Source organism: Amphibalanus amphitrite, unplaced genomic scaffold, assembly GCF_019059575.1.
Source record: "Amphibalanus amphitrite isolate SeventyFive unplaced genomic scaffold, NRLGWU_Aamphi_draft 000257F_arrow, whole genome shotgun sequence".
Classification (NCBI taxonomy): Eukaryota; Metazoa; Arthropoda; class Thecostraca; order Balanomorpha; family Balanidae; genus Amphibalanus; species Amphibalanus amphitrite.
Genome location: NW_024881752.1, coordinates 1 through 69,938, shown reverse-complemented (window position 1 = coordinate 69,938; position 69,938 = coordinate 1). Strand labels below are relative to the sequence as shown.

Genomic DNA, 69,938 nt, shown 5'->3' with positions numbered 1-69,938 from the left:
TGTTACTGTTTTCTTTGTCTCATTTTAGCTGAGAAGGTAGTGGAGAAGGCACCCACTCAGTGGGCTAAGTTTGACTGGAGTGATGCACTGAACCTGGAGAGCCAGCTGACAGAGGAAGAGATCATGGTCCGGGACACATTCAAACAGTACTGCCAGGAGAAGCTGATGTCCAGAATCATCATGGCCAACAGGAATGAAGGTTAAGACTTTTCCACCTCTTCTTGGTCACGCCTGGGGTGTTAGCTGGCCCTAAGCAGACCATTGCACTTGCTTGTTTTATGTGATTTCCCATTAGAAATTTCCTGACTTCCTGAAGTGACCAATCTAGTGAATTGAGTACCAAATGTTTTTGTTGCTTTCTATTGGATATCCATGTTCTCTTGTGTGTCATCAAATCTCTGTTGGAGTGTGTCAATAACAGTGCTTATCCCACAGTGTTTGACCGGGACATCATGACCGAGATGGGCGAGCTGGGGGTGCTGGGCCCCACGATCCACGGCTACGGCTGCCCGGGCGTGTCGTCTGTGGCGTACGGACTCATTGCCAGGGAGGTGGAACGAGTCGACAGCGCTTACAGGTTAGTTATAGCCGAGCAGACACGACTAAATTGGGGTGATGCGTGATTGAATCATGTGGCTGAGCTCTGTTTATCGATAAATGACGGAGTACGGGGCCTAACGAGGGATGTGTGTTGTTGGCTGGCCACCGGCCGGTGGCTTACAACGCTAAATTTGTTGAATGGCGTGCGATCGGTCCGATTGGTTCGGTGTTGTGCCATGATGATTGATGATCACAGGGTTATTACTCATCTGTGACGTTTTTTACAGGTCGGCGATGAGCGTCCAGTCTTCCCTGGTTATGTACCCCATCTACGACTACGGAACGGAAGAGCAGCGGGAGAGGTTCCTCCCCAGGCTCGGTAAGGATTTCATACTGGGTAGGTTGTCGTTGATGAGTTTCTTTTAGGGATTATCCGGTGTGGAAATAGAACGGGAGACGATAGTTGAGTTGGACGATGGTTAGTGTGAGTTAATAGCCCACATAAGGTATTATTGAAAATGCAAATAATAGATACCTGATACCACTGTGGTAAATTACAATTTTCGATTTTTATCGTTATCGCACTTTGGTCTCGCCACTAACTTCCACAGCTACTATGCATTCACGTCGTATAATTTGAGTATTTTCAGTATAATATTTCGCTCGTCTCCGCTGTTTGCCACCGCCACCGTTCGCCTACATCCCGTGCACTAACCGCATCTTTTCGCTCCGTTACAGCGCGCGGTGAGCTGGTGGGCTGTTTCGGTCTCACGGAGCCCAACCATGGCTCTGACCCGGCTGGGATGGAGACCAGGGCCAAATACAACGCGGCGGACGGCACATACCTGCTCAACGGATCGAAAACTTGGTAAGATGCACAGTGCACACATCGGAATGGTAGAGCGATTTATCGATGTGATTGATCATTATGCATGCACAGATACGTGCTATCAGAATGGAATAGAGAAAAGTGTAATGGAAGCGCCGATTTGTGGCAGTTTGACATGCATGACTCTTTAAATGCTTATGTCAAATGGTAAGTTTCACTATCGTAAAGAAAGGATAAAAATCTGACTTAAAATTGATCTTTGTCGACATTTTAGCGTTCTATTTGAATGTTTCATGCCATTGGCTCGCCATACCCTCTATGCTGACCATTTCGAATCGGTTCTCTCCACCTTTACAAGTGACTATCTCTACTGCGCACTTTTACCCCAAACTTACCCCATCCCATTCCCCCGACAGGATCACCAACTCCCCGATCGCCGATATTGCCGTCGTATGGGCCAAATGCGACGACAATCGCATCCGCGGCTTCATCGTCGAGCGTGGCATGCCCGGCTTCAACACGCCCAAGATCGAGGGGAAATTCTCTCTGCGGGCCTCCACCACCGGCATGATCGTGCTGGATGACGTCGTGGTACCGGAGGCCAACCTGCTGCCCAACGTTCACGGACTAAAGGTGGGGAGAGGATGAGACGGGGATTGGAGGGTGGAGGAGGCTGTGACGATATGTGGGAGCTGACTGTGTTGGAGGAGGGGGGGGGGATGACGAATTTGCATAGATCGGGTAAAAGAACTGGACCTATTATGCGAGATAGTGGTTGATGGAATGAATGGAATACTTGTTGCTAACATCATGAGCTGAGTATGAATCAAATTCCGTCCTCCGCTTTGACCTTTCCTCTCTCTTCTGCTCCTCAGGGTCCGTTCGGATGTCTGAACAACGCCCGGTACGGTATCGCGTGGGGCGCGCTGGGCGCCGCCGAGGCGTGTCTGCACACGGCCCGTCAGTACACCCTGGACCGTCAGCAGTTTGGCCGGCCGCTGGCCAACACGCAGCTCATTCAGAAGAAGATGGCCGACGCGCTCACAGAGATCAACGTGGGCCTGATGGCGTGCCTGCAGGTCGGACGGCTCAAGGACCAGGGATTGTGAGTAAAAGAGGCGAGGGAGGGGTTTGATTGGATGTGAGGGGATAGGAGGGACAAGGGCGCCAAAGAATCATTCCGGGAGGGCGATGGACTGCCCTCACATCGAGAAGGCATTATCACGCTAATTCCCAAGAAAGGGAAGTCCCCACATTCATATAAAGGTTGGAGGCCGATTACTTTACTAAACGCTGATTACAAGATTTTATCTACCGCTATTTCAAACAGATTAAAGAAAGTAATGAGTAAACTCATCGATCCCGCGCAGACTGCCTACACCTCTGGTCGCTACATCGGTGAAAATACTAGGCTTGTTTACGACCTTATACACTGGACTAAGAAAAACAAAAAAATGGGAATCATATTAGCAGCTGATTTTGAAGGAGCATTTGAATCAGTTGCCTGGAACTATTTAAGACTAGTCATTAAAGAATTCAAATTCGGTCCTAATATGAGGAATATGATCGACCATCTATATTTAAATAACAAAAACCACTCTCGGATTCTTTTAAATGGACATTTAGGCAAAAAAATTAATTTGGAGAGGGGAATCAGGCAAGGGGACCCGGCATCAGGGTATCTTTTCAATTTGGCAGTTTCAATTCTGACCGAACAAATCAACAAGTCAAGTACACTGACTGGAATAAGAGTAAATAATGAAAACGAAATAAGAATAAGTCAGTATGCTGACGACACAATTATGTTTCTGGACGGCTCTAAAAGATCTGTTACAGGGGCGATCGAAGAACTTAGGAATTTTGGTATACGATCGGGTCTTAAAATAAACATTGAAAAAACATCCTGTATGGCAATAGGGAGTTCAATAGATGAGGAAATAAGAACAGAATTAAATATCAGTTTTGTAAGTCAACTTACTATTCTAGGAATTCAGATAGACCGGGATTTGACCAATATAACAGATAATAACATACAACTAAAAATACCCATGATAAAAAAGGAGCTCGCGCAATGGAACCGTCGCAGTCTTACACCCATCGGTAGAATAAGCGTCGTTAAAGCTCTGCTCCTTTCCAAACTTGTACATATATTTATGTCACTCCCAAACCCATCAGTTCCTTGCACGAAAGAGATCGAAAGACTCCTATTCAGTTTCGTGTGGGGTAACAAAAATGATAAAGTTAAACGAACGAAACTTGTACAACGATACGGAAAAGACGATTTAAATATGGTACAAGTAGACTCCTTCATTAAAAGTATGAAGCTGTCATGGTTAAAACGTATTTACACCTCTAACACAGTCTGGACTGAACTTACAGCACAAGAGCTTCCAGACGCGTGGCGGATATTAACATACGGTGTGAAAAAGTTACGCATAGTAATAAGCAAAACAACCAACGCATTTTATGTTGACGTCGTAGACGCTCTGACACAATTTAATCAAGAATACAAACCCTCCGATAGTGAAATACTCACAGAAAACATATGGTTTTCTGACTGGACTAAATACAGAACGACAATTGTTAAGAGTTGGGATGACAAGGGACTAAGGCATATATGCGACTTATACAATGCAGATACTGGGAAAATTTACACAAAGGAAGAACTGGAAACAGTCTACAGGATACAAATGACGTTTTTATGCTACGCAACCTTAGTACGCAGCATTCCGCAAAAACTGCAAAAACAGGTCGACAAGTCCCTCCTTAGTAAGCCAATTATCCCGTATAAGATTGAAATGGTACAAAGCCGTAAAAACTTTTCAAAAATCGCGTACAACACATTCGTTGAAAATAAAGCGGACACAAATAGTAGCTCAAATGCACGTCTTCAGACGAAATGGATAATCGATATTGGCGAATATACGAAGGGAACCGTTCAGAGAGTTAAAGAAGCAACAATGTCCACGTTTCTTCTTTATCTCCATTTTCGGGTTATCAATAGAATTTATGCTACAAATAAATACTTGGCGAATATTCATGTACGTCAAAGCAGTACCTGTACCTTCTGTGAAAGTGCAACAGAAACGATCTTCCATCTGTTTTGGCAGTGTCCTACAACACAAATATTCATTAAGGAAATACTGTCACATATAAGAACACAATATCACACCATCATAAATATCAACTGTATAAATTGGTTCATGCTATCAGATCTCACTAACATAGAAGTGGTTATAGTAACGCTCAGTAAATCTTGTATACACAAAGCACGTCTTAAATCAGCTAAGCCCTCGGTGGAGGTAATGCTGCAAACACTTAAATTTGAAGCGATAAAAGAATACAATATTGCGAAGTCACATAGGAAAATTGATGCTTTTAAACGGAAATGGGGCGAGCTTGCAAAAATACTTGAGTAAATGCTTGAAGACAATGGTGATATTTGTCACGGAGGGTGGTGGGTGGGCCTGCGCCGCTCCGGGTGTCAGACCACGATACACACAGCCGCAAATAAGCCCTGCACATGGATGGAACTGCGCAATGCATATATTCTTGGCAAGCAAGCACGCACACTCACACCCACACACCTACACACACACAGACACACCCCCCACCCACACCCACATACACCCACACACACCTACACACACTCACACACACCCACACACCTACTATCACACCCATACACATACTCTCACACGTTCACTCATGAGAAACGCCTGTCTTGTATGGCGAGCCCGCCCGCCCCTAACCCAACCCGGCTAACCGGAGGCCGGCTCTATAAAGGGTCGGCCGGCCGGCCGGGCGCGCGGCTCGCCACCCTATCACGGTGACGGGTCGCGGGCCCGGCCGGCGGCCTGGGGCATCGCCCCATCGGCGTCGGATAGGCGTGTAATTCGCGGGGCGATGCGGGGCGGGACGGGATCCCTCGGTGCTCCCACCAGATGTTTGAACCTTTGTTGCGCTAGCACTGTACAGGGTGTCCCGAAATTGATGTCCTCTCCCATTGCGTGCAATAACATCAATACAAAAAATGACCGGTTCATGATTTATTTGTTGATGTATCCACCACGCTTCCGCACACATGCCCGCATGCGCTCCGGCATGCCACACATCAGGTTGTCGAGAGTTTCTCCAGAAATGCTGCTCCAGGCCGATCGGAGGTTCCTGATGAGTGCAGTTTCGGACGACGCTGGTGCCATCTTGTCCATCCTGTCCTGGACGATTGACCACAGGTTCTCGATTGGCGACAGGTCCGGGCTGTTACCTGGCCATTCTCCTTTAGCCCAGAAGCCAGGGAAGTTGGCCCGGCACCACTCCTGGGTCTTGGTGGCGTTGTGAGCCGGGGCACCGTCCTGTTGGAAAATGGCCTGTGACATGTCCGGCAGAAGTTTGATGGCCGTTGGTGGTCCGTTCTCCTTCCGTCGTCTCATCGCTGATGCCGTCGTTCCCTTCATCACCTCCTCTACGTAGAAGTCCCCGGTCACGGTTTGGCCGCGGGGCACGATGTGAAGGTCTGACAGGCCACGGAAACTCATCATGCCCCACACCAGGACCTTGCCCGGCTGCTTGACGGTCTCGATGACAGGCACTTCTGAGCTGTTCTGAGCCCAAACACGGTCGTTCTGGCGGTTGGGAGGATGAAACAGCTCAAAAGGAGACTCGTCGCTGAACAGGACCCGCCTCTGCAGTCCTGTATGGACCAGTTGATCCGACTTTTAGCGAAGTCCAGCCGTTTTCGTCGTTGTGCTGCCGTCAGCTTGGGCTCCACGCGCGGTTTCAGCGGCTTCAGACGGAGGCACTGCCGCAGATACCGGTGGACAGCTGACTTGGAGGCCGGATGATTTTTTGCACTGAGTTTCCGCGCCAGTTTCCGTGTCGACTGGTGCCGTTTCGTAACGGATTTCGCCACCACGATTTTGGCCATCCGGCTCATCGCTGTCTTCCGCCCTCTTCCCCCGTGGTTCTCCAGTGCCTCTCCCTTGCGGTCGAGGGCCATCCAGCGTCTGAGGGTCCTGAGCTCTATCCTTAGCTCCTTGGCTACCTGTACCTGGGGCGTGCCGCCGTTGACCATGCCGACAGCGCGATAGCGAGTCGACAAAGGGTACTCCTTCGCCATGGCTGATATGCAGTCCGCGCGCCTCGCGACCCTCTCGGTAAATGACCTCTGCCGCCCCGCCGGGTCCTGGGTCGGCTCACCTGGCTAGGTCACGTGACCAACAAACACGTGACCGTGCCCCAGGGTCGGGTCTCGGTAAAGCGCCATTGGTATACCGGTATTGCTCTGAGGAAACGTAACGAACGGGAGAGGACATCAATTTCGGGACACCCTGTACATGAGTGACAGGATGATACATGAATGAATTATGTGTGTGTAATGCGCAATGCCTACACTAGCACAGTACATGAGTGACAAGAAGACACATCAGTGAATTATGTGTATGTAATACGCATGCCTATTACATGAATGACAGGATGGTACATGAATAAGTTGTATGTATTTATTGCGCATGCCTATACATGAACGAAATAAACGTGAAAAAAAAGGAGGGACAAGGGAGTGAGGGATAGGGGTCGGAGGGTAGGGGGGTTGGACGACTGCCCAGGACGGCTTTGTTTGTTCTTATTGTTGGTTGCGTAGAAAAACGGCGGAGTTACAGAGTGAAAACACTAAACCTTGCGTTAAGACTTTTCGATAAACATCAACCATGGATCCGTATCGCAGCGATCCCCTGAATCTGCAATCTCTTCTCTGCAGTCTGAGGGTGTGTCCTCACGTCACAGCCCAGCCCACGCGACCCAGACCGCCCGCCGGACCGTAGTATTTATAGGAGGCGAGCCCCCGGCCCGGGCAGTCCGCCAGGGATGTCTTCCCTCCCCTCCCCGGCGTCCCATGACTGACCGCAGGCCATGACCTTCGGGCCGACGACGCAGTTTTTATGCCGGAGAACAGACTCACAAAAAGTAGGATATGTGACTGAGGCATATGGCAGGACTATAGCGCCGCTGAGTGTTACGTAAGACGTCACGCGTTTGTTATGTAATGTAGTGAAAACGAAATTATGTTACGCAACACACGGATTAGCTCTACTCTACAGTCTACACTGTACAGTCAACTGCCCCTCATATTATCAACTTGTTACGATATTTTGAGATATCCCAAAACCAGGCCAAAAACTGTATTTTTATTTCTTGAATCGATCTGGCTATGCTCATTACTGTGAAACCCACTCTCTCCTTATCTCTCACCCACCCAACGTTCACTCCAACCCACTCTTGTTCGTGCCACAGGGCTGCTCCCGAGATGATATCGCTCATCAAGCGCAACTCGTGCGGAAAGGCGCTGGACATTGCCCGACAGTGCCGCGACATGCTGGGCGGCAACGGCATCAGCGACGAGTACCACATCATCAGACACTGCATGAACCTCGAGGCCGTCAACACCTACGAAGGTGAGGATCTAAGAAGGGCTCGATCCTATGCTTTGTTTGTGTTCTGCGATATGAGATGTCTGTGAGAACTGCGTGTCTCGAATTTGAAGAATGTCAGAGTCGGAAGTGTGTGATATTTAGCAACTGATAATTGTAGTGAATGTTCGAAGTCGGCAGTGTACAGTTGCAACGTAAGAAATTTGTCGTTAGCGGTTTATCGTCGATGTCTCATTAACTTTCTGAACATTGACAACTATCCCAGCCAGCTTACGCATAGTTTTATTTTACCAAGAACACTGCACAATCATCACAAGAGCGACTGCTGTGGGCAGTCGGGAAGCCGGCGGCGGCGTCTGTGGACACTAGACGGTCGCCGCCGGCCAACACAGCAGAGAATATACCGGAATTCCCCACCAAGGCGAGCCCCACCGTCACTGGTATGTGACCGCCGCCTCTGATCGTCCCGCTCCTCCCCGCAGGCACGCACGACATCCACGCGCTGATCTTGGGCCGCGCCATCACTGGACTGCAGGCCTTCACTGGCTGAGACCATGACGAGGCCGCCCGGACTGATGGAGCTCCGCCGGCTGGGCGGAGTCAGAGTCTTCCATCGCAGGCGGTTAGACGGCTGGTCTGTGGCAGTGCCGCCGAGGACTGAATGTGATTGACGCGCGCGAGCGCAGCCACGCGCGACAGGTGCTATATTGGGTCACGCGCGGGAAGCCACCGTGCTGGAACCTTGGGGTAGCTTGGTTTGAAGGCAGGCACACGAACCGATCGTGACTTAAGTTGCTGATGACCCGACGTGATTGCCCTGAATGTAGGCTTTCTAGTCCGTGTGCGAAATGTATTTTACCATCATAACTCGGCGTATTTGTGTAAACCCCTCTGCGGCGGGCAGTCGTCTCAGATCCTGGCCCCACATCACGGTAGTTCGTTTTCTGTATCAGTCTGTTACGGGACGTCTCGCCGAGTCCAGCGGTAGCTCGAGCCGACCGGACCGGGCCCGGTTACACCCGAGTCGTCCTGAGCGTGGCGCGCGGCTGTGGGTCGATCACTGGGCCCTCTGTAGGATGGCGGCGTTCAGCAGCGCGCCGTCCTTCACTGTGACGCTGTCGTCTGTCAGCTCCTTGCTGGGGAAGGTGGTGAGAAGCGCAAACGGCCGCGTGGCCAAGTGGGGGCGCGCACTGATACAGAGAGTTAAGGACTGTAACGACTCACGGGGGTTTCAGCGGCAGGGGTGCATACGGGCGCATTGTCTCAAGGAGGGTGTTTATTGTAAGGGGAAAATCTCACGAGGTGCATGCTTGTAATTGTGAGGCTTTCGTAGATTGGACAATATCTGAGTAAATTGCGATGAAGGTGTTATAGAATATTAAGGGCACTTCGATACGCTGTTGTAGTGTATACGTGAACTGCTGCCTTATTAGGATCTAAGACAGGGACGACCGACAAGACAGGTCGGAGTCGACTTGTGCAATAGAAATGTATAATTTTCTAGTGAGTACTGAATAAACACGGCGAGTTTTCTCCCGTAAACAAAATATACTTCTTTGGCTCATTTGCGCGATTATTGAAAGTTGTTCCCTCTTTTTCCCCGTTAATGGTTAAAAGAAATGCAAAGTTGATCTGTAATGAGTAAAAAGAGCTGCCGTTTAAAACGAGTCAACAATGAAGCAATCCCTCCATTCCCCTCGACCGCCTCTCTGCCCCTGTCCGCGGCGTCACCAAAGGATACGTGGCGATGTACTGGCGCAGGTCTCCGATGGTGTGCGTCAGGTTCAGTTTCACCACCAGCCGGGAGCCGTCCGTCAGCCGCACCTGCACGCTGGTCGTCGGCTGCGACTCGTCGAGCGCCAGCGCGGCGCGCGCGGCCGCCTCGCTGGCGGCCGGGTCGCCGGCAGAGGCGGCGGCGGCCGGGGCCGAGGAGGCCGCTCCGGCGCCCACCACGGCCGGTGCCGGGCTGAAGAATCGCCACAGCACATCCATCAGGCTGAACAGGAGACCGAGAGCGGCCGACAGGGCGGCCGAGAGAGACCAGTGGCCACCGTCGGCGGCCGCGCCCCCGCCCCCGCCCGCGCCGGCCGCCGACGGGCTGAAACATGACGCAGTGCGGCAGCGGCAGACGGCGCCGACCCCACGCACACACATAAAGACAGATACAGAGACAGAGATAGGCAGGCGTCACTAGCGGGATGGAAAGGACATGGTGACGCAGGCGTTTCATATGGCAGGTTAGTTAAAGCATCGTGAAAGACTGATTCGAAGAGACAGAACGGACATGGGCATTTGGCTTGATAAAATGCGTGCGATTGACGAGAACTGCCCATAGTTAGCTGGTGAGTAGGCACAGTATGAGTAAGATGTATAAGACATCTCTCATGAACCACAAAACGAAGCATTTCAAGTTCATGGAATAAAATGAATCAGGACGAAAATCTGACAAGAGCAAACACATCTTTACTAAGGTTTAGAGAGAAAATAGGTCAAACAGGCCAGCATCAAGCAAAACTAATGGCATGCCAAAGTAAAGGAAAGTCACTTCGTAAATGGGCATTGGATTAGACGGCGCCAAAATGTTGATTGATGTACACCAAAAAATTATACTCCAATAAAAAAACTCGACCACACCAGCACCAAGATCCGTAAGACACTGTCACACTGGAAGTGCGCCCACCGTCGAAAGCGGGCATCGCATAGAAATAAAGACAAGGGGCATCGCCCCTCCCTGGCGACATCTATAGCCGCGGCAGTGCTATGAGCGAATTTTCATCGTGACATGCTCATTCGCCAGCGACTTCCGATGTCAGACTCGAGCATCGCATGCCGCATTCTAGCGATTGAACGATAGTTTCTCGTGCAGAAACGTTACTCCGGCATTTGCACAAAGCAGCAACTCATGCGTTATGCGTTTACATCAAAATTACCAGCATGCAGCCCAAGAAAATTGAGAAAATGCAGAGGACGTGGGATGAAAATGACTACAAATGTAAACAGCACTTCAACAGGAGAAACACACACACAAAAACTGCACCTATCAGCTGAAACAGTTAAACATAAAAACCCCACCGCCTCCGTCTATCTCGGAGGTCACTGACCTGCCCAGCACGTGTCCGACGCCGGAGAAGGGTTTCGGCTTGGCCTTGGGTTTCACGTAGTCCTCATGCCGGTGGTCCTCCATGTCCAGGTGAACCTCGCCACCCTGTGCGTCCCGAATCAGCTCCAGGGGCACTTGGCTGCAGAGAGTGAACGGAAAGGGGTCAGCTTATGCCGACCATAAGTCACAACAGTTGTTCACAACCGATACGAAATTTGCTACCCCTCCCGGACTGGACATCAACTCTGAACAGCAACTCACCCCTCTCGGACCGAGTTGAGGAACTCCTGGTTGGCCGGGTCCGAGTACTCGCGCAGCTCTCCGTCATCCACGCTGAAGCCGGTGCGCCAGAGCCGCAGTTTGACGGTGCGCGGCTGCGGTGGCCGGTTGTCGGGCGCGCCGGGTACCACCTCCGAGTCTGAGCCCGTCTGGCCGAGCCGGTACCCGGTGCCGCCGAACACGCGCCGCCGCGGCTGCGGCGCCTCCTCGGACGGGTCCACCTCCTCGGCGCCGTGACTGGGGTCAGAGACGGCGGCCGGTCAGGTCAGAGACGGCGGCCGGTCAGGTCAGAGACGGCGGCCGGTGGGGTCAGAGACGGCGGCCGGTCAGGTCAGAGACGGATGAGGTCAAAGGTTGGCGGGGGTGTCCAACCCGTGACTGACATTGCCGGGCATTACTGGATAAAAATCGTGTTTATTCACAAAACGGCCGTGACTGACCGACACAGCCGAATGAGGTCAGAGATCAGCGGGGATGTTTGATGAAAATAATGTCTACTGAGAATATTCCTTTGTAGCTTATGGAACTCAAAACAGTTACCGCACCAAATCAATGCAAAACCGTCTGTTGAATCATGAATGAGATATCCACAGGCTAGTCCAGTGGCATATTCACTACACACAACTACATGAACCAACAAGTAACAACTTTGCCACTGCTGCGCGCCCAGCGTAACACCTCACCCTTTGGCAGCCTGGAACATCTCTTTGACAATATCCTCGCCCTTCTTTTTGCCTCGTTTGGGACCGAGGATCTGTTGTCCACTGGTCTCTGAGCCGCCGGCGAAGAACGCCTGTCCCTCCTCGTCCGAGTCCGAGTCCGAACCCATGAGACCCTGGAAAGTCCGGATTGTGGTCCTGGGGAGGGAGGGGGGGGGGGCTGTTAGCAAGAGCACACACCGACGGATTGGCAAGATAGACGTCGATTGACGCGAGAGAGACGAGAGACACAAGGACACAGGAAGCAGCCATGTTACAAGCCATGCAATGAAACTATTGGTAGAGGAAACTTGATCAAATAGGTTCGCATGAAATCGCTCCTATAAGTGTGTTTCTTGACGGTACGAGTAAGAGAGTTTGGTGTTCGATTTGCCAGCGAGGTCAGCACAAAGTCGAGTCAGCAATCACTGCAAGAGCCCGATATTCCGACCCGGGTCTCCATCAGTATTCCATTTACACGATATACTGTCAGGGGTCAGACTTCGCACCAACCGCTGCAGTACCCAGCACGCCCTCACCTCGTTACCCAGCACTCTGCACAACAGTCAGCCCACCACTCATCCCGCTGCAGTTTCGTACTCACCCGGCCTGTCGCTGCGAGCGGCGCGTCGGCTGCTCGGACGGAGCCGCGTCCGACGAGGCCCCTCCTCCGGCCGCCCCCGCCGCTGCCGCTCCGGTCACCTCGCCGGCCTCACGCTGCTCCTGCTCCCCGGCGCCGCCGTCATGGTCGTAGAAACTCCCCATGGCAGCCTGAGGAGCACCAATACCTTGAGTCATAACATGGCCAGGTTTTTCAGATTGCACAAGTTCAAAACTTCAAAAAAGATTGAATCAAATTAAGAGGATATTCACTTACTTTGCACACTGGCATATCATCTGATTGGCAACTTATTTGGTACCTTTCTCATTTTCTTTCACATCTCCTCATCCTTTTTGGGGAAATTTCCTCCCAATTAGTACCTAAGTCTTAAATAAAACAGCAGGTACCATGCTGGCCATTCATTTCCATATTACACTTAAAAAGAGTAGGTATGTGAAACTACAGTATAAATAGTGTAGCACATGTAAAAATTAAATGTCAATAATTCAATAGTTTTGACAAAATCATCTTTTGAAACCTTTGTCAATTTTGGCTTCAGTAAAGCTGCTGCTTACAGTCCTACAGCTATTATCATCTGATCAACTACCTACAAATCCTGTTCACACTTTTAATTGTAGAAACAGTTCTTCTTCATCTTGCTAATAAAGGGATATCCTACTTAATATAAGGCAACCAATTTGGCCCCATCCTTGATCTGATAAGATAGGTACAATACAGGGACATCCTATGCATACCAAATTAATTTCAGCCAACTATACCCATTAGCCATTAGTTGGATGGCAAAGTTCAGCTAGAAAAGAAGACTGCACCATACATTTTCCCAAGATTAGATGGCCAAGCTTCCACAAAGTATGACCTTCGATAGTGTGTGCAATTTAAATGCCTCTGAAACCAAGACAGACACTAAGTGTAAGTGAAGACCCTGATACAGTAAGTCACCAAAGAAACCCAGGGTTTGTTGCACTTTTTAGAAATTTAGTAATCATTGCATAAGCAGGCAAGCAAGTTACTATGTCAATATGGGTACCTACCTGCCAAGGCTTAAGAAAACACAACAAAATGATAAAAAAGGGAATAGGCAGGTAACAAGTAATTGCTCCCTTCTAGAATGGTACTAACTACCAGCATGGTCATCCATTTCTGCCCACTCACAGGTGCCCTAGCTCATCCAATTCCATACCTGCTTAACTTTTGAAGCTGTAACACATGACACAGGTCATTATTTCCCCAAGGTTGCTGCAGATTTGTAGTGCTCAGGCACCATGACTCCACAAATTGACACCCATAGGTATGGTACCAGTGTTCAAAAACAGAAGAAAGAGACATGCCCTTCATTGAAACATCATCAACATGGATATGATACTTGGATTTTGATTCATGTTGTTTCTGATGACACAGCAAATTTGGGCCCTGCTTCGGCATTAGTAGAGCAGACGTCACAGGAAGGTTTTCCAACCAAGGAGAGGCGCTGTAGGTTTGTAGGTTGTAGGGTAGGTTTGTAGGTTTGTAGGTTTGTAGGTTGTAGGTTGTAGGTTTTTAGGTTGTAGGTTTGTAGGTTGTAGGTTAGGTTAGGTCAGGTTAGGTTAGGTTTGTTTAGGTTTTGTTAGAAAGAAGTACCTCCAGGCATAGCGCCTCTCCTTGGTTGGAAAACCTTCGTGTGACGTCTGCTCTACTAATACCCCTGTTTCACCGTCCAACGCTGCGTGCGCTGCAGCGCGCTGGGAGCTACAGCATACCATAACCAAACAATAACATCACTTATGACATTGCATGTGATCCATTAGCTGATGATGAATCACATGTGGAACAGAGGTCCTAAAGAACCAAGTACAAAGAGAACAGAGGTTTGAGTGTGAATACTCCTAGCGTGCTGCTGCCGCCACGGCACGCTAGCGAACTGAGTGAAATTTATTGATATTGCCATGGAAACCCCATGCGCTGATGTGCAGCGTACTGAAGCGATCTGCCATGAAACACCACACTGATGAGACAAGAAAACTTACATCTAGGTTCCAGCCAGCGGATTCCAGGTAAAAAGTCGCTCTGTCTGTGTCGACACCAGTAATTGCCATAAACTGAGCAACTAGTCCCTCCTTATCAGCCATTTTTGCAGAATGAACGTGCAATTTCAACCCTTCTCAAAAGTGACCTATATTCTTAACATAAGACAACGACCTAAACAAAATCGATTCCAAGGTCGGTCGTCGCAAGGCCGTATAAGAGGTCGTCGTGACCAGGGGGGTACGCTCCGGCTGTTTAGCATTACGAAAAATGGTGACAGACGTTTGTGGAGGATTGTCGACGAACTCTTGTTCCGCGAGCAGTACTTACACGCTAGCGGAAAATTCACCAATCAGCGCTCGGCAGTACTCGACGCTGATTGGTCCGACGCTCGTGACGAAATTGCGGGGGACCGCAGTTATTCTCTATGGACCCGAATAGGCTTTTGGATTTCGGAGGAGTTTCTTTAAAATTATATGCTGTTTGGAGCTGTTTTCGAGTTGAAATATATTTCTTATGACTGTTAGCTATATAATGACACCATAAAATCATGATTTTAATAAATATTACCGATGTAATATCGGCCGAAAAGACATGCTGTCATGGCACGGACTGCCCTGCGGCTGATGTGGGGCCCCTAGTGCCAGCGTATGGTAATAATGGGTTGACGAAGGGTTATTGGAGAAACTTAGAGCCCCTTTAGCATTCAGTATAGGGTCATCAGAGGCCGGGAATGTCCATCAGGGGTCTGAGTAGGCCTGTCATACTGAGGATCACGATGATGCCCTTAGTTTGTTCCTATCTTGACTAATTCGAAAGTTATTCGAGAAAAACTCTCCATATCTAGCGCCGCCATTTTGATTTTTTCGACCCCTGTGACGTCATCTTTGACCTGACCTGAAAATGACCTTTGTAAAAATTGTAGATCTTGTCCATGCGTATCCGATGCCGTTTACCGCTTGTCGCTATCTTGCTTCGTTCTCAAGATCTCAGGGGGGGGGGGGCCGAATCGGCCCCCCCCGCCAGTTTCTTGTCCCGGCGGAGCCCGCCAGGAATAGGGTTAAGCCTATTCCGGGCGGGGGTATATACTTGGCGACTTTCCCTAAATATTCATTACGCAAATTTCAGCAAAAAATGCCGTTTCAGGTCAGGTCAGGTCACCAGAACGGTTTTTTTTACCCCACCTCAGAAACGTTTGCAATCGCGTCAGAGCTAGAGTTGTTCATGCACTGAAAACAAATCGACACAGTGAGGGCATGTTCTGTACTGGTAACACATCAGTCATGTGTTAATCGCACCCAAAACACAATAAGGCTGAGTATTTTCACGCTTGGCGGGACCTTCGACACGTTTGATAACACATAAAACAGAATAGTGACACAATTTTATCGTGCCAAGCACGCTGGACGAATGTAATGCATCAGCGTATCGAAATCATGTGTTGTCGGATATGGTAGACGTCAAGGCTATTCCGTAGACGTGTACCCTTGCACAAATACACCGTGCCATCCACCAGTGAGCGACCTCTGAACCTTAACTTCAAATGGGGATAAGAGAGGGCGTTTTTCGAGCACCGACTTTTACGCTGGGTTTTTGTAAAAATTTGCCAAAGTGTTTTGAGAAAGGTCAAAATGCACAATACTGCCGAGGGAGTCGATACATGATAAATTGTCTAGAGCAATATGCGCTGATATCATCAAGTGCAAGCTGAAGCATAGCTAATTAACGTCTGCTTGGAGGAAGAAACTCCTCCGTCTATATATGATATATTTGAAAAATCGGTGGCTGAAAGTTTATTCCGGCTGCTTATTAGTGCGCTGATTGGGCCGTCCACGTGACGCGTTCACCCTCGGCTCTGAAGTTGTCGACCGGGCGCGACTCCAGCTCGCGTATGGGTCGGCCGCCCGCGTGCTCAGCCCTGACCGCGCCCTGACCGTATGGGTCGGCCGGCCGGGTACTCAGCCCTGACCACACCCGAGCGCCCGATTCCACTCGGGGCCCGGCTTTGGCAGTCAGCCTGTCCAGCCAAAGCCATAGTCCCTTCAACTGCGCCCCGGCAACAAACTACATAATCACTACGTGTTTCCTGCTTTCACTTGCGATTTGTGCTAAATTTAGTAACATATTTACCTTGTATTCTGCAAATGTATTCACACAAGCCTTATGTGTTGAAGACACAATGATACTGTGTTTTAGGACACAACACGACTGGGTTAACACATTTGTAAATTGACACGTCTGCGACGGGTCAAAAAATGCATGATGCAGGGTACACAAGAAAGCCTAGTTAACACGCTCTGCCTGTGCGTTTTTAGTCGTTTTTTGTGTCATTTTGTTTTCAGTGTGGAGCAATTTCCTCTCTTCAGGGTAGGAAGCGATGGCATTGGAAACGCAGTCGCCGCGAATCGGAGTTCACTGAACCATCGTAAGCTGACACCCGTCTCGGCAGAGACGGTGCTGGGAGTCGCAGTCCACTGCACTGGCTTGAAAACAATGGCCGTCACCTGATGACCGGTCCTCATGTTCTGGGGATGCAGTAGACGTGGGGGGGGGGGGGGGGAGGAGCAGACAGGAAGTTGATTGCGTACTGTGGGATACTGGGGATATTCGGCTTTTTTCATTCACTTGATGGCCCATGACGTAAGTACATACCATATGTTTCACTGCCTTGTACTGTCAAACCGAACTAGGTCAATTATTTTTTTTCCTCTTCAAAAAATAAAAAGGAGCCGGAGTCGCCCCCTTTTTTGGCGGCTCCGGCTCCGGCTCCGGCTCCGGTCTATATTGTTTCACGGCTCCGGCTCCGGCTCCGGCTCCGGGCAAAATATGCCGGCTCCGGCGGCTCCGGCTCCGACTCCGGCTCCGGCTCCGCATCCCTGATTTTGATGTCTGAACGCTCTTTGATTTTGACTAGTGCATCATCTTGCGTCTTTACTCCATAACATCTATAATTTTGGAAGATAGAGTTACCGTTCCGAAACGGACCAAACGAGACAATTAACCCCAAAATCAGTCAACGCGTCACCGAAACCTTCCATGATTAATCGATATACGGCGCAATGGCCGCCATGATTCCTTCTGGGAAGTTGATTGCAAAAAGCGCCTCTTACAGCAACAATTAACGTAATAGAAAGGAACATTCCTTATCCAAAATTGTTCGGTTTCAGATGCTCAATATATGTCCTGCCCATATTAAGCAAAGTGAGCGACACGCCAAAACGGGTGTCATTCTTAGAAATTCGCATTCGAACTGCGTGTGTTGTCTATAATTTTGGAAATCGTAATGCATAATTTGTTCTAGGTTTTATCAGTGATTCTTTAGTTGTTTAACGGCAGCATCAGAGCTGAGGCGAAGGAACTCAGCGCGGTACCATCAGTGTATCGTCTGCCAGTTAAAATTTGGCTATCAGCAGTTTTGGCGATTTTTAGTTTAAGTCGGGTACGGTTGCAATGGTTCTCATGTTATGAGTCTTCATTTAATTTCGTCGGAGAGGCACTCTGCCTGAGCACAGTCGCCAGTAACCTCGGTGTTGTGTCTCCAACTTGAAGGGGTTCAAGAGCCTCATCACCAGCACCACAGGTGCCGCCGTCCCCAGTCGGTCGGCAGGATGGGCCGGCGCGCCGCGCCTCGTGCTACGTCGCTGCGCGGGCGCCGTTCACATCACTAGGGTGACTTTAGCCGAGTGAAGTGCGTGCCGCGCGGCGCCGCACTGTGCGAAATCACCGCCGAACCCTTCGGCCACCGGTACCTGGTCCGACTGGACCGGCCCCTGGGCCGATTGGACCGGATACCTGGGTCGGTCGGACCGTCACATGGGCCGACTAGACTGCGCACCTGAGCAAGGGGCTGAGGGTGCCATCACCGGCCTGGTTGGAGTTCGGCCAGGTTACTGACCCTCCTGACCAGAGCGTCAAAACAAGTCGACCCTCCACCGTTTGGCCGGCCGCGCCGGTCGGTAGAGGGGAGATTTGAAGACTGGACGGGGCAACAGCCGGCTCGACCCAGATTGCGAGGAACGTTTATTTAGGGGCGCTCTGCCACACGAGCATATATATCATATAAGCGCATGGAGTAGATGACATGAGTAATTAAACCGCGAGATAAAGCTTCCGGCGATCAAATCAAATCAGTCAAATCAATCAAATCAATCAATCAAATCGATCAAAAGCTTCTTCAAGTTATTCACCTTGTCAAAGGCAGGTGACGCCCCTTGAAGCTTCGGCACCGATAATTTATATTATTCCGATCTTTTCGCGCACGAACACGGGAGTGAATGAAAACTCAGCGCTGGCCGCCTGGGATCCGGGCGGGTCCCTGACTCAACCCAGTGGCAAACAGCCCTCCCCTCCGCCGTTCGGCTGATCACCCGCCGGAGGGGTGGCCTCTAAGGTGCTGGGAGTGAGGGAGGCACCTCGCCCCTGATCTGTGAGGCAGCGTGGCAGTGCTGCCATTGGCTATTCTCCCCGAGGGGAGGATGGCGCAATGGGACGCTGACTGCCGAGGAGTGAACAATATTGAGTGGTATGTTGAGTGCGAATCAATGGTAGTGGAAGTAGGGTGATGTGTTAGGTATGAATTCGATGTGTATCAATAGGTGTAGGCATGTGAATGTAGAATTAGAATGCGCCGCGCGCCGCGAGAGACAAAGAGGAACGTGCGATCAGGAATCGCGCGCTAGAGAGACGCGCGACGAGGGATCGCGCGCGAGAGAAAGAGAAAGAGAAAGAGAGGGTCGCACGAGAGAGTCGTGCGAGAGAGTCGCGCGAGACAGAGTCGCGCGAGAAAGAGAGAGAGAGAGAGAGTCGCACGAGAGAGTCGTGCGAGATAGAGAGTCGCGCGAGATAGAGTCGTGCGATGAACGCGAGAGAGAGGCGCGCGAAATGAATCGCGCGTGAGAGTGAAAGAAGGTTGCGCGAGAAGATAGGAGTCGCGCGACGAGGAGACGTGCGAAAGGCATCGCGCGGAAGGCGTCGCGTGAGCTAGGCAGAATGAGCGCGAGAGGAGGTAGGTACTCGCGCGGTAAGAGAATCGCGCAATGGAATTGCGCGGTCGACGAGCGGGGTCCGACGATGTGTCGTCGGAAAAAAGAGAGGAGGAGAGAGGGGCGCGCCGGCGCATCGCGCCGGCGTTTCGGCCGCGACGTCCGAGGAGCGGGCGGCCGCCGCGCCGTGGGTCGTGGGGAGGGACGGGGTTGGGGAGGACAGGGCAGGGGTTTGATTGTGTTTGTCCGGGCACTGGGGAGGGATGGGTCTCGGGCTGGGGAGGGAATGTGTTTGTGCGGGCATGGGGCCGGGTAATGACTGGGGGAGGACACTTAAATGACTAGGGAGAACCGACGAGCGGCGGACGCGTGGGAAGGAGGACGTGAGGGGAGCGAATGGACTGACGAGACCATGACTGGGGTGAATGAGCATATGGGGATGAGGAGACATGATTGAGGTGAAGGAGCAATGGATTGTGAGTGAGTGAATGAATGGGGGGACATGGCCGAGGGAACGACAGAAGCGGATTGCCTGAGTGGAATAGAATAGAGAGATGTGTTGGGAAAACAAATGCAACAAAAGGGAAGGGACAAGGAGACATTGGCCTCGAATTCCTGAGCTAGCAAGGGCGTGTCAGGAGCGGACTTTCCAACCGCCCAACCTAGACATTCAACGCATTTGCCCCGTACCCTCAGGCATTCTCGGTCAATGTCTTTGACGCATGGACGGACATCTGCATGAGAGTGGAGAGGCAAGGTGGAGGAGCCAGGAAATGGAGGAGCAGAATGAGTGAATGAGTGAGATGGAGAGAGAGAGAGAGAGAGAGAGAGAGAGAGAGAGAGAGAGAGAGAGAGAGAGAGAGAGAGAGAGAGAGAGAGAGAGAGAGAGAGAGAGAGAGAGAGAGAGAGAGAGACCACCAATTAACATACCTAAGTGGTGGATAGTCGGGCATTGGGCCCGATTTGGGTTATGCCTGTTCTTTCGACTATGGGTAGATCAGTTCCTACAAGGTGGCGGACTGGTTCGAGGTTTCGCTATCACTAATAAAAAACCCACATTCCATTCAAAATTTATCGGACGGTGATTAAGTTATGAAAGTTTCCCACAGTATCGTGATGTTACGAGTATAAAAAGGTTAAATAATCATGTTTCATGAGCACCTGGGAGTTAAATTTGTCGATTATCGTAACCATGTGTGCTGCTGAGTGCCGCGATGTATGTGTGTGTATGCCGCGATGTATGTGTATTGTGTATGTATGTGTATCGTAAGGGCGGAATGATGAGGGGAGGGGAGGACCCTGCCCAGTGCCCGCCCACAGCCACGTCGCCCAATTTGCCAGCGCCCAGCCGCCAGCCTGGAGCCACCGGCGAACAGCTGACCTCGGCGGTACGACCGGGCGGTGGTGCTCCGCTGTCCAGCTCGCCGCGCGGGCCATCAGCCACTCCGCCGCACTCGGTCGCCGCCCCGCGATTCCAGCCGTCTGCCCAGCTGCCCGGACCCCGCGGCGTTCAAGAGCTGCGGCAGTACGGGCGGCTGCGCTCGGTCGCCGCCCCGCCATTCCAGCCGTCTGCCCAGCTGCCCGGACCCCGCGGCGTTCAAGAGCTGCGGCAGTACGGGCGGCTGCGCTCGGTCGCCGCCCCGCCATTCCAGCCGTCTGCCCAGCTGCCCGGACCCCGCGGCGTTCAAGAGCTGCGGCAGTACGGGCGGCTGCGCTCGGTCGCCGCCCCGCCATTCCAGCCGTCTGCCCAGCTGCCCGGACCCCGCGGCGTTCAAGAGCTGCGGCAGTACGGGCGGCTGCGCTCGGTCGCCGCCCCGCCATTCCAGCCGTCTGCCCAGCTGCCCGGACCCCGCGGCGTTCAAAAGCCGCGGCAGTACGAGCGGCTACGCTCGGTCGCCGCCCCGCCGCGCCATCTGCGCTCAGTCCCATCCAGCCCGCGGCAGTGCGTTAGACGGTGGTGCTCGGTCCGTCCCTCTTGATGCGCCAGCTAGCAGCCTCCAGCCGCCCAATGCACTGGTAGCCGCGGCGCCATTGGCCGCGGCGGTACGGTGCGCGGCGGTGAACGGGGCTAGCTGACCTGACGGCGCCCGCTAGCTCTGCATTGGCTGGGCCGCTGATTCTGCGGCCCGCTCTGCAAAGACGCTGCAGGGCAGCTCCCGGTGGTCAGCGCCACCCACCAGCAGCTTACCGGCCTGGCGGCAGCGAGACAGGCGGTGAGCACGACGCACCACTCGCGTCCGCGAGCCGCCACCGCCGCCGCTGCCACCTGGTGGCGCAACCTCGGGACGCCTAGCGGGAGCCGTCCAACTCTGAGGCGGGCCGATGCAGGAGGAGACAGTCGCCACCACGTCGAACGGCACGCGAGCAGGATCCCGACGAAGAGTGGGAGACAGCAGCTACCGCTCGAAAAGCCCTGGACTGCGGCGGTTGCGCTGGCGGTGGAGTGGCAGTCGCTCAGGGAGACAGCCGCACGACCGCAGGTGACCACCGCCCGCGAAAACCGGCTTTGAGCGGTAGCAACTCCCTCGGTGGTGCATCACGTGCTTGTAGGTCAAGGCGGCCTCCATCAAGCGCCGGCTCCGGGAGGAGAGACGAGAGCGAAGCTGGACTGAGGCGAACGAGCGGGAGCAAGATAAGCGGTGGCCGTGCCTCTTGGTGGACAACGCTAAGGCGAGGCGCGGCGAGGGAGTGCGATCGGATGGCCGGGCGGGATGGTGCAGCGAGCGAGAGAAACCAGAACGGGCATGGCAGCAGAATGGCAGGCGGAGCGAACATTGAACAATGGGGTGACAAGCGGAAGTGGGGGCGGGGCGACCGTGTATGAAAGGAGGTCTGCAGAATGTATGTGTGATATTTGTAGTATGTCTGTCGCATGTGTTGTGTAGGTATGATTGTCAAGCGCGATTGAGATGGCTGAAAGGTTCTCACCCGGGGGAGTAAGGGGACCCTTTTTCACCGTCCGTGGGAGGGGGTATTATTATGTAAGGGCAAAATTTAGCGCGACGCGTACGTCGGTGAGGAGCGGCGGGCCGGAGTACCAGAGTGCGTGTGAGGCCAGTCCGCCGTACGATAGCCTCCGGCGGGAAAGGCGTGCCCGCTGGGTGAAAGGCAGCGGCTGGCCGGCACCTGGGACTCGCGGACCCGTCTCTCGGGGCATTTGCCAGTGCGGTGTCGTCGGGGCAACACCTTTCGGTAAGCGAACTTTTCCCTCCCCCCCTAAATTAATGCCGCAGCGCCCAGGCGCTGCGGAAGTCCCCGACAAATGTCCTGGATTTCATTTGGCTTTCCGACCCGCCGCAAATAGCGGTGGGCACTCCCGTTTATATCCAGGACAGTCTCACCTAAATTATATTCGTCGGCGCGGCGCGTAGCGTGAATGAGTGTGCGTTTGGAGGTGTGATATGGGTAGTGTGCGTGAGCGTAAGTGTGTGAACCATAAATGCCCCTGGTCTAACGATACGAAAATACAGCGTAATGGAATGTGAGCAAAATATTTCATTGGGGGAATGGCAGATGCCGGGCTGATCCACGGTGAACGTGAACGAACAATCATACGGGCCGCTTAGTTTAATACACCCGGGTGGCAGGCGGGCATTGTAGAGTAACTTTGATCAGCGTAATGTCTGTACATGGGGGGAACCATTAAAAGGTTGCAGGTTCCGATGCTTGAAACCCCTACACGTCTATCCCATGTACTTACGGTCTTTTTGGCCGATGTGACACCGGTAGTATATAGAATGTCATGATTAAATGTCGTTATTACACAGTCAAAAGTCACAGAAAGAATATCCAAGCTCAAAAATGGCCTCAAACCCAACAAAAACTGGTATAAATCCCCTTCAAAAGCCGTAAGTCTATTAAACGCCATAGGGGAATAGCTACAGTCCCCCGCAATTTCGTCACGAGCATCGGGCCAATCAGCGTCGAGTATTGCCGAACGCCGATTGGTCGATTTCCGCTAGCCTGTAAATGCTGCTTGCGGATATAGTTTTGAACAAGTGAGGGTCGCGGCTACTAATTATCGCTTGTCACCACTTTTTCGTCGGGAACGTTCTACCTGGTTTATATAGCCTTGGTCGTGACTAGCCGAAAGCACAAACGCAGCGCAAAAGCACTTCTGAAATGATTGTGTTCATTTCGTGTCCCACCATCCTGTATGAACTGTTCACGTTGTGTTTTCCATTTGCTTCAAGATAATTTTTTGGAGAGAATCTGGGTTAAGCACGTTTTCTTTAATACATTTTAAATCAAATGTCACAATAAGAATTTATGTGTGTATTTTACATTGAAACGCAAATCGAACAAAATAAGGTTCGAGTTCGACTCAGTTCGACCAGAGAGGTTCGACCAATGTGCTTCATGTGTGCTTCTATACCAATCTGTCAGCAGGAATTTTGAACATATTTCAAGCATTTCACTCGCGCAGCATTTGAAGTAAGTTCGCCGTGATAGCAGCCAAAAAGTATATAAGTAAACCGAAATACTTTAAATATCACCAATACAAGTATCACCAATTAGCATCAACAATGCCCAATTTTATTTTATATCCGCGATCCAAATTCCAAAAGGTAAATACCTACCTACTATGAATAGGTAAAGGAAGGGCGAGAAAAGAATGCAGTCCCAGCTCTCAGTTACTCAAGGCCTTTGAAAGCCTTGTGCCAGTTGCCAGTGCCACCCAAGATTCTTACAGATAGTGCCACCCACCTTCCTCATTGCTCATTTGGTACGGCAATGATGCGAAGTTTGGATTATCCCGCGCCCCGCTGAGCTCCTCAATTTTCACGCTGGTGAGGATGGGGGAGGGGTGTTTGAACTCGACTTCTGGGCCACGTAGGCTATGTGGCCCAACTCCAAGCCCCAAGACGCTACGTGACGTAGCGACACTCGGAAACGGGCAGACCTTGAAAGAGTGCAAATAAATAACTGATAGATTATTTAACTGTCAATTTCGGTCGTTACTCAGTTCCTGGTCCAGAGGTACCTAAGTTTCACCAACAGAAAAATCGCCAGCTTTAGTTATTTTTGCCTATAGTCGCTCTCCCCCGACTTTCGCCAGGCATGTGAAAAAATAAAATAAATCTAGCTCGAATGATTGAATGAATGGATTGACATGCAGAGCCAGAGCCCACGCCAAGCTGAGCTTGTAATGCATCACACAGGCCCCGTGACCCCTACCGTCCGATAGCACAATGCTGGGTAACGGGATAATTTCAGTCGCTGCAGTTGAGCTGCCCATTTGTCGTCTAAGACACGTCTGTAACTAAGTTATAAAAAACATGTGTATCGTCTTGTCTACCATCGGTGCAGTGCGTACAGGGGCGGATCCAGGAAAACTCCAAGGGGAGGGTCATGAATCGAAGTGGTGCCCCTACCTATACCCAAAATTAAAAACTCAACGGATTTCGTCCACTTCATTTTGGTGGTGCCCCCATTTTCAGTTTTTTTATTTTTATTTTTTATTTTTAGTCAGTATCTTAACTCTTAGCCACAACCACATTTACCAATTGTAAGCAAGTATATATGAATGTGCTATGTGCATAGATGCTATGTGTATATATGTTGTGGACGCTGAGTAGTGAGTACTTACCAGGAACGTTATCAGGTAAGCAAATCGTTGTCAGTCCGACGAACTTGACCCTGGCGTCTAAAGGGTCTGTCCTTGACGCTTCAGGCTTGTCAGGGGCACCAAAGTCCTTCCAGGGACACCACAAACCTTTCAGGGGCACCTACGGCCTTGTAGGGGCGCCACAGGCCCGCCAGGGGCACCACAGGCCTGCCAGGAAGTAGGGGCACCACAGGTCTAGCAAGTATACACGACAGGCCTGTCAGGGGCACAACGGACCTGTTGGGCCCATGAGCACCCCTAGGGGCAGGGGCACCACAGTCCTTCCAGGGGCACCGCAGGCCTGTGAGGGGCACCAGCGGCCTAGCAGGGGCACCAGTCAACACAGGCCTGCCAGGGGCACCACAGACCTGCAAGGGGCACCAGAGGTCTGCCAGGAGCACCACCGACCCCGCAGGGGTAACTTGGGCCTGTCAGGGGCCAGGGACACCACGGGCCTGTCGAGAGGCACTTCAGGCTTTTCAGGGGCACCATAGTCCTCTCCGGGCGCAGGGGTAGCAGGGGCACCAGAGGCCTGCCAGGGGCACTACAGGCCTAGCAAGGGCACCACTGGTCTATCAGGGGCACCACGAGCCTGTCATAGCCAGGCATCTCAGGCTTGTCAAGGCCCAGGGGCACCACAGGCAGGGGCGGATCCAGAAAATCTCCAAGGGAGGGGCCATTAGAAACCAGGAGGCCCCCCCATAATCCCACCTGTTGGAGGCCCCATCTTCCCACTTGTTGGGCCCCCCCCCAAAAAAAAAACTGCGTCTATTGAGCTTATCTAGCTGTTCAGGCAACATCTCAACATCTGTGCAGGCTTGGAGGCCCTCTGTGCAGGTTAGGAGGCCCTGTAAAAGTGGTCATCTCTGTGAGTATAAGAGACCTCCAAGTTATGAAAAGCTTTACCAATCTTCTAACAAAGAAGTCTTCTCAGCTAGTCTTCTAAGAAATAACTAAGTGGGTAGGTTAAAAAAAAAAAAAACTCATCGGATTTCGGCCACTTTATTTTCAGGAGGCCCCCTTTTCAGCTTTTTAACTTTTTAACTTTTTATTTTATTTTTGAAAAAATCGGCCAAGGGGGGGGGGGGCCATGGCCCCCATGGCCCCCCCCCTTGTATCCGCGCCTGCACACAGTACACAGTTACATGCATACATACATACACAACATAGTGTACCCGATTGTTGCTGCCCGGGGCCCGGACACCTGGTGACTTGTCGGCGGAGGGCTGCTCGGCGGGCTGCTGACGGGGCCGTCGTGACCTGTTCCCAGTTGGTCTTATTTTGCGCCTAATCTCCGTGTTAACCCACGCCCCACTGGGGTCTGCGTATAACACTGGGGGGGGGGGGCTATTCATAGCCCCCCTCCTAACTCCGAAACTACTGGGCCGATCGTCAAAATTCAAACGGCGTCTGATAGCCCCGGAAAAAACTGTCGAGCGAAATCTAATTTCATTGACCTCGAGATCACCGATGACGTCACAGGTCAGGTCAAAGTAAAAATTATTAGCATTTTGACTTGTTCACGTTTTGGGCTCTGGCCGCCGTCTTACAAGTCAGATCAGGCTCATTTTTGGTTCACACACTCGTGAACAGATGCTCTAGATACCCTGAGGGTACCAAACTTGTACTTTGATTTTCAGGTCAAGGTCAGGTCATCACAGGTCACGAAAATATTATATCATGCGTCGGTCACGTGACACATGTTTTATGGTCCATTTAGGCCAAAGATTTCGAAATTGATGTCGTCTGTGTCATTCGAGGTCATTTTGAGTCGAATTTAGCTTAGGTCAGGTCACTTTCAGGTCAAAAAAGGTCAAATTTTGAAGTTATAATTTTTCAACAGAAAAGGTGTCTATTGGATGCAGCGTGAGCTCAGGAACACGATGGTGCTATTTATATTGGCGTACGATGTCAAATACGTGGTAAAAAAAAAAATGATTTGAAAAATTAATAATTGTGAATTTTTTGCAATAATGCGTATAACTTGGCCATTTTTGAAGATATTTAGCTAAAACTTGCTAGAGTTAGTCATAATAACGCGTTCTATCACATATATTCCGGTTTTTGGAAAGGTCAAAAACTTTTTGAATAAAAATGTAAACATGTAAATTTTGAATTTTATTATATGAAATTTTCGAAATTTTCAAAATTTCGAAAATCCGAGATATCAGTTTGATAGCGCAGTCTATTCTGAGTCCTCTCATGCAAAGAAATTGGATCTAGCTTAAAAACTGAGCCCTTGGGAGCGATTGCCGTGGTTCAATGTTTTGCGTCGAAATCGGCCGAACATGACGTCACTCTGACGTCATTTCCGGCCGACCTATGGTAGCTACGAAGTTCAAATTTTGGTACAAGGTGTCAAATTGATGCAGCCGAAGGTACTAAAAGTTTGGCGTCGATACGTCAAGTGGTTTGGAAGTTATTGCAGAAAAACGGGAGGGGGGCTATGAATAGCCCCCCCTCCCAGTGGGGCGCGGGTTAATATTTTTGTGCGTTTATTGCTGTTTATATTTTGTAGGAAATGCGCTTTAATTGAAGCATTTTACTTTTGCGCCGATCCGCAATTATTTTCTCTGATGTTTCTTGTCCTTGGTTACCAAAATATACTGAACTGAACTGAACTGAACTGACACGCGGAAAGCGGCATTCGAAAGGGCGTCCAAATTAAGAAAACACTCACGTCATTTTTCATGTCAGGTCAAAGATCAGGTCACCAGAGGTCATCAAAAGCAAAATGCTGCCTATTTCAACATTTTTCGAAGCACCGGCGCATATACCCGGGAACCAATTACCTAAGTTACGGCGCCTCCGAATAGTGCATTCCATAACCCATAGCCCTTCCGACATTTTTTTCCGAACTTTGTCCTCAGATTTGGCCTCAGGTCAACGGTTTAGCCTCCAGAGGGCAAACACCGAGAAAATAGCCGTTTTACGGAAATTGTTTTTCTTTCTTTGATAGGGTAAGGTGCCTAATTAGCGACCCTTTCCGATTTGCGACCTACCTCCCTATATAAAAACTGGCAGAAGAATATACATTCTTGGACGATACCGCGAAAACGAAATATTTCTATCGAGAGTTTTTAAAGGATTTCATGCACGAGGCCTTGGCCGAGTGCATGAAATTCTTTGAAAACTCGAGATAGAAATATTTCGTCGCGGTAGAGTCCTAGATATTATTTCCTGTATGTTTCTTAATATCGTTCGTTATCTGCTTAAAAAAGGCCGAAATATGCATAAATAAAATACATTAACAATAACTACAAGTTAGATACTGAAATACTGGCAGTTCTAATTACTCAACAGTTCAGCAAAGCTTACAAATTTTCTTTAAAACAGAAGCCCTCGATGAAATCAAGCTATCCAAGAAAACCATCCAAGAAAACGTCTCGCGCAAAGTTTCTTGGATGGCTGGATTGCATTGCAAGACTGCATCAAACATACAGGAAAACGGGGTAAAAATATCGTCAAAAGGTCAGCCAAACTTTGGTTATCAAATTAAATTATTTTCCGGTCGTCGATGTTTCTGGTGGGACGTTTCAGGTGAGTTTAAATAAAAATGACGAGCTTCTTATCCAGAACGTGTGTGTTTACTGTTTGGGCCCTCTCTGATGAAAAGCGATGCACATTAGGATGATGCACCTTTTTTATTCTGAATCGACATTCCTTTTTCAATTGATTGCCGTTTTCCCATTGTGAATCGCTCAACTGTGCACAGCATGGCGATTAAAAATGTGTCGCAACTCATATTTCCTATTTGCGCCTGACATGGTCGCAAATAGCTCAAGAGTCAAGAAGGGAAAGAAAGCGGAAAAGAGAGAAATGAAAATGAGGTGTTGCTGAAGCTTGCAATGTGTGGCAGGGGATGCCAAATGTCGTCACCAACTGCAGGGGTGCCAAATTCAGCGCGGACCTCGAATATCATACGAGATAGCCCGCAAAATTTGGGTTTCCGCCTTCTTTTCGCCTTCGGTGCATCACGTGATCAGTTTTTACTCACGTAAATGTGTTGGATAAAAGTTCCTGTTCGAGTGATTGAGTGCTTTGCGTATAGGTTACGTTTTTGAGATCATATTTCATCTTTTCAGGCGTCGCATTTTTTGCCATTTTTAATATGGGGAAACCCATAGAATTATTACCCTCCCCGGTCGCTAATCGGGAAGAGTTCCCTATTAGCGTTTTTTTTTTTTTGCAATGGTTTGCCAAAATGCTCACTACAAATAAGTTAGTGAATATTGAGGCAGAAACTGACTATATTTTAATAGAAAAATGAACGATCTCTCCGAAAATCAGGCCAGTGATACAGTAGCACCCACAGAGCGTGAGCAATGACGGTTCAAATTAAGGGGGTCGCTAATTAGGCACCTTACCCTAACTGTTGACTCAAGCAAGGCACCACATTTATTTTGCCACCGTCACGTTCTTCTCACCGAGAGCTCAAATGTATTAATTTGACCTTAAAATAGATCATTTTTCAAATCTAACTTAAGGTCACGACCTGACCGGAAAAGATTATGACTATGTTGCATATCAGTCAATCCGTATCGTCGACTTGAACACATTTAAGATGTTTTCGTCGCTCTACTAGCATGTCTCTAAAAATAAATAAAAATATTGCCAACTGGGGACCTTCCATGACTTGAGATGACCTCAGGGACATAAATAGTGGTCACGGGTGCAATTTCTCAGTTCAGCATGTCAACTTTACCTGAAAACCGATGTTTGAAAGTGTTTGAAATGACGTTCGTTCAAAAGAGGCGCCTTTCAATTTTCTCTTATTGGCTAATAGGTTATGGAGAGGGCGCAAATTGACCTGACCTGAGGTGATATAAAAATTCTGAGATAAACGTTTTATAAATAATGTTACTCTCATTAATCGTTTAGAGTTTCAAGACGATCGGTGTAGCTATGACGAACATTGCCAGTTTTTCTGAGGTGAGGTCACTTGAAGTGACCTGGTGACCTGACCTTGGACGACCTGGGTCTGAAATTTTCAGACCCAGGTCTGCGGAATAGATGCCTAAACAGTTGTGTCAAAAACAGTGGCGTGGAGCGCCGCCGTTTTCGAGATATCTGTGAAAAACCGCAGAGGGGTGTTTGAATACCCCTGACCCGGCGCTAATATAAAACTTATAATAACAAACTTGTAAAATTTACGTTCTTATCGATTTTGTTTTTCTTCATTAATTCTATTTTTGCAAGAAGCTCATATGACTTTGGTATTACCGGCATTATGTCTGTTTAATCGATCGAGACGCAGATGAACAATTAGACCTTGATCAAGTGGAAATTTGATGAAAGGTAGTGGTCATGCAACTTGACCCGAGAAGGTCATGTTGCACACCAGTCGACTGTCGATCTATCTGTATGCTTGAGCTGAACACTTCAAAGGTATTTCATTGCTCTAGCATGTCACTATCAAAATTATTGTAAGACTTTCAATAGCATTCGCTGAGAACATCACGTACATTACATTCATACTTTTAATGACATTTACCAGCTATGTTACGCTTACCGGATAGCTGCAGGACACGATGGCCTCATACATGTCGGGCTTCAACGTGCCAACAAAAACATGTTACGTTGCCAGGTTGTCTGGTTGATGCATATTGGTTCTGAGCTCAGTACCTAGGCTGATGATAAAGCGGCGCGTCAGCCTACAAAATGCAGCAAAGACCTTTCGTGAACCATTACTAAAGTCGTCATAAAACCGTTGATCGTAAGTCGTTAGTCGTTAAAGGAACCCTCCCACCTTAAAAAGGTCAATGAATTGGCATAAAAATGGTGTCACATGGTTCAGGGTGAGCAAAAAAGGATTTCTACCAAATTTTATTAAAAAATATTGCCCAGCTTTTTTTTTTTAGATATTAGACAATTACTTTGGTTTATTTTTCGGAGCCTTCGCGGCTCCTACGTCATTTGGAAGCAATAATTTGGTATCTCAAAAGTGCGACAGATGTTGCGCGCTAACAGCATATACCAACACTGCTTCACAAAGATGTAAAGCAGTAAAGGTATATAAGATTTTAAAATCGCTAGATCTGCGTTGCCGTCACAAATTCAGAGGGGGCATTCAACTGCATCAGTCCCGCTTAATCCACTAATGCTGTTACTTTGAAATTAGATATCTCCGAATTAAAGCTTTTCTCGATGTTGTGAGTGTCCAAACCGGCAAGTGCAAGCCAGGGACCCCAATTTGCCTATCTAAACTCAAAACTTATTTTAATAGTGGGATGGCCTACTGAGTTTGAATTAGATACATCCCTAAATTTCTCTTTGTTCGCTTCCTCAAGGGCTGGTAAACAAACATTCAAACACAGCAATATTCTCTGCGATTAATGTAGGTACCCACCTATCTAAATGTTTAACTTAAAAACAATTTAACGACTAACGATTTTCAATTAATGATTTAATGATGACTCTAGAGAAACGATTTACGAAATGTCTTGCTGCACTTACTTCCTCAACCTTTCTAATTTCAACAACGGTGTCAGCGTTACAATCAACAGTTTCATGTTACCTATATCGGGTGCAAAGCGGCTGCTTTATACGCCGTCGTGAGCTGACTCGCTAAAGTCACGCTGCATGTCAGTCGATCCGTATCACTGAGATGAAAGTATCCAGGGCCCAATCTTACCAATGCCGTAAATAGGATTTGGCAGCACTGGCCGGAGTTTACGGCTCTCATATCAAAGATATCCCTTTTATTTACACCCAGCTAATCTTGTCCAATGATTTTGATAGCGTGAATGATGATAAATGTTGCCTGAACGAATGAATAAGTGAATGGGGAATAGTTCTGAATGTTACCAAATGCCGTGAGTGCGCATTCACGGCATTGGGTAAGATTGGGCCCAGGATAGGTATCTTCATAGCTCTTCTAAACGTGGTAGCCTCTATCAGAAGTTAATGCCAAATAAATCGCCAGTAGCCTTTTAGTTTTTCATGCCACTTCATAACTTATACAATGGATGATGAGACCTCATCTCAGAGCAATAATTGATTAACCACGCTTATCAGTGACTCCCGATCTGCTAAGCCGAACAAATTATCATATCGGCCGATCGAAACACCCTGTCTTGTCACGCCACCAAACTCTCTGCTCAAGCAGTCCGGTCTCGTCGAGATTGTGTATCGCGACCCGTCAGCTCTAATTTTGTCAGGATTGTGCGCGCAAGGATGCGTCAGTGCCTTCACAGTCGGCCGTAAAGGGTTACACACGGTCAGATTGGTATCCACTTCTAAGGCTGACGATAAGAATTTACCTCCCTAAGCCTCCGAATTGCAAATGCAGCAAACCCCCTGGTGCAGCACTGCAGCAAATGCAGCAACAAAAGACAAATATGGGAAGAGCTCTATTGCTCGGATAGGTGAAACAACTATATACCGGTCTGCCGAACAAAACTTGCCCTTCCAAACGGACTAAGTGAGTGAGCACAGTTTAATTTTATAATTTTGGATTGATGGCGACGGCTCAGCGCTGCAACGACGACATTTTGTTCAACCATTCGGAAGTTTATTTAAATGTTTTCATGCTTGCATTTAGTGGTTATCGTTCCTACGTATCCTCTGTCAATTTGAATGCGTTTTGCCCCATTAATAACACAGCTGGGAGATCTTTGTCTCGGGCGGATGCGCGGGGTTTGTCCCGTGCATTACACCCTGCGTGGACGGGATAGAATGGACAGCTCCCAATTTATAAATTGTTTCCGCTTAGACAACAAACGCTATTGACACTAAAAAATGTATTGTCACACGTTTATCTCGGCTACTTTTCAGTCACAAAAAAATGCAATTTAATGTTTTCCGCGAATGTCCCTGCATTGTACGCCTACAACTAAGCCGAAAGATGACAAAATAAACATTCATTTTCGTTTCGACCTCGTTTCACCAAAACCTCTAGTGGTACTTACATGATACGACTATTCTGTTTCTCATATCGGGGCTTTATAAGTCGCCGGTGGTCGCTTTGCCCTTGGGCATGGGGCTAAGCTAAGTGGCCAAAATGCATAGGTGTAAGGTTTTGCCAATATCTCCTACATGTGAATGTCTTTAGTAATGAAACGAGGTTGAAATACAAGGCAATTTAATAGGGATCACATTGGTATAGAGAGAATCTTTCCAAACGTCAATCAAACGTCGGCATCGTAAGAAGCGTTAGGGTGCCCTCTCTCCCCTATGTACGTACAGTTAGCTACTGGTTGATGGTCCACTACTCTTAATCCACCGGGTTACTATGGCTCATTGGCTCAGCATTGGCAGCAGACGCCTGGAACCGGTAGGCTGTGCCGCATGACCCGAAAGTTAAGCGGCACAGTCTACCCACGCTGTTTGATATCGGCTCAGGTCGCCGGGTGCACACGGTTCGTCGGAAGGTCATCTCAGGCTCAAAAGAAACGGTATATACCATTCGAAAGCTGACGGTGAGCTGAATCCAAAAATGTATTTTTTATCAAAATCGATCGATGGCCTTTTTTGAAAATTGCGTTTTTGTAAAAACTTAATAATCTTTTATTCAACGGGCTGTCCCGGACATTCTTGAAAACATAAACATGTATTTTTGAGTTCCAGTGAAAGCTGAACCCCAAAAGAACAATATTTAGCGAAGCAATATTTCCAAACATTAATATGCGTCTCCCACAGCCGAAAATAAGGCACAATCACACAGCTCAGTGTCACGATGGACCAAAGTCAACCACACAGAAGCTTGAAATGACCCTTATCGACTCGCAGACCCGGCGCTCTCGGCCCGCCTGACCGGTCACGGAAAGAACGTTCGGCTCTCGTTCTACTAAACAAATGTCATATTTGTCACTTTAACTGTCCACATCGCTATTAAAGTTATTCAGGATACCTGTGAAGAAAATTCATTGTTCTGCTCGATTTACAACATGCTTTAATTTACATTTTTCTTATACATGTTTTGTTCCATCCAGCTGCGATCAGTGCCCGCGCAGGGGAAGTGAGCGGGGTTTCACTGTCAGAGGCTGTACTGGTGACAGCTGCTCGGCCGTGCGACCGGTCAAAGGTTACCCTGCCCCGCCGGGCGCTACCCCCACTCCACCCGAGCTGAGGCCGGTGCAGCCTCTGACATTTCAGCGCGGCCAATTTTCCTTATATGGGCATGATACCAAGCTCAATTGATCAAAGTAGACATGAACAAATGCAAATTAATGCATGATGTGAAGATGACAGAACAATGAATTTTCTTCACAGGTATCCTGAATAACTTTAATAGCAATGTGGACAGTTAAACTGACAAATATGACATTTGTTTAGTAGAACGAGAGCCGAACGTTCTTTCCGTGGCCGGTCAGGCGGGCCTAGAGCGCCGGGTCTGCGAGTCGATAAGGGTCATTTCACGCTTCTGTGTGGCTGACTTTGGTCCATCGTGACACTGAGCTGTGTGATTGCGCCTTATTTTCGGCTGTGGGAGACGCATATTAATATTTGGAAATGTTGCTTCGCTAAATATTGTTCTTTTGGCATTCAGCTTTCACTGGAACTCAAAAATACATGTTTATGTTTTCAAGAATGTCCAGGACAGCCCGTTGAATAAAAGATTATTAAGTTTTTACAAAAACGCAATTTTCAAAAAAGGCCATCGATCGATTTTGATAAAAGTTACATTTTTGGATTCAGCTCACCGTCAGCTTTCGAATGGTACATATCGTTTCTTTTGAGCCTGAGATGACCTTCCGACGAACCGTGGGTGGGGTGCTTTGCAGACCAGCTGTTGCGTCAGACCAGCGCGGTGGTGGTGGTGGTGGTGGTGGTGGTGGTGGTGGTGGTGGTGGTGGTGGTGGTGGTGGTGGTGGTGGGGGGGGGGGGGGGGGGGGCTCGTCTCGGTGGTTTGCGTGGGCTGGCGAGTGGTGTGGGGTGTGTTGGTGGACCATGGGGGCTGGTCGGGTGTGTGTGGTCACTTGCTGCATTGCACATTTTGCATCGCTTTTCAATCGTATTCCTGCTTTTGCTAAGCACAATGCACAGAAGACTCAGCGAATATAATTTACTTTACATGTGCATTGTGCAAAACGTGTTTCGGTACGGTATCGAGGCAACTATAGGTCTTGTGCCATATAGGTATATGTATGATATTTAGGCAATACATTTATGAAAATGGTAGAATGTAGATTGATGCTGGATGTCCATTCGTATGCTAAATGTCGGCAAGTATTGAATGAATGAATGAATGAATGAATGAATGAATGAATGAATGAATGAATGAATGAATGAATGAACCAATCAATCAATCAATCAATCAATCGACATGTATAAACTACCGTATATATGGCTCACAACCACTAACAACCAAGCCATCCTAACTCTGAAAAGCAGCCAGAGCCCCGATGAGGAGCTTGAACCGGGACTCCACTACGAAAGTTTGGCCAATAATCCATCATCATTCCACCAAGCTAGAGTGGCCGGCACCTGAGCCGATGCGATCTTTTCCGGTCCTGAGCCTTTCCGATCACGGCATAACTCGCCCCAATGACGCAATCATCAGCGATTGGCGGCAAATTCGTCTGCGGCCAAAGCCGCCATCTGGTGTCGCTCAGCGCAGGAGTTACTCGACCAGGGTTACTCGACTGTCAAACTGACCGGTTGCGAGAAGGTTCGAAACCCTCCGGGTGCTGGATATTTTTTTTTTCTGGGTGGGAGGCTCTGTGATTAGTCCACTTTTTAGAAAGACTATTTGGTGACTGATCTTTCTTTGCTGCCATTCATGAGGAGACCGTTGCACCCTTACCTATCCTTCCGCACCCCACTTGGGAGATTAGCGTTTGAACCTCCCCTGGGCTTTGTGCATATCTCTAAAACGTATTTTTGGAGGGGGATGCGATCAGTTCTATGCGATAAGTGACCAACCACACACGCCCAGCCCCAGGTCTGCTCACTCCCTCCCCACATCACCCCCGCCTCACACCACACTCCACCACGCCTCATTCACCGAGCCGAGTCAAATCAACAGGCCCTGCCCCTCCCCCCTTCCTCAGCTGGTGTGACGTAGCGTCCGGTTAAAACGCTCTACCAGGCGACCCGAGACGGTGTCGCCGCTTAATCCGCGCATGACTGGGGTATTTTCCATAACGCGAGTGACTGAGGGGGGGTCTCCACAGCCCCCTCCTATCTCCGAAACTATAGGGCCGATCGTCAAAATTCAAACGGCGTCTGATAGCCGTGGAAAAACTGTCGGGTGAAACCTATTTTCATTGACTTCGAGGTCACCGATGACGTCACAGGTCAGGTCAAAATAAAAATTATCAGCATTTTTGCTTGTTCACAGGTTGGGCTCTGACTGCCGGCTGACAAGTCCGATCAGGCTCATTTTTTGGTTTACGCACTCCTTGATATATGATTTAGATACCTTGCGGGTACCGAACTTTTACTTCGAATTTTTCAGGTCAAGGCCAGGTCATCCTAGGCCACGAAAGTTTTATATCATGTATCAGTCACGTGACGCAGGTTTTATGGTCCATTTTACTCGTAGATTTCGAAAACCGTCTGTGTCATTTGAGGTCATTTTCAGCTGAATTTACCGGAGGTCAGGTCACCTTCATGTCAGAAAAGGTCAAATTTCGATAATGATTTTTTTTTTAAACAAAAAAGGTGCCTATCAGATGCAGTTGGAGCTCAGGAACACGATGGTGCCAATTATATTGCTGTGCGATGTCAAAAGCGTACCTACTGAAAAATGGTTTTGAAAAATATGTAATTGCAAATTTTAACAATAGGTAATGCAAATAACTTGGCTATTTTTGAAGATATTGGGCTAAAACTTGCTAGAGTAGTTTATCGGTGTGTGTTCTATCACACGTATACCGGTTTTGCGAAAAATTAAACTCTTTAAAAAATAAAAAAAATACATTTTGTGTAATTGTAGATACATATTGCATATTTTTCAAAACTTTCACAATTCTGATGATTCGAGACAGCAGTTTCATAGCTACGTGCATTTGTAGTCCACTCATGCAAAGAAATTGGACCTAGCTTTAAAACTGAGCTCTTTAGAGTGTTTGCCGTAAATCAATATTTTACATCAATCGGCCGGCATGACGTCACTCCGACGTGATTTTCGGCCAAACTATGGTGGATTGAAAGTTGAAATTTTAACGCAAGGTGTCAAATCGATGCCTCTGAAGGTAAGTACCACAAGTTTCGTGTTGATCCGTCAAACGGTTTAGAATATATTGCCGAAAAACGGGAGGGGCTCTGTAGGCCCCCCCAGTCATGCGCGGGTTAACTCTCGGATCATGCGGCACAGCCCTACCGGTACCAGGCGGCTGCTGCCAGTGCTGACTGCTGAGCCTTAGGGACCGGTGAATACAGAGTAGTGGGCCATCAACCTGTAACCGACTGTACCTACTGATCAGTAAGTTTTTTGGTCAGACGTTCAACCGGCAGCCCCAGGAGCGTGCCGTGTCCCACCGCGCTGTGCGTCCGGTCCGCCCAGACAGGTTGCCTGACAATATACGATGCTATATAACCGACGAGCTGGCGGCGCGCCAAGCTTAGAGGGCGCCCCGGGGGGCGTGCGCGCGTGCAGCTCCCCCGATAGAGAGACGACTCCGCTCTGGCGACTGGCCTCCGATGAAGGTGGCCATTTTTACGGTGAGAGGATTTAGTTCATATGGAAAGTTGATGTGAGAGCTGATCAAAGATCATAACAGAACAAAAGTTCTTGCATGCTGTTCATTTGGAAATGAACTCAGATGTTAAGTGCTATTTTAAGAGGGCTGGCCTCAGAGGGCTCATTGTCTCGCGCGATTCCCTAATTGTATCGATTTTAAACACTCCCCAGCGCTTTTAAACATTAAACAAAACACTCAAGTATTACAACACCCAACGAAAATCATCAAGTAAACAAAAAACTGAACGATTTAACGATTAACGATTAACGACTTTGACAATTAATTTGAAAAGTACAGTCAATTGTAACGAAAACTGTAAAAACATTTTAAGCCTTGGTACATATTTTTCAATGCTCTTAGTTCGGCCGTTGACTGATATACAAGCAATGGGAGAGGTTTGTCATTAAACTTCAAAGAGTAGACTTGCCAATGATTGCTCTCTTTTAATAGGCTCGCTTACCGTAACATTACGATTAAGCGAGCATTACCGACAATTGGTTCAGTCAACTAAATCTATCTCAAACAATCTGCTTGTTAAATGTTAAAGGTAGTGTGCCAGCTTTCTTGGACCATATGGAGTTAATGGCCCAGATAAGGAGAACCGGATTTTTAGAACTTATCCATACCTTCAAAACTCATGGAAACGTCTTAAATTCTTCAAATTTTGAGTACCCCAGTGCGAAATTCGCCCCGACGGCTTGTCGGTCGTACCCCAACCACATTTCACACCACTATGAACAATAAATGCACACACTGAAATCGCTATTACCGATATGCTCATCCAATCAAGTTTCGATAAACCCGTTCATCATCATCTCCTGCGGTTTCGAACACGCCTGTTAGGTGGCTTCTGATGCTCGTCGAGGTCGGAATTTCCAAATACGCGTGGTGCGTCGGGCCGCGCGCTCTGACTTCGGCCAAGAAAAATGCGTCAGCTGATCATTGTCATTTCTGCCACTTGCGTGTGGTGAAATGGGGTCATAACTTATAAGACGGCTTTTTCATATCAATTATTTTACATAAAATCATATTTCAAACCATAAATAATGTTCGACAGCCAAATAAAAGAAACAATACCAATACGGGCTTACAGTTTAAGGCTCGACATTGTGTTTTCCTGTATGTTTGATGCAGTCTTGCAATGCAATCCAGCCATCCAAGAAACTTTGCGCGAGACGTTTTCTTGGATGGTTTTCTTGGATAGCTTGATTTCATCGAGGGCTTCTGTTTTAAAGAAAATTTGTAAGCTTTGCTGAACTGTTGAGTAATTAGAACTGCCAGTATTTCAGTATCTAACTTGTAGTTATTGTTAATGTATTTTATTTATGCATATTTCGGCCTTTTTTAAGCAGATAACGAACGATATTAAGAAACATACAGGAAATAATATCTAGGACTCTACCGCGACGAAATATTTCTATCTCGAGTTTTCAAAGAATTTCATGCACTCGGCCAAGGCCTCGTGCATGAAATCCTTTAAAAACTCTCGATAGAAATATTTCGTTTTCGCGGTATCGTCCAAGAATGTATAGTCTACGATTAGACAGCTGATAACTCATTCCCGTACGTCGTATGGTCGTAACACTATAATGACCTTTGCTTATTGTCACAAGTGCGCCGCATTCGCGATTGTTGCCCGACGCCTGTTTGCAGGTGAGCCCACTACAGTTGTTATACATATCTAAAAACCGAAAAACTTTTAGGCGAAAAAGGCACTATTCCAGGCCCATTTTTGATTTTTTTGCGATATTAGGTAAAAACAGAAGCTTCTTATCCTAGGAAAAATAAAATGGGAAATCTTTCAAAGGTGGCACACTACCTTTAAGTTCTAAATAAAAAACATGTTTTGAAGAAAAAACGTGAGCCTTGTTTCCATGCTTAAACAGAACAACGTAAATTTTCAGCATCTGGAAAAGTGTCCACTGTTCAAAGAAATCAGTAAAGTACAATTACTCTAAACACAGAACTGCTTAATCTTGGAAACGATAATATGCTGCTTATCCGTCTGTCCGCCGTCGGACGGTCGGACGGACGAACGGTTTAATAGACAGACAGAGACAGACGGCGGATTAATAGACAGACAAAGACAGTCGGAAGGACGGACGGACAGACAGACCAAAAAGTCGTTCCAGCTTCTGCTGTCCATTATAGCAGCGTATTTTTGTTTTCGTTTTCAGTTGGTGCTGGCATCCTTCTGGGTGCGGCACCAGGCACAGGAGGGCGGCTGCGACTGTATTCCCCGCGATCAGTGTCTCGCTGACCCGACACCGGAGAGTTTCACCGCCTGCACCACCGTCAACGGAACACAGGGCGTCTGTTGCGCCAGTGCCGCCCAGCAGCGTGGCGGGTGAGAAAAGTCATTCATTGCAACATGAAAATGAATTGAATAGAAATAAAGGTAAAAATGAGAATTAAAAAACATAACAAAATAATAAAATTGTCAACTACGAATAACAGAAAACTAACAATAATAACGTTATTAACCCTCGCATGTGTGCGGCGTTTGTCAGCTTCTAACGTATAGGGGGGGGGGGGTCGGTTGGACCCCCCCTTGCCGTTTGGCCCCTGATCGAGCTAGAGCTTCGCGGAAAAAAAACGAGCGTGTTGCTCGTCACGAGACGAAGCCGATGACACCCAATTTTAAGGTCCTAGGTCATTGGTTGACCTTCCAGGTCAGGTCAATGTCCCAAAAGTCGGGAAAATCGGGGCCTGTTAGAAAGTCGTAAAGTGTGGCTGCTATGGGGTTTCTCGGGGTGCTGATCACGAATATCGTGTTAGTTTTGATCAGTGATCACAGATGATGTCTTTAAGCATTTAGACCAGATCGGTCAGGTCAGGTCAGGTCAACCAGTAGGGATAGTGGCGGGTATTCGTAGTAGGTGTCAACCGCCTCTGACAGCTTCGTAACATGTTACAAAGGCACTAGAACTGCTTCGTAACTGTTCAAATGGTTTTTAAATTCGAATTCAGCTCCAAAAACTAGCCTAGAAACACGTAAATCTCGAAAAAGTGAAACGAGGTCACCAGACACCAAAGGTGAATGACCTGACCTGACCTTCAGGTGACCTTGACATCCACCCTAATGCATGGTAGCAGCATCGAATCACATGTTTGAACGCTTGAAACCACGAAAAGCTTGCAAACGCGCGGCTAATGCGAGCCGACATACGCCGAATCGCGATTCCGACCAAACATGGCCTCGAGAAATAGGTCACAGGTCAAAGGTCACTCGGGTCAGGGTAATGAAATTTTCAGAGTAGGTGTAAAATTGATCAACTCGAGGGTACTGAAAGCGTCGTCGCGATCGGCCGCTTTGTGCCTGAGTTATTCGCGAAAAACATGGGTGAGGTTAAATTAAGTTTTACCGATTTACAAACAAACTGATCATAGGCATTAATTGCATTGATAATTAACGTGTTTTATCGCATTTTATTGCATTTTCATTTTTAATGAAATTTGTTTTTTTTTTTGTTTATTTAAAGTACTTGCAGGTACTAATTGACTTGTATAAGGACAAAAATGTTTTTTTTTTATACGCTCACAAATGGCAAAAGAACAAACCTGATAATTCCTGCAAGTTAAAACACCAAACGGCTATACTCAGGCCAGCATATCCTGTAAATCGATTTAAACCCGCGCTGGGCTGGAAGGTGTTTGGACCCCCCAATGCGGTTTTTCGCAGATATCTAAATAAAAACGGCGGAGCGGAGCGCACCATGTTTGGGACACCAGAGGCCTCCTGCACCAAAATCATCTTACACTATTCCTTGGCTTCTGTTGCACCCTGTGCACCCACAAGACTACTGTGACCAGGGGCGTCGCCACGGATTTTTGAGTGGGGGGGGGGGGGGGGGTCGGGTTTCCGGTCTTCGTCTTGATGGGTAGGGGTGTTTTTAGCCACACTCACGGTTTTTTCGTGTGCCCGGAGAAAAACCTCGGCGCGCAGCGCCGCGAAAGCAGCGGTATATCGTATTGTACATCAGTTTTGCATCGTGCATAAAAGTCAAGCAGAGGTCACCCGAGGTCAGGTAACAATGTCATGTCAAGTTCAGTTTTAATGCCTCTTAAAACTGCAATCTTGTCATTCCTATAGATTATCTCCTGACTCCTATAAGTCTGAAATTTGGTGTAGTGAATGAGATTATAAATGCCAACAGTTCATGAATCTGGGATGTTACATCTGAGAAGCGAAGTCAGGTCAAATAGGCGTGTGACCTCACCAATCATGATAAGATATGGGAAAAAGCACGATGCCCTCTGCTTTGAAAGAATATGCTAAAAACGCTAGATACTTTTGTAGCCATGACACCTTGTTCAATCATTTTAGAGATAAGGTGCAGCTAATGACCAGTGGTGACTGAAATGGTCAGTCCTTAGGTCATCAAAGGTCTCTAACACATTTTCGACAACAACTTTTGATGGAGACGTTGTAGAGCGATGACAGCACCTGGAGTGTGTTCAGCTCAGTAACACAGATCGATCCATATGCAGCAGGTTCTTTTCCGGTCAGGCCATGACCTTTACCTGATGTCAAGTTTTCTATTCAAGTTTTTAAGTTCAAATTGTAAGCCATGCGACGTGTTTCGACGAAACAAAAACGATGGTGAAAACATGAATATCATACACATTCACTGAATCATAGGTTGTTACAGAACAAATGTTTCGGCAAAATCCGTCCGTTTAGCTGTTTGGACTGTATGGTACACAAGCCTGAAGCTATAGACCCGAAGTCATATCTGAGGTGAAGTTGGCGAAAGAGCTTTAAAAAGCTATCGAATACGCTTTCTGTGTTGCTGTAGCTCTTATTCGTATTTTGCGGGTCGCTAAGGTAAAACGTTTACCAACGTAACGCATAAGGCATGCTTTCAGCCCCTGATCGAGGTAGAGTTTCGCGGAAGAGCGAAAATGCTGCCCGTGATGAGAGAAAGCCGATGATGCCCAATTTCAAGGTCTTGGCCGGGTCATCTTAGGTCAACGCCCAAAAGTAGGAAAAATCTGGCCACCTGCTAGAACTTAGTGAGCCGTAGCTGTTATCGGGGTCCTGAGTACGAGTTCGATGTTAGTCTTGAACAAAGATGATGACTCCATGCATTTTGGGTAGATCGGGTCGGGTCAGGTCAGGTCGACCAGCAGGCTTCCTGCCGGCCATCTAGAGTGGGTGACTGACAACCACCAACGATAGCTTCGTAACATGTTACATAACCATCATTTATCAAAACTACTTGAAACGGTTCAAACGGGCGCTAAACTCAAAATCAGCCCCAAAAACCACACTTGTAAGTGGAAGCAAATAAAACTCAAAAAAGTTAACCAAGGTCATCCATATTCGAATCAGGGCCATTTTTTTTTAGAATAGGTGTAAAATTCATTAACTCGAGTTTCGTTGCAATATACTCCTTTCTGTGCGTCTTATAAGGAAAGCCCCAGAGGGATCTACCATCTGACCCCATTTCCCCTATGCAGGCAGGTCCGAGGGTAGCAGGGCTGAGGCTAGCCAGGTAGGTACAGCCCTCTGCAAACTGCGTGGTAGGTATTCTTTTTTCGACAAAACCGGGAATAACGCGAATACAATGCTATTGGCCAGTCGGAAAACGTAACAGCAAGACGTGCGAGACTCCGCACCTTAGATTGGGCTTATTTTGGTATACATTTTCCAGCTGGTTTGGCAACAATACAAGAAAGTTTATATCTGCCCCCAAAACAAACTTTTGCATTTTGTTGCTACACTAGTTGTATAATTCGTTCAGTGATAGAACCAATCGAGGGAGTGGAGCATGGCGCATCTTTATGCAATGAGATCCGACCGACCGATAACTTAGTCTTTGAGTTATTCTCGGTTTTGTCGAAAAAAGAATGCCTACCACGCAGTCTGCAGAGGGCTGTACCTCGTAGTTACTGATACGTCATCCGACGAATCGACTGCAACCATTATTTTGACAATCAGACGAACGCTTGGGTCAGTTTTGACGCGCTCGCTCATTTGAGGGATAAAAAGGGACTAAAATCATATTGGCATGCTGATGTTCTAGCCCACAGCTTATTGACCTATAAGCAATAGGGACTAGGGAGCTCTTGAAGCGATTCTGAATCTGACGTTGTATTTGTTGATGTTGCTGACGCCAACTTCCCTGACATGATAGCTAAAAAAAGCATACTCAGCATCGCCAAAAGTGGGGGGTCGACCCCCCGGTTCTGACGAGTGGGGGGGGGTCGCGACCCCCCCGACCCCCCCGTCGGCGACGCCCCTGACTGTGACAAGTTACCTACCAGTAAAACGCCTTTTGGGCGAAGAACGAGCGAGCGAGATAGTGAGCCCTGCACGTGCGGAAGGGCGAGAGGGTACTTCCAACGGGCTTGTGCAAAGCACCCTTCTAACCGGTCGCTAGCGGTGTACCAAATTTGAACGCAATCGGCCCAGCCGTTCCTGAGATCTGGAGACGGCATTCTGCACGTGCGCACGTGCAAACGGGGTCCAAACTGACTTTTGCACGGCACCCTACTAACTGGTCCCCAACCGTGTACCAAATTTGAGCGCAATCGGCCCAGCCGTTCTCGAGATCTGGAAGCGCTCCCTGCACGTGCGCACGTGCAGTAGCACCTTAACCGCAACACATGGGAATGCATTGCCTGGAGGGTGCCTACCTGTATGCCAAGTTTCAGCGAAATCGCCCCAGTAATTACCAAGTTATTAAAATGGGAACAAATTTGACACCTCTTATTGTTGTATTTTGCACGTGCACTGGGGGTGACCCACATGCATCGGGAGTATCCTATTTTTGGAAGAAGGGATGCTGCTACCCTACAAAAATTACCGCAAGTCAATCGCCCAAGCGGCTGCTGAGATATGAGCCCCTCAAAATCACTACTTTTACATAACAACTTGAACACCCTTGACTTTTCACGTGGCACGTGCCACGACGGTCACTGAGATGTATCAAAAGTAGTCAATTACGGGGTAGACGGGATGGGGCTACCCAGCAAAAAAGACCGCAGGCCAATCGGTCCAGCGGTTGCTGAGATATAAGCCTTTCAAAAGCGTTACAGGCCGGGCCGGGCCGGCCTGTAACGCTTTTGAGAGGCTTATATCTCAGCAACCGCTGGACCGATTGGCCTGCGGTCTTTTTTGTTGGGTAGCCCCATCCCTTCTACCCCGTAATTGATTACTTTTGATACATCTCAGTGACCGTGGTGGCACGTGCCACGTGAAAAGTCAAGGGTGTTCAAGCTGTTTTGCAAAAGTAGTGATTTTGAGAGGCTCATATCTCAGCAGCCGCTTGGGCGATTGACTTGCGGTGATTTTTATAGGGTAGCAGCATCCCTTCTACCCAAAATAGGATACTCTCGATGTATGTGGGTCACCCCCAGTGCACGTGCAAAATACAACAATAAGAGGTGCCAAATTTGTTCCCATTTCAGTAACTCGGTAATTACTGGGGCGATTTCGCTGAAACTTGGCATACAGGTAGGCACCCACCAGGCAATGCATTCCCATGTGTTGCGGTTAGGGTGCTACTGCACGTACGCACGTGAAGGGGGCGTTTCCAGATCTCGAGAACGGCTGGCCCGATTGCGCTCAAATTTGGTACACGGTTGGGGACCAGTTAGTAGGGTGCCGTGCAAAAGTCATTTTGGACCCCGTTTGCACGTGCGCACGTGCAGAATGCCGCTTCCAGATCTCAGGAACGGCTGGGCCGATTGCGTTCAAATTTGGCACACCGCTGGGTACCGGTTAGAAGGGTGCTTTGCACATGCCCCTTGGAAGCACCCTCTCGCCCTTCCGCACGTGCAGGGCTCACTATCTCGCTCGCTCGTTCTTCGCCCAAAAGGCGTTTTGCTGGTAATAAATTCTACCAAGTACCAAGCACCTAAAGGCCTACGTACAAAATAAAAAGGCCTTACGTACGTACAAAATAATTTACCACCATTAGGCTAGCTAGCTCTGAAATCGTTTTTTCGATTTCACCTACCTAGGTGGTTTGGTGCAAGACGCCTCAGGTCATGCAGCTTTTTTCATGTGCTGTGAAAATGCCAGATCCAGGTCACCCAAGGTCAGGTCACCGAGTCATCTCAAGTGATCTTAACTAAAAAAAGTTACAATGCTCGCCGTAGTTACACCGACTGAACGATCGCTTTGAAACTGTCAGCGATTAATGATAACAATGGTTTGTATAAAATTTTCATCTCGAAACTTTGATGGCGGTGACCTAAGGTCAGGTCAGGTCTGTGACCTCGCCATTATAAGCTAATGATAGAAAATTAAAACGTGCCTCTTATGGATGGACTTATAAATACCTAACACTCTCAAGCATCGAGTTACTATGACACACTGAATCGGAAACTTGCACCCGTGACCCCGCTTTATGGAAATGCTCCAGCAGTTTTTTTAAATGACCTCTTCCAGTCAGATCATGGCCTTGACCTTAGGGCACCTAACCTTTTAAATTGACCTTTTAAAGTCAAATTAAACTCATTCAACGCGATTTAACGTGAGAAACACGGTGCTGGTTAAAGCAATCTTGTGCCGCTCCAGACTCCAGAGTCATAAGTTATTACTAAACAAAACATGTTTTTCGTAAAACGGCAATATTATTAAAGGTAGTGTGCCAGCTTTCCTGGACCGTATGGAGTTAATGGCCCAGATAAGGAGAACCGGATTTTTAGAACTTATCCATACCCTCAAAACTCATGGAAACGTCTTAAATTCTTCAAATTTTGAGTACCCCAGTGCGAAATTCGCCCCGACGGGTTGTCGGTCGTACCCCAACCACATTTCACACCACTATGAACAATAAATGCACACACTGAAATCGCTATTACCGATATGCTCATCCAATCAAGTTTCGATAAACCCGTTCATCATCAGCTCCTGCGGTTTCGAACACGCCTGTCAGGTGGTGCGGTAGACCGCGCCCAAAGCCAGGGCCCCGGTAACGTGAGGTAGCCGAGTCAGGGCAGCGTGCGCTGACCCAAGCCGGAGCCGCGCGTCCTCCCGGTGTCATGTGATAGCCCGGGGCTGCCCGCGGGGATGCGGTAGACCGCGCCCAAAGCTGCGGCCCCGGCTTGGGTCAGCGCACGCTGCCCCGACTCGGCTACCTCACGTTACCGGGGCCCTGGCTTTGGGCGCGGCTTCTGCTCATACTTTGTGGTGCGGTGGTGGTGCGTCGGGCTGCGCGCTCTGACTTAAGCCAAGAAAAATGCGTCAGCTGATCATTGTCATTTCTGCCACTTGCGTGTGGTGAAATGGGGTCATAACTTATGAGACGGCTTTTTCATATCAATTATTTTACATAAAATCATATTTCAAACCATAAATAATGTTCGACAGCCAAATAAAAGAAACAATACCAATACAGGCTTACAGTTTAAGGCTCGACATTGTGTTGTCTACGATTAGACAGCTGATAACTCATTCCCGTACGTCGTGTGGTCGTAACACTATAATGACCTTTGCTTATTGTCACATGTGCGCCGCATTCGCGATTGTTGCCGACGCCTGTTTGCAGGTGAGCCCACTACAGTTGTTATACATATCTAAAAACCGATAAACTTTTAGGCGAAAAAGGCACTATTCCAGGCCCATTTTTGATTTTTTTTTGCGATATTAGGTAAAAACAGAAGCTTCTTATCCTAGGAAAAATAAAATGGGAAATCTTTCAAAGGTGGCACACTACTAACGGCAATATGAAGAATTTTGTCCCCTGGAGGCTTAACTGTTAAGACCTAAGCGTGGCATTTTGACCTACTTCGAAATGACCTTGACCTATATTTAGCTTTTACGATGGTATCATGCTTTCTCATGCAATGCATTGAAAGGGCGCCACCTGCTCTCATTTCATAGCTTGTTACGAGCGAGCGAGCGCAGCGAGCGAAGCGAAGTCTTTTCAATATAACGGAAAAATCTCAGTATGAGCGGCCCGGCCCGGCCCGGCCCGGCCCGGCCTGTAACGCTTTTGAGAGGCTTATATCTCAGCAACCGCTGGACCGATTGGCCTGCAGTCTTTTTTGCTGGGTAGCCCCATCCCTTCTACCCCGTAATTGACTACTTTTGATACATCTCAGTGACCGTCGTGGCACGTGCCACGTGAAAAGTCAAGGGTGTTCAAGCAGTTTTGCAAAAGTAGTGATTTTGAGAGGCCCATATCTCAGCAGCGGCTTGAGCGATTGTCTTGCGGTAATTTTTTATAGGGTAGCTGCATCCCTTCTACCAAAGGTCGGATACTCTTGATCTATGTGAGTAACCCCCACTGCACGTGCAAAATACAAAAAGAGGAGGTGCCAAATTTGTTCCCATTTCAGTAACTCGGTAATTACTGGGGTGATTTCGCTGAAACTTGGCATACAGGTAGGCACCCACCAGGCAATGCATTCCCATATGTTGCGGTTAGGGTGCTACTGCACGTGCGCACGTGCAGGGGTCGATTCCAGATCTCGAGAACGGCTGGGCCGATTGCGCTCAAATTTGGTACACGGTTGGGGACCAGTTAGTAGGGTGCCGTGCAAAAGTCAGTTTGGACCCGTTTGCACGTGCGCACGTGCAGAATGCCGCTTCCAGATCTCAGGAACGGCTGGGCCGATTGCGTTCAAATTTGGTACACCGCTAGCGACCGGTTAGAAGGGTGCTTTGCACAAGCCCGTTGGAAGTACCCTCTCGCCCTTCCGCACGTGCAGGGCTCATCATCTCGCTCGCTCGTTCTTCGCCCAAAAGGCGTTTTACTGGTTTATGATGACCTTTGATGACTTTGCATTGCCCTTGACACATACTTCTCTATATATGCATAGATGATGGCTCTATCTTTCTAGTTGAGGTTTATTTGCCATTGGGTCTACAGTGCAGGGATATTTCTATCTCGCACTTCTCTGAGATGCAAAGATAAGAATTTGTTATCTCTGCATCGCTCTGAGATGCAAAGATAAGGTCTCGAGGGTTCATAGCCAAAAATCAAGAGTTTAACTGATGATGGGTCAATAACCCAACGGCATTTTTAATGGCTGTATATGTACGAAACTTATGAAATAAAAACAAACTACAGTAAATCTTTTTTTACATAGATGAATACATTTGAATATAATATTTAATTAATTAAAAATAAACCTCAACATAGATAGATATAGGATTCCTCATGGCTCACTCGTTGAAGATCGGATATCTTTTCCTCGCGTGTTACAGAAAAACCTCGCTCCTTCGTCGCTCGGTTTTTCAGTAACCCGCTTGGAAAAGATATCCTTATCTTCCACTCAAAAGTTATCCTTATCTTCCACTCGGAGCCATGAAGAATCCTCTATGTTCTTTAACCCTCGCCGGCACGAAGGGGTTGATGCAGCCCCCCTAAGGGTTTTCGCGAATAACTCGCGTAAAAAGCGGCCGATCGCAATGAAACTTCAGTACCCTCGCATTGATCAATTTTACACCTATCCTGAAAATTTCATGATCCTGACCCAAATGACCTTTGACCTGTGACCTCTTTTCCGAGACCATGTTTGGCCGGAATCGCGATTCGGCGTATGTCGGCTCGCATTAGCCGCGCGTTTCCAGGCTTTTCGTGGTTTCAAACGTTCAAACATGTGATTTGATGTTGCTCCCATACATTAGGGTGGGTGTCAAGGTCACCTGAAGGTCAGGTCAGGTCATTGACCTTTGGTGACCTCGGGTGATCTCGGATCACTTTTTCGAGTTTTACATGTTTCTAGGCTAGTTTTTGGAGCTGAATTTGAATTTAGCAACCATTTGAACATTTACGAAGTAGTTTTTGTGCCTTCGTAACATGTTACGAAGCTGTCAGAGGCGGTTAACACGTATTACGAATACCCGTCACAAGTCACAACCCCTACCGGTTGACCTGACCTGACCTGACCAGACCTGGTCTAAATGCTTAAGCTCCTCAGAAAAAAAGATGAGAGGAGCTTTGAGGAGGTTGGAGGAGGCCGTATTTCGTCCCGATTTCGGTGACCACTGCAACGCAGTTCGTAGGAGGTATCAGCTGTTTGTGGAAATAATTTTTTTGCAAACCTGGCGCATTTCACTCATAAAAGCTCACGTCTGATATTTGCACGTCACGATATTTGCACGACGATTAATAAAATTCGTTCGATTATTGGCAAACTTGCCTAATTTTATCCGATAACTACGCACACCGATAACTAGGCAGCACGGTGCACCTGTTTTGTATTTGCCGCGCCATTTGTGTCGTCCATAGCCTCCTCCGAAAAACCACCTTTCATTTCGGAGCAGGTTAGAGGAGGTTTGAGGCGAGTTTCAGAGGAGCTTTGAGGAAGTTGGAGGAGCCACTGGAACGATTTCATGAGCTTTGAGGAGCTTTGAGGAGAGGAGGTTAGAGGAGCCAATGGAACAGGCCCAGTGATGTGCCCTAGACTTTTTCAAGAGATGATATTTGATGGGCTGTTGTTTGCCCTTTGTACCTAGATTCCAAGCAATATTATATTTATTATAGCAATATTTTTGTCAAGCAATAGTAATATTGTTATCCTTATTATCTTTATTAGATGAGGTAGGTACCTGAAATCAAGCCTGTCTCTAACACGTCACGTGCTCTGCCCAGGCCGTCGGCGTGCAGCGCTCCGATCCTCTGTCCGTCGGCACAGTGGACGGGCGCGTCACCGTGCTCTCTGAATGACGGCTCCGATGGCGTCGTCTGTCCGCCGGGGGCCGGGCCCGCCGAGCCGGCGCGCCGCCTGGCCGGTCAGCAGCAGGTGCTGTCGGCGGACACGGCCTCCTTCTCGGGCGAGCGGGCGGTGCAGGACGCCTCGGCGGCGGCCGCCCGGCTGGCCGAGCTGGAGGCCCGGCTGACGCCGCTGCTGCAGCGGCCCGTGCCCGACGGTGTTGACCTGACCGGCCTGGACACGGCCTCCGCCGGCGACTGGAGCGTGGCCCAGGAGGTGGGAAGGATCGGCCTGCAGCGGCTCTTCACCATGCAGGCCGTCAGCAACCAGACAGAGACGTGAGTGTCAGCCGCAGGAGCCGCTGGCGTAGCCGGTGTGGTGCGTAACAGACATCCCAGACATTTGGTCACGAAAATTGTTTGTCAATGGTTTCAACAGTTTGCTTTAAACATCTGGAAATCAAAAATATATCTGCGCTTTTGCTACCTGAGAACGCTCAGTTTCGTTTCTGTGTAGTGTCAAGGAACCACTCGTCCTGAGTTCCACAGTGATGGGGTCGCTGATGATACCTTGCCCTGCCGACAGGATGTTTAAAATCCCTTCCCTGCTGCCAGGGTGCCAGAGACCGTCTCAACCTGGCTGGACACTGGTGAAGATGCCCGTCGCCGGATCCCCGGCTGTGTGCCCGCCACTGAAATATTCTGCGACCGATCCGCCGCTGCTATACGGACCATCGGTGGCCAGTGTAACAATCTGGAGGTGAGCTGGCGTCAGCGCTGATTACGCTTGAGTTTCATCACGACGCGACGCATACTCTAATTCACTTTATTTGTGTCAGTCATTTTAAAATTACTTGAAAGAATAAGATGTCTTGGGGCAAGTAATATTTTTAAGCAGTTTCTTTTACTTGTCCGCCAAAAATCACGTCATGTCCTTCTCCAAACACACTAAAGTTGTCGTTGGTCTCTCCACCAGCACCCGTTTCTGGGTCGAGCGCTCACCGGGCTCGGTCGGCTGGCCAATGCCACCTTCGAAGACGGTCTGTACTTCTCGCCCCGCTCGCTGGGCGCCGAGGTCTCGCCGCTGCCGGCCGCCGATGCGGTCGGGTCGCTGGTGGCGGCCCAGCTGCACTCAGAGCCGCTCGGCGACTGGGCCTCCACCGTCTCCGAGTACCTCAGTTTGGACCTGGCGCGCATCGCTCCGTTCCGACTGGCCAGCGGCCGCGAGCCCGACTGCTGCTCCGAGCGCCACCCGGCCTGTCTGCCGCTGCACGTGGACGACCGCTGCGTCAGCTTCGTACGCGCGCTACCGGCGTCCGCACTGGATTGCGTGATGCGGCCGGCGGCGCCGCTGTCTGCCGCCTCCTCCTACCTGGACCTGGAGACGCTGTACGGCAGCTCCGAGGAGGCCGGCAGGCGACTGAGGACGTTCCGCGGGGGCCGGCTGCGCGCTGACCGCGGTCTCCTGATTGGTATCCTCGATCAGGTACTGGACCTGGACTACGAGCTGACAGTGTCTGCCGAGCAAAGCCCGAGTTCTGAGAAAACACCCAGCGCAGCACTTCCTGAGCGCCAGGAGGAAACCGAACGGCAGCTTGGCATAGATGCAAAAGTCGTGACTTTTGTGAAGGGTGACAAGGGGCAGAAAGGTCGACGAGGAAGAAAAGGCAACAAAGGCAGCAAGGGGAGGAGAGGCAACAAAGGAGTGTGTGGCATGAAAGGGAACAGCGGAATAGACGGTGACAAAGGCGAGAAGGGCATAAAGGGAGGAGATGGTGCTAAGGGAACCAAAGGTTCGAAAGGCGCTAAGGGTGCCAAAGGAGAATCAGGCGAGAAGGGCATGAAAGGCATGAAAGGTGACAAAGGAAGGAAAGGTGAAAAGGGTAACAAGGGCGATAGCGGTGAAGACGGCGATGATGGCGCAGATGGTTCAATCGGTGAAGGTGGCAGTAAGGGCTTAACAGGTAGGAAGGGCAGAAAGGGAGGAGTGGGCGATAAAGGTGTAAAGGGTGATAAAGGCATGAAGGGCTCAAAGGGAGAATTCGGTGAATTAGGCATCAAGGGCAATGAAGGTATGCAGGGTGCAAAGGGTGTTCAAGGAACAAAAGGACAAAAGGGTTCAAAGGGAGAATTCGGCATGAAGGGTGACTTTGGGGGAGATGGCTCTAAGGGAGATCGGGGACTTATTGGCATGCAAGGCGTCAAAGGGCGAGTAGGACAATGGGGAAGGCCTGGAGCAAAGGGCGATGAAGGCCGTAGGGGGCCCGAAGGCGACCAAGGCGACAAAGGGGAAGATGGTCACAGGGGAAGACAAGGTCGTCCGGGACCTCGCGGCTTGCCAGGGGGCATACGAATCATCCTTCCCAATGATTATTCGAATTCGGGCCAAAACCAGCACGGCTCGAGACCGTGGCAACCGTACGGGCGGAGTGTGGGCTCTGCAGACCGTCCCTCCGTGCCCTCCCCGGACCGGCTCAACCAGATCCTGCTGCGCGAGCACAACCGTGTGGCGGACGCGCTGCGACGGAACAACCCCTCCTGGGAGGACGAGCGCGTGTTCCAGTCGGCACGCCGCGTCGTGATGTCCGAGTGGCAGCACATCATCTACCACGAGTACCTGCCGCATGTGCTGGGCGCCGCCGCTGCCGCCGGAGTCACGGCCCACACCGAGACCAAAGCAGAACACCCGGCTGACCCCACCGTCAGCGTGGAGTTTGCGCTTGCTGCGTTCCGCTTCTGGCAGTGGCCGCCCTCCGAGGAGGCTATTCAGGCTGCGCCAAGGGTGAGCAGCAGCGCCGCCTTCCTGGCGATGGTGCGCGGCCCGATCGGCGCGCCTCCCAACGTCACCGGCGCCGAGCTGGCCGCCGTGGAGGTGCTGCGCGGCAGAGAGATGGGCCTGCCCGCCTACGACACCGTCCGCCAGCTGTGCTCCGGCACATCGCTGACCAGCTGGGAGGAGCTGGGGTCAGTTTTTGGCCGGGCAGAGCTGGAGGCGCTGCGATCCATCTACGCCAGTCCCGAGGACGTCGACCTCTGGGTGGGCGGCATGCTGGAGCGGCGCGCTCAGTCTGCTCGGGTGGGCCCCACCTTCCAGTGCGTGATCGCCGACCAGTTCCGGCGGCACCGAGATGGCGACCGGCTCTTCTACGAGCGCAGCCTGAGTGACGGCCAGCTGCGGGAGGTGCGCAAGGCCAGCCTGGCGCGCCTGCTCTGTGACAACGAGGAGGGCCGCAGTCGCGCTGCGCCCCTGGCGCTCGAGCCGCTCACCGAGTGGAACAAACCGACCCTGTGCACATCGAGCACCATCCCGCAGCTGGATCTCAGTGTGTTCTGAGTCTGAACAGCTGTCAGTAGCTTCTCTCTTGTGAATGGCATTTATTAGAGCTCTGCATTCTTATAATGCGATAAGATAGCTAGCTCTTTGATGTAAGTAATTATGCGTTTTTGTGAAACTCTTAGCCATGGGCATACTCGTAAGCTGTTTTTGCATGTGGTTCCACGTTAGCACGCTGTTTTACGTGTGGATGCTTGTGTTTTATCTGTTGCCTGGGCATTAGAGGTTTAGTGCAGCGCAGCTTGGATAGCAATTAGCAATATGCAGTTGTGAAATAAAAATAAGCGTACCTTACAGCTCGACTGTCTTTTATTTGGAAACGAAGATCCTGTTGGATTCGCTCAATTTTCTTTGCCTCCGAAAAAAATGATGCCATAGCCCATAAATCACTTTGTCTATCTGCGTCTTTTGCTACATGAGATAAGGCCAATCCAATTGGAGAGAAGATCGTAATTGGTCGTGATATAGCGTAGTCATAGTTATAGCGAGTAAAAAACACATATACGTCAGGGTTGAATGGAGTAAAAGGGGTAAAAAGATCATCTACACTAAGCTCAAAATAACGTAGTTTTCGCCACCTTCACCTTTTTACGCCCAATTTAGGCGGAAGTGCACACATTTCAGTAAGAGTGCAGGTGATTTCGAAGGTTCGGCATAGTGCGTTCATGTATTGAATCGCGGCACGATATTCGTAATTGTGCACCCCACTCCGTCATAGTGCAGTTAAAAGTGACCCAGGTCTGACATCTTAGACTTAGTGCAAATAATTCGTCAGGTTAGCTCCATTTCGACATACGGCATGTGCATACGGCAATGTTCAAACAACTCAGGCACACTGGCGGTCGCAGGGGGGGGGGGCCACGGGGGCCATGGCCCCCCCCCCTTTGGTGCTGAAAGGTGGGGCCATACTATCTTTTGGCCCCACCTTTCAGATCGAACAAAAGTCCTAGAAAAACTTTTCGTATGTTTCATTTTCTTTCTTGCGCCATCAAAGGACGTAAATTTCACTCATGAGTGGGCTCAGTTTCGCATTCTGTCAATTTGGCGGTCAGCGTCGCTGGCACCGGTTCACGAGTATGGCCGGATCTTATATGGAATATCAGCGTGGGTTTACTTGAGGCTCTCGTAGGCCCAGCATTCAGCAATGGCTGGCATGAGACCCTCTTCGGCAGTGGTGGGTGGGCCCTGCTAAAGGAGATTGGCTCCAAGACACTAAAGTAAGACCTCATGGGTTGGTGCTGTGCACCTCAGAAGCCCGGTGGTGACGCCGTATGCCGGCTTGGTTTCTTAAGGATTAGCGTGGGACCTCCGGGGCCTGCATAGAGTTTGCATGAGCTAGTATGTAATCTCAGAGGCATGTGTGTAATGTGTACACAGTGGCGGTCGCGGGGGCCGGGGGGGCATCAGGGCCATGCCCCCAAAGGTCAATAAAGGGGGCCATCATATCATTTGCCCCCCCCTCAAACAACCAATGGGCCCCCATATAGGTGTATGGGGCCCTGGCAATTATTCGATCGTCACGAGGCTAAAAAAACCCACGCCCAGCTATTAATATAGCTCCCACACCGGTCTTTTAACGTCCTACACTGACCTCTGAGGGAACTTCAGTGGCGGTCAAGCGCCCACGTTGACCGCTAAGAGCCTACATCAACCTCTGAGGCCCCACATCTGGCCTATGAGGGCCCCTTACCGGCCTCAGGGGTCCCAACCGGCGTCTGAGGGTCTCACACCGGTCTCTGGTGGCCTTATTTCTGTCTCTGGTGTCCCAAGACGAACCTTTAGGTGCCAATAAGGGCCCCGCACTGGCTGCTGAAGACCCGATGCCGGTCTCTAAGGGTCTGCATTGGCCTCTGAGGAGGGCCCATCTTGGCCTTTGAGGGCCCTCTGCTGGCCTCTAGGGTCCAACGACGGCTCATGCCGGTCTTTTAGGGCCCCACGCTGACCTCTGAGGGCCCATGCTGGCCTGTAATGAGTAAGGACCCACATTAGCCTCTGAGAGCCCAACTCGGTCTCTGATGGTCTCAAACTACTGGCCTTTGTAGTTTGCAGGCCCTGTACTGGTCTCTGAGGGCCCTAAACTAGCCTCTACATGAAAACATACATGGGTGGGTTTCTGAAGATCAGAGGGCTCACGCAGTCTCCGGCACAGCCTTACGTTGGTCCTGATCGAGATTGCTTTACGTCCTGATGGTCCCGCGCTGATTCCCTCATATTTCGAGGTCGGGACCCCATGAGCCGGTGTGGGTCCTGGGGCTGGCAGAGACTGATGAAGTCCTTAGGGCTCAGGGCCAGTCTTTTTAGCAGTAGGACTAGGCAGGTTGAGTGAGCCCCAACAGAGCCGTTGCGAAGCCCCGCAGGAGTCGCGCGCGGCCCTCAGATGCCAATTCTGAAAGCTCGGAACCTGTGGGGGTCTCCAGAGGCCGGTGTACCTACTCTCTCCCGCCGCCACACAACTAGGTACCTATATGGGTAAATGTCATAGTCTAAAAATGCTCTCTGGGTTTCACATGCTTGTTCAAAGCAAGAGGTATCTGTACTTTTTAGCAAGATGTATCTGTACTTTTCCGAATTGTTTTATAGTGGTAAGGTCATGAATCCGCGTGCCTGACCTTCCAGTATACCTATGCTACACCGATCCGTCGTCATGGACGGTGCAGCGGCCCGACCGGTGGACACACCGTGAGACGGTAAATGGAACTGGTGATTTTGCCTTAAATTGAGCTCAAAGATTTCACGCAAGAATGAGATGGATGAAGCATAAGTAATGCCAACTGTGCGGCGCCTCGTGAACGTAAAAAAATTTGCCGATCACCCCCCCCCCCCCTCCCGGTGACGGATAAATGTTATGTCCCGCGAGTGTGACTTTGGCCCCCCCTTTTGCTAGCGGCTGCGACCGCCAGTGCTCAGGCACGGTATAAATATGCGATTATGTAAACAAATCTCACCTTCTTCCGCAACTTAAGCGTTTAGCAAGGCTCTGGAGCTAATGATGAATGTGGAATGTCACGTGAACGTGAAATGCGCTACACTTTTTTACGGCCAAATATAGAAATAGTGCACACAGTTCAGTAATAGTGCAACCGATTTCGACAGTTCGGCATAGTGCACTGCTAGTTCGGCCAAGTGCATGATATTCGGTAATCCCTGATATCCTGATTCATGGAAAATACACCTTGTTGCATCCCATTTCAAGTTCGGTGATCCTCATAACCCTCCAGTTACCGTCCTTGGCGTCCGATGTCCAAAATTCCTGTCATAGCCAGGATGATCGAACGTGTGGTGCAGCGACGGCTGTATTGCCTATCGCCTACATGTACGACAATCATCTCTCCTCATCCCATCACTGCTTCCGCCCCCACCATCGTACCAAGACCACTCTGCTCTCTGTAAACTCTCTGTTAACTGTTACGAACAGCATCTTTTCTAACGACCGTATCCACCTACCTGTGCCGTGAGAACTTAGCAAATGTTTCGACGCTATTCATACTTAGCCCCTTAAAAAGTCCAGCAATATAACATTGTTATAGCCAGACATGTGCATGGATCCGAGTGATGGATCTATGATCTCAGTGGATCTCGAAACAAAGCACAGGTTGGGATCTATGATCCCACCGGATCCGGCGTGAAAAATACATCTTGGATCTATGATCTCATATGACCTGACGATAAATTAAGAACATGGATCTATGATGTGAGTGGATCCCACCATGCACCACATTTGAAACCATGTTTTAAAGGGTTTCTATACCAATAAGTGACACAAAACTATGGATTATGACGTGCGATCACATAAAATCACTAAAACAGAACGTTTGTGAGTTGAAACAAGTGTTTTTTGGGGGTATATGTGTTAACAAAAATAAGTGAGGATCTATGATCTCACTGGATCTCAAGCAAAAAATGAGACTCGGATCTGTGATCCCTATGGATCTCTCGATAAATTACAGAGCTGGATCTATGATCCCGACGGATCCGAGATCAGGATCCGTGGGATCAGATCCCAGAACCATTTTCTCGGATACATGCACATGTCTGGTTATAGCCTGGTTTTCTTCGTATTATTTATGGTCACGTCACTCCCAGACAGTTCCCACCTCCTCTTCAACCGGCGCCTGCAAGCGGTATCAAATCCTTTTATTTTATTAATATTTGTCAGACATCACGAAATGTGAGCGACTCCACCAGAATACTCCTTTCCAAATTAAAACAGCGCAGCAGTAAGGAAGGTATGCCTTTCTTTTTATTTTACAACTCCATATACTGCTATCCAAGCTGCACAGCACCAAACCAAGCCCCAGGCAACAGAAAAACAACGACACAAACATCCGCACGTAAAACAGCGTGCTAACATGAAAGCATATGCAAAAATAACTACATAACTCATGCCCAAGTCCAAGAGTCTAAAAAATACCACATGAATTATTTACATCAAAGAGCTATCTTATCGCATTATAAGAATGCAGAGCTCTAATAAATGCCATTCACAAGAGAGAAGCTACTGACAGCTGTTCAGACTCAGAACACACTGAGATCCAGCTGCGGGATGGTGCTCGATGTGCACAGGGTCGGTTTGTTCCACTCGGTGAGCGGCTCGAGCGCCAGGGGCGCAGCGCGACTGCGGCCCTCCTCGTTGTCACAGAGCAGGCGCGCCAGGCTGGCCTTGCGCACCTCCCGCAGCTGGCCGTCGCTCAGGCTGCGCTCGTAGAAGAGCCGGTCGCCATCTCGGTGCCGCCGGAACTGGTCGGCGATCACGCACTGGAAGGTGGGGCCCACCCGAGCAGACTGAGCGCGCCGCTCCAGCATGCCGCCCACCCAGAGGTCGACGTCCTCGGGACTGGCGTAGATGGATCGCAGCGCCTCCAGCTCTGCCCGGCCAAAAACTGACCCCAGCTCCTCCCAGCTGGTCAGCGATGTGCCGGAGCACAGCTGGCGGACGGTGTCGTAGGCGGGCAGGCCCATCTCTCTGCCGCGCAGCACCTCCACGGCGGCCAGCTCGGCGCCGGTGACGTTGGGAGGCGCGCCGCTCGGGCCGCGCACCATCGCCAGGAAGGCGGCGCTGCTGCTCACCCTTGGCGCAGCCTGAATAGCCTCCTCGGAGGGCGGCCACTGCCAGAAGCGGAACGCAGCAAGCGCAAACTCCACGCTGACGGTGGGGTCAGCCGGGTGTTCTGCTTTGGTCTCGGTGTGGGCCTTGACTCCGGCGGCAGCGGCGGCGCCCAGCACATGCGGCAGGTACTCGTGGTAGATGATGTGCTGCCACTCGGACATCACGACGCGGCGTGCCGACTGGAACACGCGCTCGTCCTCCCAGGAGGGGTTGTTCCGTCGCAGCGCGTCCGCCACACGGTTGTGCTCGCGCAGCAGGATCTGGTTGAGCCGGTCCGGGGAGGGCACGGAGGGACGGTCTGCAGAGGACTCGCTCCGCTCGCTCGGACCCCAGGGCCGTGGCTGATACTGGCCATATCCCGAGTTGGGGTACTGACCGACAGCCTGCAGGATTCGCACCTGTCCCGGCTCACCGCGTGGACCGGGCCGACCATCATTTCCCGTGGGACCTTTATTGCCCCGGTCACCTTTTTTTCCTTTTGGCCCCCTGGGACCCTCGAAACCCGTATCGCCTTTGTCACCGCGATGTCCTTTTTCCCCAGAATCGCCCTTCATGCCTTTTTCTCCAGCAACTCCCTTGATGCCTTTCGCCCCTATCGTACCCTTAGAGCCCTTAGCTCCCTTCATGCCCTTATCTCCCTTCATTCCTTTCATGCCATCAGCACCTTTTGAGCCTTGTTCGCCCTTTTCACCCTTTTCGCCCTTTGAACCAAAGTCACCTTTTGCGCCTTTTGCGCCTTTTCGACCTTTGATACCCTTACATCCCTTTCCACCTTGTCTACCTTTTTTACCTTCTGCTCCCTTAATTCCCTTTGATCCATCATCTCCCTTCATGCCTTTTTGACCCTTTTCACCCTTGTCACCGCTTGTACCAAAGTCACCCTTTGCACCCTTTTGACCTTTCTTGCCCTTTTCACCTTTTTCTCCCATGGAACTCGTGTCTCCTTTAGATCCTTTCTGTCCCTTGCCACCCTTGTCACCTTTGTTGCCCTTGCTGCCCTTATTACCATCGTTCCCGTCATCACCTTTGTTTCCTTTCAGACCCTTGCAGCCCTTAAGACCTCGATGACCTTTTCTGCCCTTACGTCCCCGACGGCCCTTTTGTCCCTTTTCACCTTTTTCCGGGCCGTCCCTTACCGATATCTGTCTCCTTACTCGTGGTTTGCTTTCACCGTTTCCTGTGTCAGCGCCGAACTGAGGCGCAGAGCTCCTGCGGAAGCGGCGCAGTAGTGAGCCCTCGGATGCCTCCACTGAGCTCGTGGCTGATACAGCCGGCTCGGGCAGGTGATAGTCGAAGCCCAGCATCTGATCGGTCACGTCTACCAAAAGACCGCGGTCAGCGCGCAGCCGGCCCCCGCGGAACGTCCTCAGTCGCCTGCCGGCCTCCTCGGAGCTGCCGTACAACGTCTCCAGGTCCAGGTAGGAGGAGGCGGCAGACAGCGGCGCCGCCGGACGCATCACGCAGTCCAGTGCGGACGCCGGTAGCGCGCGTACGAAGCTGACGCAGCGGTCGTCCACGTGCAGCGGCAGACAGGCCGGGTGGCGCTCTGAGCAGCAATTGGGCTCGCGGCCGCTGGCCAGTCGGAACGGAGCGATGCGCGCCAGGTCCAAACTGAGGTACTCGGAGACGGTGGAGGCCCAGTCGCCGAGCGGCTCTGAGTGCAGCTGGGCCGCCACCAGCGACCCGACCGCATCGGCGGCCGGCAGCGGCGAGCCCTCGGCGCCCAGCGAGCGGGGCGAGAAGTACAGACCGTCTTCGAAGGTGGCATTGGCCAGCCGACCGAGCCCGGTGAGCGCTCGACCCAGAAACGGGTGCTGGTGGAGAGACCAACGACAACTGTCAGTGTGTTTGGAGAAAGACGTGACGTGATTTTTGGGGGACAAGTAAAAGAACCTGCTTTAAAATATGTCTTGCCCTTAGAGTAGACATTTTATTCTTTCAAGTGACCTAAAAATGACTTTTAATAAAGTGAGTTAGAATATGCGTCGCGTCGCGTCGTGATGAAACTCAAGCGTCAGCGACTGAAACTCAAGCGAAACCCAAGCGATTGAAACTCAATCAGCGCTGACGCCATCTCACCTCCAGATTGTTGCACTGGCCGCCGATGGTCCGTATAGCAGCGGCGGATCGGTCGCAGAATATTTTAGTGGCGGGCACACAGCCGGGGATCCGGCGACGGGCGTGTTCACCAGCGTCCAGCCAGGTTGAGACGGTCTCTGGCACCCTGCCAGCAGAAAAGGGTGCCAGATGTCAAACATCCCATGTATAGGAGAAAGGGCTAGCACATAGGCTCTGTCAGAGACACGAATTCGCTGTCACCGCTTACATTATTGAACCTGCTCAGATAGCATAATCTTATGTTTTTAGTTGTCAAAAGCAAGCAGTTAGACATATGACACAACCATTTTCGTGACCAAATGTCTGGGTTATCTGTTACGCACCACTCCGGCTACGCCAGCGGCTCCTGCGGCTGGCACTCACGTCTCTGTCTGGTTGCTGACGGCCTGCACGGTGAAGAGCCGCTGCAGGCCGATCCTTCCCACCTCCTGGGCCACGCTCCAGTCGCCAGCGGCGGCCGTGTCCAGGCCGGTCAGGTCGACACCGTCGGGCACAGGCCGCTGCAGCAGGGGCGTCAGCTGGGCCTCCAGCTCGGCCAGCCGGGCGGCCGCCGCCGAGGCGTCCTGCACCGCCCGCTCGCCCGAGAAGGAGGCCGTGTCCGCCGACAGCACCTGCTGCTGGCCGGCCAGGCGGCGCGCCGGCTCGGCGGGCCCGGCCCCCGGCGGACAGACGACGCCATCGGAGCCGTCATTCAGCGAGCATGGTGACGCGTCCGTCCACTGTGCCGACGGACAGAGGATCGGAGCGCTGCACGCCGACGGCCTGGGCAGAGCATACCACGTATTAGAGATGGGTCCGTTGGCGAGAGATAAAATTGTGGTGTAAATTACACAAGTAAACACCTAGTTATTTCCAACGTCACCGGTTAATTACCGGTATGGCGGTGTAGATTATACAATATGAGGCGATGAGGCAGCTAGGTCCGGCCTCGTCCGTCCGTTACCCATATATCCCGTTCTGAGTCAGTTCTAAAAAAAAATTGATATCAATGTCGGCAAAGTCACTTGATTGATCACACAACACCTCCTAGTCTTTTCTCACCCGCCACGCTGCTGGGCGGCACTGGCGCAACAAACGCCCTCAGTTCCGTTGACGGTGGTGCAGGCGGTGAAACTCTCCGGTGTCGGGTCAGCGAGGCACTGATCGCGGGGAACACAGTCGCAGCCGCCCTCCTGTGCCTGGTGCCGCACCCAGAAGGATGCCAGCACCAGCTGAAAACGAAACAAACGAGTTTTATTTATGTGTGGAGATTGAAACATCCAAAGACGTAACATCCAACTGTGTCATGCGGCGATGTATATCTGCACATTGCACGCACGGCTAAGCGATATAAGATAGCGTTTGAATATTGCGCGTAAAATGTGTTTTCCTATCTTGGAGCCTTGAAATTCTTAGCTACGCTTATGTATGTAGCATTGCTAAGCATGTCCATCTTGAGACTGATGTAAATTGTAGGTAATCAGTGGACGACGACGCATGACAATTTTGGTAAGAACACAAGTTTTCAGTTCGAAAGAAGGTTGTGTGTATAACGATAAAAGGATTATTCGTGCGACGATCTTATTTTCAACCTCATTTATCAACCATCAATTGTCTCTTATTTGGAAAATGTAGGCGGTTATTACGGAGTGAGCGAAGCGAGCGTAGTCTTACTTTATGATAAACGGAAATTTCTGAGTATGAGCGGCCGGCCGGCCGTGCGGACGCTTTTGCGCCCGAGGCTTGAAACTCAGCAACCAATTGACCGATTTACATGCGGTAATTTTTGTAGGGAAGCTTCTTTCCTTCTACCAAGTATTGGACTATTCCCGTTGCATGTGGGCGACCCCTTATGCACGTGCCAGTGCCACGTGCAAAACGAAGAGATGTCAGTTTTGTAATGGTTGCAATATCTCGGTAACTACTTGGCCGATTGTGCTTAAAGTTGGCATGTAGGTAGGCACCCACCAGGCAATGCATATCCATGTGCCAGAGTTGGGGTGCTGCTGCACGTGCGCACGTGCAGGGGTCGTTTCCAGATCTCGAGAACGGCTAGACCGATGGCGCTCAAATTTGGTACACGGTTAGGGACCAGTTAGCAGGTGCCGTGCACAAGTCAGTTGGGACCCATTTTGCACGTGCGAACGTGGAGGATGCCGCTTCCAGACCTCGAGAACGGCTGGGCCGATTGCGTTCAAATTTGACACATCGCTAGAGACCGGTTAGTAGGGTGCCGTGCACAAGTCAGTTGGCGCCTGGCGGTACCCCCCCCCCCTTGCAATGTCGCACGTGCAAGGCCCACCCTCTCGCTCGCTCCATTGGTCGCCCCAAAAGGCGTTATACTGGTTGAATATGCCTGAAAACAAAAGAGTTGAAGCTAACACAACACAACCATATAACATTCTTTTATTCGGTGCGCTACTGCCGAATATCGAGTTTCTTTTCGAGGACATCGAGTCCGTCTTTTTTCGCGAAGCTCTAGCTCAATCAGGGACTGAACGACTGGAGGGGGGGGGGGGGTCCAACGGACTACCTCCTCTTTACGTTAGACGCTGTTTAAAAAGGCCAATACGGGCGAGGGCTTAGGCTGTTTTGTCTTTATTAGAACCTGCTTTCACCACCTGATCTCCGAAAATGATGAACCAATTTTTATGAGTGAAAGTCATAAAAAGCACGACGTCCTTTTCCAAACTGTACATATTCATACAGTTAATAATTCATAATTCATACCGCCCACTCACACGAGGTCGGCTCAACACAGACAATGTCCGAGGCAATGGGTGGACCGCCAACACCGCGAGAGGGGCGGACTGACAGTTGACACCAGAAAAAGGAAAAGCCCGTTTAGTTCTATGCTATGTGACAAATGCACGGAGCTCGAAGCGAGTCGTTTTTCATTACGGAAAATGCTTTATTTTCCATAAAGGCAAGCTCAACAACATTATCAATGCTAGCACGAGCAAAGGAATAGGTATATAATGATCACTTGACCATGCCCTTTGAAATGTTTGGCGATGGTATATTGTCCGAAAACACTGAAAAAAGTTTTTACCATCAATTTACTAAGTTACTAGCTTTGGTAAATTTTACCATCAGCCTACCATCATATTACTACCAGCCTACTATGGTGCTGAATACTATCCTGCCTTGACATGTTGATATTACCATGGTTACGTTTATCAGGGGTGGTTTTGTACCCCAGTTTACAAGGTGGTAACCACCTGAGGCTAGTAGATACCCTCGTAAGCTAATATTCCCTACCATAGTAAAATCAACCTTTCCACGGGCGGATCCAGCAGGTGAATTCGGCGATCAAGTCTCCTCCTTTCCATAGAGGTGTTTGCCAATTTTTGATATGTTGGAAGGAGCGTCATCCAAGGACTAGCTGAGACCCTGAGCAATTAATAGTTTTATGGACGAAAGGCCAGAAATTTCTTGCAACAGTTCCCTGGGTGTGCTTCTGCTGCTATGGTAAGGTATACCATGGCAACACCATGACAACACTACACCCTTACTAACAATCCACGTGCGTCTGACTCTGCTGCAGCGGCGCCGCCATGTCAGTTCCGGCCGCGCGCCGGCGTTGTGAAGGTGCTCCGTGGTTTTAAATATTTGAACGGTGATTGTGTGGGTGGTTAGCGTAGCTGACGGTGGAGGATACTCGGAAATAACAAGTAAGTCGTTGTATCTTCAGCATAATAATACTTATCTCACGAGTGCCATTTCCAGCAAAGATCGCAGCCTTTGTTTCGGTTCATGTTGTTGAATTTCCTTGAGACCCTGTTGGACCGGGTAGGGGGAGGGTGGTGGGGTGGGTATCATTGCGGGCATTTCCCAGCGTCGGAAATCAACGTGTTTTTTTATTTGTTAACCCACGCCTCACTGGGGTATGTGCTCTAACGCGCCCCACAGCACGTTACAGCACGTTACAGTGGGGGGGGGGGGGGGGGGCTCCTAACTCCGAAACTACTGGGCCGATTGTCAAAATTCAAACGGCCCCTGGTAGCCCTGGAAATATTGTTGAGCGAAGCCTAATGTCATTGACCTCGAGGTCATCGATGACGTCACAGGTCAGGTCAAAGTAAAAATATCAGCGTCTTGGCACTCTGGGCGCCGGCCAACAAATCAGATCAGGCTCATTTTTTGTTTGCACACTCGTGAATATATGCGTAACATAACCTGAGGGTACCGAACTTGTACTTCGAATTTTTCAGGTCAAGGCCATCTCATCCCAGGTCACGAAAGCTTTATATCGTGCATCGGTGACGTGAGACATGTTTTATGGTTCATGTAGGCCATATATATCGAAATCAGTGTTGTATGTGTCAGTTTAGGCCATTTTAGCTGAATATAGCTGAGGTCAGGTCAGGTCACTTTAGGTCAAAAATGGTCAAATTTTGAAGTTGACATTTTTCAACAAAAAAGGTGTTTGTCAGATGAAGTTCACATATATTCAACGCATATGTGTTCAAACACATATAGACCCCGTTTCCATGGGCATCACTGATCCGGATCAGCAAACTTAAATCGTATTATATTTCTCGAACTCTTCGTTACATGATATAATTCCAAGTGGATTAGGCTTATATAATCAGTTAATCCCTTATTTTCATTTTCATATATTGTCTAACTATACTGGATTAGCTAATCCATTTTTACTGATCCGGATCAGTGATGCCCATGGAAACGTGGTCATATTCTGCTTTTTTTCATTCAGAAACGTATATGTAGAAAAATAAAAAATACAATTTCTGAGTTTTTATATTTATAATTTTCAAAATATTCAACATTTCGAAAGTCCGAAATCAGTTTGGTAGCCCTGTAGAGTCCACCCATGCAAAAAAAAGGATCTAGCTTAACCCTCAAGGCGGTGGGGGGGGGGGGGCATTTTTTGCATCCATCTTTAGTTTTTTTTCGATATATCTCCAGAACCGCTGCGCCGATCTTCACCAAACTTTCAGTACCCTTTTGCACATTGTGACCAAATTTTTTTTCCAAAGGCTATGATAAGTTGGCCGCTACGTCGGAGTGACGTCATTTCTGCCATTGTCGACAAAAAAAAAGCTTCGCGGGAAGAGCTGTCAGGTCTATAAATTTGATTATGCATAAAAATGTTCAAGACATGAAATGTGTAGAATTACCAGGGCTACTATACTGTTCTCTCGATTTTGTTTTTGAAGTTGACCCCAAAAATAAAAAGAAATAGATATAATAGCCAAAAAATCCCAAAAGTTTTTCGATTTTCGAAACAAACGGAATATATGTAATAGCCACTATGGACTTCTATTCACATTCCAAGTATTAGATCGATAACTCCTTTTTGCCGAGTTATAACAAAAAAAAACTGTTCAAAATTAATGACGTCAAATTTTCAAACTCGATTTTGGCAATTCTAGACCACAAAGCGCAAAACAAAGACCACCATTAGACTCGCCGTGACGAGTGGCATCGAATCAATACCAATTTTATGCGAAACTATCAACTTTGACCTGAAATTTGACCTTTTTGACCTGACATTGACCTGACCTCCACCAGAAAGTGACCAAAAAACCGTCCCTGATGGTCTTATAACCAACACCATTGAGGCGAATATGAAAAATTGGCCATAAAACATGCATCGCACAACCCTACTTAGTAAAGATAGGTTCATGTGCTGACCCTTGGTGATCGGACCTGGTATTATCAGTGACCTCCAATAGCAACATATGCTCGTATAATAGGCAACTCACGCCCTATCGCTGATTTTTGACAAAATGCCCTTTACTCGATGTTGCAGCGCATTCCTTAAAAGACCCGTGAACGGTGAAACATTTTATCTTTGACTTGGCCTGTGATGTCATCGGTGACCACGAGGTCAATGAAATTGAAGTTCCCTCGACAAATTTAACAAGGCTATCGAACGCCATTTAAATTTTACCGATCCGTCATAGTAGCTTCGGAGATTCGGGGGGGGGGTCAAAAATCCCCCCCCCCTCCCACCGCGCGGAAGGTAGCCGGGAGGCCCACCGCTTGCCGGGTTAAAACTCAGATCTTGAGAGCGATTACCGTTGTTCAATGCTTTGCATCAAAATCGGCCGAACATGATGTCACTCTGGCGTCATTTCCGGCCGATCTATAGTAGCTACGAAAATTTTATTAGTGCACAAGGTGTCAAATAAATTGATGCAGCCGAAGGTCCTAAAAGCTTTGTTTTGATACGTCCAGCGGTTTTAAAGATATTGCGTAAACACGAGAGGGGCTATGAATAGCCCTCCCCACAGTAGGGTGGGGGTTAACCCTCGCCCGTATTGGTGTTTTTCCAGCCACGAACGTTTAAGGGGGGGTCCGTTGAACCCCCTCCTTGCCGTTTCGCCCCTGATTGAGCTAGAGCTTCGCGGAAAAAACGAGCGTGCTGCCCGTGACGAGAGAAAGCCGATGGTACCCAATTTTATCCTAGGTCGTCGGTCCTAGGTCATCGGTTGACCTTCCAGGTCAGGTCAATGACCCAAAAGTGGGGAAAACTGGGACCTGTTAGAACGTCGTAAAACGTGGCTGCTATTGGGTTTTTTAGGGAACTGATCACGAATATCATGTTAGCTATGATCATAGATGATGTCTTCATGCATTTAGGCCAGGTCGGGTCAGGTCAGGTCAGGTCAACCAGTAAGGGTTTTGCCGGGTATTCGTAGTAGGTGCACTAGGTGGCAACCGCCTCTGACAGCTTCGTAACATGTTACGAAGGCACCAAAACTACTTCGTAAATGTTCATATATGGTTGTTAAATTTGAAATCAGCTAAAAAAACTAGCCTAGAAAGATGCTGATAAAACTCGAAAAAGTAAACCGAGGTCATCAAAGGTCAATGAACTGACCTGACCTTCTGGTGACCTTGACATCCACCCTAATGCATGGGAGCAGCATCATATCCCATGTTTGAACGCTTGAAACCACGAAAGGACTGCAAACGCGCGGCAAATGCGAGCCGACATACGCCGAATCGCGATTCCGGCCAAACATGGTCTCGAAAAGTAGGTCACAGGTCAAAGGTCATTAGTCAGGGCCATTACATTTTTTAGGGTAGGTGTAAAATTGATTATAACTCGAGGGTACTGAAAGCTTCGTTGCGGTCGGCCGCTTTTTACGCGAGGTATTCGCGAAAAACCGAGGGGGAGTCCGTTCGACCCCCCCCCCTATACGGGGGAGGGTTAACAAGCCAAAACGTTGCTAATTTTTATTTTGATCTGACCTGTGACGTCAACGGTGATCTCGAGGTCAATAAAATTAGGTTTTGCTCGACAGTTTTTCCAGGGCTATCAGACGCCGTTTCAGTTTTGACAATCGGCCCAGTAGTTTCGGAGTTGGAGCGGGGGGGGGGGTTCTATAAATAGCCCCCGCCTCCCCCAGTGGAGTGCGTTACAGAACATACCCCAGTGGGGCGCTGGTTAAGAGTAGAATTTTTGAATTATTGCCAACACTCAACACTGCACCTCATGGCAATTAATTCATTATAGGGCATTTTACCTGAACCAGCCTCTGGCCTAATGTCCCAAATTTGCTAAATTCCTCACCCTACAAATCCCCTGTTCTATTAGATGCTGCCATTTTTTTAAAACAACTTATCTTAAATCCTTGTTTCATCAAACTGGGAGCTAGGTCACGGGACACTGCGAGTCAAGGTGGGAGGGGTAGGAGATAGAGTGTCACTGCAGCACACACAATCAATCTTTCCATTGGTTTATCTTATATCAATGCCTGCTCTTTTCCAGAGCTGGCTTTCGAAGTTCGAACCTTCGGTATATGGCTACCAATGCCCTTGGAGAAGGTGTTGCGTGATAAATCGCTGGAAGGGCGACATTCAACGATTGTGTGAAAAGAGACCGATTGCATTGTGATGATAAAGTGAACTGTAATAATTGTTGTTCATGCGCGTTGTTTGGTTATGTGCAGACGTAACTTTGTTTGTGGCCAAATGCTTTTTATGTGTGAAATATTTCATGTAGGTTACTAGGTAGATGCTTTGGAAAAGTGAAGAGCTGCTTTGTCGACTGCTAGGTAGATACTGTCATGCATGCTGTTGTGCATCAGTAAGTGGCTGTCGTAATGATAAACAAATTTGGCATGGATAGGCTAAAGCACAGCATATGAAGCATGCTGGTTGATGACTAGTAAGATCCTGTTAACCGACTGGTAATATCACAATAAATGTCACATAGTAAACTATTGTTTTACGATGGTTGGCCAGCAAAGCAAAGCTGGTATCCAGATGACAAAAGGATGGTTTTACCATGATAAGTCATTAGTAAGCATTACCAGGGAGTAGCTAACGATAGTAAAGTCCTAGTTTCGTGCTAGTATCACGTGGGTTTTTGGGCATGGTATGACGACATATAGTTACCGTGTTAATACCATGGTAATTTTTACTGGCATTGGTATTCACATGGTTTTACATTCATATTAGGCCTAGTATTTGGGTCGTAAGTTAGTTTACCATAGGTAAGAGGCTGTTCAAAATATGACCACCACTCGAAAACTAACTAGGGTGGTATTTTTCTTAGTAGGCGGTACCAGGATAATACTAGCGTTAGTAGAGCTTTGGTTCTTATTAGTTATGCTTTAGTTTCAAGGTAGTATGATGAAAAAATATTACCGTAAGACCATGGTATTTTGATGAGCATTGGTAGTTGCATAGTATTCCTTTGATATTGGGCCTAGTATTTGGATCGTAAACTGGTTACCATAAGTAAAAGGCTGTTCAAATTGACCACCACCCAAAAACTAACTAGGGTGGTATTTTTTCTTTCAGTGAACAGTGTAGCTAATAATCAAAGCAGAAAAGGTAATTTCATGTATGATTATTAGTCAGGATTAACAATTATTATTTTCCATCATATTGGGACATCCTGTTGAAAAACCATCATCAATATAAGTCCAATAGTTAGAAACATTTGATATGACAAAGTATGGGAGGGTTTCGTCATTGATATAATACGACAACGTGTTCAATATATACAATAGAATCCGCTTCATAATCCATCTTGGTGACACGGAGTTTTAGATTATTAAGCGGTGACCTTATTAACCGCAGTCAG

The 69,938-nt window shown here is 49.1% G+C and overlaps 4 protein-coding genes across 7 annotated transcripts in view; 2 read left to right on the top strand and 2 right to left on the bottom strand.

Annotated features, from left to right (window-relative positions):
• The window catches only part of LOC122386616 (glutaryl-CoA dehydrogenase, mitochondrial-like), a 16,134-nt gene extending 7,450 nt beyond the window's left edge, over positions 1 to 8,684 (top strand). For both annotated transcript variants that reach the window (XM_043375970.1, XM_043375971.1), the window contains exons 3-10: positions 29 to 199; positions 436 to 577; positions 828 to 919; positions 1,279 to 1,408; positions 1,786 to 2,002; positions 2,245 to 2,474; positions 7,661 to 7,821; positions 8,280 to 8,684. In XM_043375970.1, the coding sequence (XP_043231905.1) occupies positions 29 to 199; positions 436 to 577; positions 828 to 919; positions 1,279 to 1,408; positions 1,786 to 2,002; positions 2,245 to 2,474; positions 7,661 to 7,821; positions 8,280 to 8,347 (1,211 nt within the window). In that variant the 3' untranslated portion in view covers positions 8,348 to 8,684. The remainder of the gene's footprint in view (positions 1 to 28; positions 200 to 435; positions 578 to 827; positions 920 to 1,278; positions 1,409 to 1,785; positions 2,003 to 2,244; positions 2,475 to 7,660; positions 7,822 to 8,279) is intronic.
• LOC122386617 (NSFL1 cofactor p47-like) lies at positions 8,055 to 14,775 on the bottom strand. Of its 2 annotated transcripts, none has more exons than XM_043375973.1 (7): positions 14,500 to 14,775; positions 12,479 to 12,645; positions 11,860 to 12,033; positions 11,159 to 11,413; positions 10,899 to 11,036; positions 9,539 to 9,763; positions 8,055 to 8,987 (listed from the first exon to the last, which is right to left on the bottom strand). In XM_043375973.1, the coding sequence occupies exons 1-7, from the start codon at positions 14,599 to 14,601 to the stop codon at positions 8,855 to 8,857; spliced, it is 1,194 nt and encodes a 397-aa protein (XP_043231908.1). In that variant the 5' UTR covers positions 14,602 to 14,775; the 3' UTR covers positions 8,055 to 8,854. The 2 variants fall into 2 exon arrangements, with proteins under 2 accessions (XP_043231908.1, XP_043231907.1); XM_043375972.1 differs by having other exon boundaries at positions 9,539 to 9,895; positions 14,500 to 14,754.
• Positions 14,776 to 23,618: 8,843 nt separating this feature from the next.
• On the top strand, positions 23,619 to 53,961 carry LOC122386615 (chorion peroxidase-like). Of its 2 annotated transcripts, none has more exons than XM_043375969.1 (5): positions 23,619 to 23,913; positions 39,894 to 40,063; positions 50,274 to 50,672; positions 50,949 to 51,093; positions 51,310 to 53,961. In XM_043375969.1, exons 3-5 carry the CDS (start codon positions 50,644 to 50,646, stop codon positions 53,665 to 53,667), a joined length of 2,532 nt encoding a protein of 843 aa, XP_043231904.1. In that variant the 5' UTR covers positions 23,619 to 23,913; positions 39,894 to 40,063; positions 50,274 to 50,643; the 3' UTR covers positions 53,668 to 53,961. The 2 variants fall into 2 exon arrangements, with proteins under 2 accessions (XP_043231904.1, XP_043231903.1); XM_043375968.1 differs by lacking the exon at positions 23,619 to 23,913 and adding an exon at positions 37,612 to 37,696.
• Positions 53,962 to 57,890: 3,929 nt separating this feature from the next.
• On the bottom strand, positions 57,891 to 62,151 carry LOC122386624. The gene is made up of 4 exons (XM_043375985.1): positions 61,934 to 62,151; positions 61,256 to 61,654; positions 60,854 to 60,998; positions 57,891 to 60,588 (listed from the first exon to the last, which is right to left on the bottom strand). The coding sequence occupies exons 1-4, from the start codon at positions 62,149 to 62,151 to the stop codon at positions 58,183 to 58,185; spliced, it is 3,168 nt and encodes a 1,055-aa protein (XP_043231920.1). The 3' UTR covers positions 57,891 to 58,182.
• Between the last annotated feature and the right edge of the window lie 7,787 nt (positions 62,152 to 69,938).

What these genes read in the sequence shown, in the direction of transcription:
- LOC122386615 (XM_043375968.1), top strand. Translation starts at nt 37,676, where the DNA reads ATGAAGGTGGCCATTTTTACG. An exon ending in TGAAGGTGGCCATTTTTACG is followed by an intron (nt 37,697 to 39,893) that starts GTGAGAGGATTT and finishes TTTCGTTTTCAG; the next exon opens with TTGGTGCTGGCATCCTTCTG. An exon ending in GTCAGCAACCAGACAGAGAC is followed by an intron (nt 50,673 to 50,948) that starts GTGAGTGTCAGC and finishes CCCTGCTGCCAG; the next exon opens with GGTGCCAGAGACCGTCTCAA.
- LOC122386624 (XM_043375985.1), bottom strand. Translation starts at nt 62,151, where the DNA reads ATGTTTCAATCTCCACACATAAATAAAACTCGTTTGTTTCGTTTTCAG. An exon ending in GCCGCCCAGCAGCGTGGCGG is followed by an intron (nt 61,655 to 61,933) that starts GTGAGAAAAGAC and finishes TGCTCTGCCCAG; the next exon opens with GCCGTCGGCGTGCAGCGCTC. An exon ending in GTCAGCAACCAGACAGAGAC is followed by an intron (nt 60,999 to 61,255) that starts GTGAGTGCCAGC and finishes TTCTGCTGGCAG; the next exon opens with GGTGCCAGAGACCGTCTCAA.
- LOC122386617 (XM_043375972.1), bottom strand. Translation starts at nt 14,601, where the DNA reads ATGGCTGATAAGGAGGGACTAGTTGCTCAGTTTATGGCAATTACTGGT. An exon ending in CTCAACTCGGTCCGAGAGGG is followed by an intron (nt 11,037 to 11,158) that starts GTGAGTTGCTGT and finishes CACTCTCTGCAG; the next exon opens with CCAAGTGCCCCTGGAGCTGA. An exon ending in GTCGGACACGTGCTGGGCAG is followed by an intron (nt 9,896 to 10,898) that starts GTCAGTGACCTC and finishes GTCATGTTTCAG; the next exon opens with CCCGTCGGCGGCCGGCGCGG.